Source organism: Hevea brasiliensis, chromosome 18 (genome assembly GCF_030052815.1).
Source record: "Hevea brasiliensis isolate MT/VB/25A 57/8 chromosome 18, ASM3005281v1, whole genome shotgun sequence".
In the NCBI taxonomy this organism is placed as follows: Eukaryota; Viridiplantae; Streptophyta; class Magnoliopsida; order Malpighiales; family Euphorbiaceae; genus Hevea; species Hevea brasiliensis.
In genome coordinates this window covers 1,095,107-1,167,195 of record NC_079510.1, presented here as the reverse complement: position 1 = coordinate 1,167,195, position 72,089 = coordinate 1,095,107, and the positions used below count along the sequence as shown (strand labels likewise).

The 72,089-nt window shown below is 34.2% G+C and overlaps 2 protein-coding genes across 2 annotated transcripts; one reads left to right on the top strand and one right to left on the bottom strand.

Annotated features, from left to right (window-relative positions):
- Positions 1–16,154: 16,154 nt before the first annotated feature.
- On the top strand, positions 16,155–19,856 carry LOC110664209 (ABC transporter G family member 14). The gene is made up of 5 exons (XM_021823790.2): positions 16,155–16,445; positions 16,557–17,349; positions 17,888–18,064; positions 18,174–18,361; positions 18,841–19,856. The coding sequence occupies exons 1-5, from the start codon at positions 16,350–16,352 to the stop codon at positions 19,483–19,485; spliced, it is 1,899 nt and encodes a 632-aa protein (XP_021679482.2). The 5' UTR covers positions 16,155–16,349; the 3' UTR covers positions 19,486–19,856.
- A 10,397-nt stretch (positions 19,857–30,253) lies between these two features.
- On the bottom strand, positions 30,254–47,710 carry LOC110664208 (uncharacterized zinc finger CCHC domain-containing protein At4g19190). Its single transcript, XM_021823789.2, has 7 exons — positions 47,376–47,710; positions 47,228–47,290; positions 46,916–47,070; positions 46,640–46,765; positions 32,858–33,059; positions 31,263–31,377; positions 30,254–31,173 (listed from the first exon to the last, which is right to left on the bottom strand). Exons 1-7 carry the CDS (start codon positions 47,595–47,597, stop codon positions 30,566–30,568), a joined length of 1,491 nt encoding a protein of 496 aa, XP_021679481.2. The 5' UTR covers positions 47,598–47,710; the 3' UTR covers positions 30,254–30,565.
- Positions 47,711–72,089: the final 24,379 nt, after the last annotated feature.

Genomic DNA, 72,089 nt, shown 5'->3' with positions numbered 1-72,089 from the left:
TTTGGCTAAGTTTTCTTCATCAAAGTTGTTCCTTAATGTCTCTACTTTAATTCTCATTTTGAATCACTCTATTTGAAGTTTGGTAGCTCAAGTTATGGCATTTTAACCATAACTGGCCGGATTGGTCCATGTTCAAAATTTCTAGGCAATTTTTGGTTCTTGCAGCTTTGATGAGCTAATTTTGATTAGCAATTTGAGTTAGTTATGGTCAGAATTTGGGTTTCTATTCCTCATGAAAGTTGTTCTACTGTATCTAAATTTTCCATGGGTTCAAGAATCAGGTCATTTGGACCTCTCTACACAAAGTTATGGCCATTTGAACAAACACTATTCATATGGTCATTTTTCCAGGTCTAGATTTTGGATACCTAGATTCAAGCAATTTTTAGGTCACTTTGTGATGGTTTTCTGGGCAGGGTCTCTTCATGAAATGCACATGTGGCATTATATCCCTAGTTTCATCTCAAATTGGTCTTACACCAATTGAAGCTGCACAATTGAACTCATGGCTTCCCAAACCCACTAGACTCAAAGTCTAGAATTTTTAGCACATAGGGCAGAACATTCAATTCAATATTCAATGCCACAATCAATTCCAAGTTAAGGTCAAACCACCTCAAATGGTCACCAATTGACCATTAGAATACCAATTCATCAATAATTTGGCAAAACCCTAATTTTGCCTCAAACCCTAATTCCCAAAGTTTCAATTTAACACCACACCTAGAAATTAATGTTCTAATTCTTATATTCTCATCAAAGGCAATCAACAAAACAACTTTAATTTAATTTAGAACTCATTGCACACTTCCTTACTCATGGCTGTCGAAAATCATGGGTGCCTAAACATGTTTATTTTGTTTCAATTTCAATAAATTCTCACTCAATTAAAGGTCCTAACAAGGAATATAGAGAGAAAGAGGAGAGAATTGGCACTGACCTTGAATTGGCTAACCCTTAACTTGTTAAAACTTCACTTTCTTTGTTTTTCTTGGCTGGCAAACACCTTAGCAAGGTTCTAGGATAATTTTTAATGTTGGGATTTAAGAGAAATATGGTGAGAAGAGTGAGAGATTTGAGGTAGATGAAGAGAAAATGGAAGAGAGCTTCAATGGAGATGGTTCGACCACTTAGTGGAAATGAAGAAGATGATTGCATTTTTATTTGATTTTATCTCTTAATAGTTGAGCTTGTCTAATTTTAATTGGTGGAAAATTTTTTAATTGCAGTGTACCTACTGCAATAAGGGTGGACAGAGCAGAAAGTAGTAGAGACCGCTACTCCTCTGTATAAGAACCAAGCTCTATAGGTAGCAAATAGCATAACTAATTCTTGGCCACTATGATTATGGTATCAGATGGCTTAGCTGTAAGATGAGCACTAGTGCTACTAGAGAACTGAGCTAGAAATGAGAAGTCGAGATCCTGAAGAGGATTAACTATATCAACTAGGGGGAAGGCTCTCTGGCTCAAAATAGCAGAGGAGCTAGGGGTAGAAAAAGTCACAGGAACTGGAGCTAAAGTAGCAGGTACCCACAAAAAGAAAGGTAAGTACCAGCTTCGGTTGAAGAGAGTAAAATAAGTAAATAATAAATGCATAACTTAGGAGAAGTGGGCAAAGGAATATCTCCTAGACAATCATCATCATTTCCAATGTCTGCTACCTCTTGTGTGACGTGATTGCTCTCAAAGGGGACCAAGCTCTATGCCTCCTCATAAGTCCTAGAATGTCTTTTAGAAGAAGTATCACCTGTAGAAGATGAGTTAGCACCTGAAGGAGTCCCTGAGTCAGTATCATTGGTGTCTGATTATTAGAACAGCAAGAGGAGCCTGAGGCTTCCTGGCCTTAGGTTCATAACGGTTGAAATGCCTAACAGAAGGGAGAGAAGAGCTTCCCTGCTATTTCTTCTAAGGTGGTGGCAACTTCCTGATTTTGGGCTTGTATCTTTTGGCTAGCTCCTTGGTCTTCTTGGGTGAAGGAAGCTATGACTGGGGAGGGGCACTCTCCCACTTTTTAGAATAAGGAGTAAATCTGAAAGAGGCTGCTCTCTAGGCTGTGATAGCAGAAGGAATAGAGGGAATGTATGAAAGAGAACCTAGAGAAAAATAACAAAGGTTAGTGAAATGACAAGTATAACAGGAAAAATAGCATAATAGTAGGCACCTAGAGCCAAAAGTCGGACAATGGCATTATGGTACCTAGAAGACCATCGACTTTGAGAAGTGTGGTAAAAAGGGACAACAGCCTCTATCGGAATCATTTGGCACACATCTTGCAGCTACTCTGGTGGTCTATAGTTGTATTGACCCACATCTACTTGAGATGAAAAACTGATCCTACTATCGGTGACTAGGTTAGCATGAATAGGGATGCCAAAGGGAATGGCCTAAATAAATCCCGGTTGTTTGCACTAAAGGTAAGGCATGTGTAACTCCAATCCAGGCTTTACTATACCTAAATGAATGCCAAAGGAGGTACCAGTGTGTAAATGTCAGACAGCAGTGATAGAGGCCTAGTAGCTAATAGCATGATCTATAAAGGTGGCTCTAGAGCAGATGAGCCAGGCAGGAAGGCCAGCGAACTCAAGGGCCTTAATGTCATCAAAAGGAGTGAAGGTGGAGAAGTCCAGAATAGGTAGCTGGACTAGGAACCTCAGTACCCAACTCTCATCCCATATGAAACCCAAAGAAAGAACCCTTCTACCAAAGACACTGTCGATAGGGATTGGTGGAGTGTTTGCCAACTTAGGAAAGTAGGAGAGTAGCCACAGCTACACAATCTAGAAATCGCCATTCACCTTACTCAGTGGCGCATTGTCTGATAAGGCTCGAAAAATAAAAGCTAGTAGCATAGTAACAAGGGCACAAGTATGACCCAGGGTAAGAAAGTAGGCCAGTGGCAGGTACTCAGCAGAAAAGTGCCCATAAGAGGGACAAAAGATAAATCTATAAATTAAGCAACAGATGAATAAAGTATGGTCATACTTGCTGATGCTAGTGTGCTCTCAATAAGGGTACTATAAGAGGTAAATATGTCTAGCTTCTTCTATTTGGAGGACAACTCTGTAAAAGAACTAGAAAACTCATTGCCGATGATAGGTAGGCCTGTCATAACTCTAATATGCTTTAGTGTGATGGACATAAGCCCTATTGGCAAAATGAAAGAGTTATAAGATCTAGACCATAACCTTAAGGAGCTAACCAGTAACCTAGGACAGAAAGGTGGACCATATCTGGATAGCTTAATGAAGTCATATATGCCTAGAAGCTTCCAAATATGAAAGAAGTGGGGCTAAATTCTATCCATGCCTCCCGGTTAGAAGATTGCTTCGTCTAGGATTTGATGTCACCTAGATGGGGGAAGGACTGCAATTCGTAGTTGAGCAATAGCTCCCCAGAGGGAAAGGAGGGAGTAAAATGTCATGAGAAAAAGCAAAAGGACAAATAGTGGCAGCCCCTGCTCTGGGACCCTATAAGAAAAAAGTAAGTGATGTCAAGTACCTAAATAAAGAATTTATTCTAGGTGAAGTGAAACAGTAGAATAGCATAAGACTTACTAAAACGAGACTAGATGATGGAATATTTCAATGGTGTTTGTAGGTTCTAACGAATCGATACTTGCAAAAGAAAAACTCGGTGCCTAATGAGACGAAAATCTTACAGAGTTTCTTTATAATGTGGGCAACTAGTTCTTTAAATATGAACAAATGGTCACAACCAACAATCAGACACAACTTATAGAAAGCTCACATATATAATAAGTTTAGAAATTACCTCTGATAGAGCGAGAAAATAAGTTGATACTAGGCATGGGGAAGGCTAGTGGAGTGTAAACTCATAAGGCAGTAAAGGTAGCCCTCAGCCTAGGAACACCACTGCTAATAAGAGAAACCTATGGTACCATCAATGGCACCTGCAAAGCTGCTGATACCTATGAGGTGGCTAGCACTTGGATAGGTATCTAGGTACTAGTTGGTACCTATGTACTAGAAGGAGGGTCTGAGGTCATTTCTACAAATACAGGGGACATAATGAGTTTTCCCAAGCAACAACAGTCAAGCAAGAAACATAGGTACCGACATGCAAGTTCAATATATAGTATTTATTCTTAATAAGATACAGATAATTCACAGGTACCGATCAACATACTATAGGTACCAACCAACATATCGCAGATATCGAACAAAATTCTCAAATACAGGGACAATCAACAAGACCCATCCAAATTCTAAAATGCTAAATGATATAATTACATCAAAGAAGTGATGGAAAATTTCAATTTACCTAAAATCAAGTGAAGCAAGAACACGAATGTTGTGAACTGATGACCAAAATTTGTGAACTGGTGGCGATAGTCAAGCCAACATTGAGATAATGTTGTCGATGACGACTAAGGGAACCAGGGATGAAACTTAATGGCAAAGAGAATGTTGTGGTGAAGAGTGACCCAGTGAAACTAGCAAAGAAGCGAGAATTGCATGATGGCCAAGCTTAGGACCGAATAATGATTGAGTGGTATGCTAAGAAGGTGAGATGAGTGATGGACAATCAAGCAAGATGAACGGTAATAGCGTGAACGGCAATGGAGCGTCAATGAAGAAAATCACACAAGGAAGGTAGCGCACCGAATGGGAAGAGAAAGGAAGAAAAAGAAAAGGGAGAAAGAGAGAGAAAGAAAGAAAGAGAGGGAAAGAAAGGAAAAGGAATTCTTGGTTGGATGGTAGTAATTGAGAGAATGAAAAAAATAAATTAGCTTTAAGTGCCCATTGGAAAGACAAATCTACAGTAATTAAGAGATTTGCAATAATTAGAAGTCTATTGGAATGATGATTTGCAATTATTAGAGTTTCTATAAGAAATTGAACTCTTATTGAATAGAGTTAGCTTAAATTTCAAATTCCCAAGAAGATCACAAGGGATACTAGATTATTTTTTGAATTTTGAACAGTAAAGAGATGAGCTAAAATTAGTTTTTATCCACCCAGAATGGCTTAGTTAGCCAATTCAGGTGCAGGGGTAATTGTTTACACCACAAATAATTATTTTATTTATTAATTATTTTTAGGTCTAAGAATTAATTAAACTAATTTTTTATGAAATTAATTTAATTAATTTTATTAATCTATGGCTTGAGATAATTAATAATTAAATTAATGGTGGTTATTGGATGGTTACTTGAAAGAGGGAAGTTGGTGGTAGTTTGAAACGGTTCCAAGTAGTTCCAAAGAGTGGGCAGGTGACTACAAATAACTACAGAACATGATGAAGTGTATTCCAGAGTCTTTTAGAGTCTACCAGATATCTGCAAACAGAATTATTAAAGCCAAATAAGCTGCAACGTGAAAGGCTCCCAACAACATCAAACAACAACAACTCAACTAGACTCTAGTAGCTTTTTATTTTTATTTTTATTTTATTAGTCATTTATTTTTCGAAAACTCTTGCATTTAATTTCAAACCTTGTACTTTCCTTTTAAGCAATCAAAATATTCAATTCTAATTCATTTGCCTTTAATTACTTGTTATTTGTGAGATTGATGAACCTGCGTTCAGTAGATTTAGTTCTCACTATCATTTAATTCGAGAAGTCAAAGTGCAATTCTAGGTGATATACTTAGTATCCAACATGCTCGTACAATTGTAAGTTATGAAATAGCCAAATTGCCTCTCAAAAAGAATATATATATATATATATATATATATATATATATATATATATATAGAGAGAGAGAGAGAGAGAGAGAGAGAGAGAGAGAGAGAGAGAGAGAGAGAGAGAGAGAGAGAGGAAAAATAATAATATTGACAAAATTCATGATTGAATTTGATAATGAAAAATTATTTTTTATTTTAATTATTTAAAAAATAATATAAAAATTTTATTATTATTAAAAAATCCTTATTTGATTGATTTTTTATTTGAATTTAAATTGCTAAAAATTAATATAGAAATTTTATCATTACTTAAGAAATTTTAATTTGATTGATTAAAATTGAGTTTCTATTTAAATCTAAATGGTATTCTATTAAAAAAATATTATCTATGTTAAAAATAATAAGAACAATATCTTTAATGATAAACAGGTGATCACTAATAAAATAATGCGCAACGTACGTTAAAAAAACAAGTAGTCTATGTTAAAAAGACATGGGAAAAAAATTAACACAATTATGTATTATTTTAAAATTTTTATGATTAAAAAATATGAAAAATTCTTAGTTCAAATAAAATAAAAATATTTACTGGTTAAAATAAAGTTTTTTACAATTAGCAGCTGTTGGAATGCTCAAACAATTATTACTGCTGATCTTTTAGTATTAATGAACAAATTGACTAAAAAAAATATTGTGCTTGAATTATTAATTTCAACTGTATTCATAAACTATTTCAAAGCATAATAAAAGTAAGTGTTCTTGTAATTGTAACCAAAATATTAGTAATTAAGAAGGGATCACTTGCAGACGTGCATGTATCCCACGTATGCAACTAACATAAATAAATAAATAAAAATATATTATTAAAAAAACACAAAAATATAAATATTATATTAAAAGATTATAACTATTATCAATGAGTTGTAACTCAATTATACTTAATTACTGTGAAATTTTGAATCTAAGTTTTAATCGGAACTAATTTTATAAAAAAAAAAAAAAAAAACTTATTAAATCTATTCCTTTTCAAATCCCCTACCATAATAAATTACTATAATTAAAAAAAATTAAAATCACTCTATTTTTACCACAATTTAATTTTAATATTTTTAACTCAAATTAATTAATGGGTTCGAAATTAAAATTTAAATTATCCAATTAAAATAGCCCAACTCATAGTTTAAATTGGCAGAAGACCAAAAAATCAAAGTGTAGGTTCTGAAGTAATAAGCAGTTAAAAAAGTTACTTTAAACAATGGTAGTTAGACAAGATAATGAAGTTATTACAAGACGTGGAGCAATATGCAAGTGGTTTCCTAGAATCAAGGTGCAGTGGATGAGGTTGTTTGTGGGTGATTACTAGATGCAAGAAGTGGTGAAAGTGATGGAAGTTAATGGACAAGTGACTACAACCTTGGAGAGCAAGTATCAGAAGATAAAAACCATGTGATTTTTCATGAATATTGGATGCAATTACCAATTTCAATTCCAATCTTATTATTTTCACTTAAAACAATCAATATATATTTCTTTTGCACATATTTTCAATTCTTGCAAATCAATTATTTAATTTCTTACGAGCTCAATTTATATTTATCTGCAATTGTATACATTTTTAAGCAAATCAATTCTTCAATGTTTTGAAAATCTCATTTATGTTTTCTGCATATATTTATATTTTCTCAGCAAGTAATTTACTTTTTCAATCAAGCACTCAATTTATATTTTCTTGGTCAGATTTACTTTTCGATGCAAACTTTACATTTTCAACAATGATCAACCTTTATTTTCCAAAGCTCAATATTTATCTTTCATATGCAAGCGATCTTTTAGGTTTTTAGCAATTAAATTTCAATTTTTTCTCAAATTTTTCAAGTTGATTCAAATAGAAATCTTTACGAAATGCATCTCAGTACTGTTAAGGAACTCAAGGAAAAATTCAGTCGTTTATTTCTTATCAATCACTCAGATTAAAAGTTAGATCGTTATATTCACCCTGCACAATTGCGATATTAACGTCCCTGACGTATTTGCAATTCTACTTACACATAACCAAAAAGACCATACATACTTTTAACATGCTCTAATTAAGTAAAATTAATTTAGTACAGAAAATAATTTATTTGATATTGTGGATGACTGGTTACAAAGGGGCCGTTTCGTTTTTGTAGGTTAGTCTGATCTATAACTATTTTCTTATGCCTATTTAACTATAAAGGATTAATTCATAGGCGCAGTAATTGTTCTAAAGCAAGAAATAGTTCAAATAGTTACTTTAAGAAAGGGTAGTTAGACAAGATAAGAAAGTTGTTACAAGACATGGAGTAATATGGAGGTGGTTTCCTAGAATCAAGGTGTAGTGGATGAGGTTGTTGAGGTTAATTACTAGGTGCAAGAAGTGGTGAAAGTGGTGGAAGTTAGTGGACAAGTGATTATAACCTTGGAAAGCAAGTATCAGAAGATAAAAACCATGTGATTTTCATGAATACTGAAGACAACAGTGAATTTAAGATGCAAAAAGTTGATGCAATGGATGTAGTGTGCATGTTCACCAAGTTTTCCTTGATGCTAGAACTTTGCCTTCAAGTTACTTGAGTCTAAAAGTAGAGGAGCAAGCTTTAGTTCAAGGGACATAATCAATAGACAACCAAATCAACACTCAACAACAACACGGATACAATATCTTAGATCAATTTCTCGTTAGTTCAACATCCTTGTTATTTTCAATAGTCATTCTAGTTTAGCTCAACAACCAATTTCAATTCCAATTTCATTTTTTTCACTTAAAACAATCAATTTATATTTCTTTTGCACATATTTCAATTCTTGCGGATCAATTTTTTAATTTCCTACAAGCTCAATTTACATTTATTTGCAATTGTGTATATTTTTATGCAAATCAATTTTTCAATTTTTCGAAGCTCTCATTTACGTTTCTTGCATATATTTATATTTTCTCAACAAGCAATTTACTTTTTCAATCAAGCACTCAATTTACATTTTCTTGCTCAGATTTACTTTTCAATGCAAACTTTACATTTTCAACAATGATTAGTCTTTATGTTCCAAAGCTCTATATTTACTTTTTATACACAAGCGATCTTTCAATTTTTCAGCAATTAAATTCCAGTTCTTTCTCAAATTTCTCAAGTTAATTCAAGTAGAGATCTTGACGAAGCCTATCTTAGTATAGTCAAGGAACCCAAAGAGAAAATTCAGTCATTTATTTCCTACCAATCATTTAGATTAAAAGTCAAATAGATGTATTCACCCTACACAATTGGGATATTAACGTCTCTGGCATATTTGTAATTCTACTTACACGTAACAAAAAAGACCATACATACTTGTAACATGCTCTAATTAAGTGAAATTAATTTAGCACAGACAATAATTTATTTGATATTATGGATGACTGGTTACAGAGGGACTGTTTTGTTTTTGTAGGTTAGTCCAATCTATTACTATTTTCTTGTGCCTATTTTGCTGTAAAGGATTGATTCATAGGTGCAATAATTGTTCTAAAGCAAGAGGCAGGTAAAATAGTTACTTTAGAAAGGGGTAGTTAGACAAGATAAGGAAGTTGTTACAAGACATGGAGTAATATGGAGGTGGTTTCCTAGAATCAAGGTGTTGTGGATGAGGTTGCTGAGGTTAATTACTAGGTGCAAGAAGTGGTGAAAGTGGTGGAAGTTAGTGGATTAAACCTTGGAAAGCAAGTATAAGAAGATAAAAACCATATGATTTTCATGAATATTGGAGACAACAGTGAATTTAAGATGCAAAAAGTTGATGCAATGGATGTAGTGTGCTTGTTCACCAAGTTTTCCTTAATGCTAGAACTTCATCTTCAAGTTACTTGAGTCTAAAAGTAGAGGAGCAAGCTTTAGTTTAAGGGACACAATCAATAGACAACCAAATCAACACTCAACAACAACACAGATACAATATCTTAGATCAATTTCTCGTTAGTTCAACATCCTTGTTATTTTTCAATAGTCATTCTAGTTTAGCTCAACAACCAATTTCAATTCCAATTTAATTTTTTTCACTTAAAACAATCAATTTATATTTCTTTTGCACATATTTCAATTCTTGCATATCAATGTTTTAATTTCCTACAAGCTCAATTTACATTTATCTGCAATTGTGTATATTTTTAAGCAAATTAATTTTTCAATTTTTCGAAGCTCTTATTTACGTTTCCTGCATATATTTATATTTTCTCAACAAGCAATTTACTTTTTCAATCAAGCACTCAATTTACATTTTCTTGCTCAGATTTACTTTTCAATGCAAACTTTACATTTTCAACAATGATCAGCCTTTATGTTCCAAAGCTCTATATTTACTTTTCATACACAAGCAATCTTTTAGTTTTTCAGCAATTAAATTCCAGTTCTTTCTCAAATTTCTTAAGTTGATTCAAGTAGAGATCTTGACGAAACATATCGTGATAAAGTCAAGGTATCTAAGGAAAAATTCAGTCATTTATTTTTTACCAATCATTCAGATTAAAAAGTCAAATCGGTGTATTCAACCTACACAATTGGGATATTAACATCACTGACATATTTGCAATTCTACTTACATATAACAAAAAAGACCGTACATACTTTTAACATGCTCTAATTAAGTAAAATTAATTTAGCACAAAAAATAATTTAATCAATATTATGGATGATTGGTTATGGAGGGACCATTTCGTTTTTATCGGTTAGTACGATCTATTGCTCTTTTCTTATACCTATTTCGTCGCCGTAGAGGATTGATTCATAGGCACAACCTTTGTAATTCCATGGTATACCGATAAATTGGCTTCCCATTCGAAAGGCTGCAGCTTCTCAACCCTCCTTATCTTCAGATAATCTTCTTCGCATTACCGCATTGAATATTGCAAGCGAGAAAATTAGTCCAACAACCAATGATGAAATGAAAATTGTTTGTAAAATAAAGATTTCAAAGAGAAATTCTAACCAATATTGGGTGCTTGTTACTCTCCTCATAGGAAATTGCTCACTCTGGTCACAATTTCAAATATAAACAAAATGTTAATGCTGTCACCTTTGGCTTATGTGGCTAGTTCAAAAATTATAAGGGCTCTTTTGGTTAGAATTTATAAAATAATTCTTACATCAAATTTTAAATTTAATTAATTTAAATCATTATATATGTTAAAAAATATTATTTTTTTGTAATTATAATTATTTAAATAAAAAAAATACTAAAAATGCTTTATTGGATAATAATATGCTTTTTTTTCAAAGAGTAAAAAATCATTAATAACAAAAAATATATTTTATGAAATTATTATATTTTGTAAACAAATATTTTATTAATAGTAATATTATTAATAAATAAATAAATAAAATTTTTCAACATATTCTTTTTAGAAAAATTATACAAATTTATTTTTTATATGTCTTAATATAATTTATTTTGACAATAAATAATAATATATAAATCGTTTAAGCTATAATTTATAAATATTTTTAAGACATTTTATTTTAAAATTATTTTAAATTAAATAAAATTTAAATAACTATAATCACTTTAAATCTGGCAATATCATTTCAATTCATGAATTAAGTTAAAAAAAAAATATACATACTTTTCTTTATTTTTAACACAGAAAGGAATTTACCCTTTTCAATTCTCCTCTTCTTTCTTTCTAATAATGGTTTCTTTAACAACCTTAATATATAAAAGGAAAATTAAAAAGAGAGTGGGGAAATGAATTCCCAAATCCCATGACGAGATAATGACAATAAAATAAAATAAAATAAAATAAAATAAAATAATAAAAAAAAAGAGAGAAAGAAAGATGATGAGTGGAAGTGGATCTCAGTCTCATCCACCAAATGATTTTGTGAGATCTCTTTGTTTAAAACATAATCTCCTTTTTTTTTTTTCTCCACTAGAAGCTAGGAGTGCGTGCCACGTGTCGACTTCCCAACTCAATTCACGATCTCACTAAACGACAACTAGCACGCCATTTCTTTCTTTGTGCTTACTAATTACTATATAATATATACCTTTTTATAATAATATTAATAAAATAAAATATGTTATTGCCTTTCCCTGTTCCAACTACTTGTGAGGGCCTAAACAAAGTAATTAATTATGTTGCCAATAACACCCCACCACCTTCTTAAAATTTATCTTTTATTTTCATGTCCAATAATAATAATAATAATAATAATATTTAAATTTAGCATTTGTTTCCAACAATTATTGTTTCTTGTTAAGACAAGAAATTACCATCAACTTTAGACTTAGTTAATTATAGCCTCCTGTGAATTGTCTTACAAATCATTAATTATTAGATATTTAATTTTTAATAATTAATTATATATAAAGTGATTTAAAATAAAAATATTTAATAAAAATAATTATTAAATATAAAAATAGTGATATATAAGATCTTAATTAAAATGTTATATTAATTTTTTAATTATTTTCTCAATTTTTAAATATTAATATAAATATTATTCTATCAAATAATATAAATAAAAAAAATATTGTTTTGAGTAAAATTAAAATATTAAATATTATCATTGTTACAGGATTTATAATTTAGATAATTAATTAGCGTAAATTTTACATATTTTGTTTTATTTGATGAGATTTGTTTTAATTAACGATTTATTTACAGTGGGCTCATCTAATAATCCCTTGGAAGAAAATAGTTGCTTTCATTTTTTAAAGATCGTTATATAGCTCATTTCACGAACCAAAAAGCTTTCAAGATATCTTGAATTAAAAATAAATAAATAAAAAAAACACCACACTAAGTGCCTCTCCATGAGCATTCATTAATGATTTTATCTTCATTTCACCATCATTAATGATATTTAAAATAACCCATAAATTTACATAAAATTTAAAATTAATATAATAATACGTATAACTTAATATCAAACTATCCTATTTAGAACTAATTTAATTAATCTAAATTTAAATAAAAATACAAAAATTAATCTTATAAAAAAATTTTAATATGATAGCCTGATTGATTTTTTTTTCATTTTTAAGATATAAAAAATAAGAGATTTCTAATTCCAGTCTCTCTAATTATCTACTATAAAATAATTTATCTTTATGAGGAAGATGTCGATCTCTCATTGTATAGTCCATCAGTTATTACTTGCCCTATTAGACATTTATAATTTAAAAATTAACTCTAAATTTAATAATTTTTTTTTTAATATGCAACTTATGACTCAAAATGAAATGATATAAACATATCTAAAATTACAAAGACAAAATAATTAACTTACAACTTAAAATAATTTAAACCTAAATAAATCAAACTCAAATTTAAACTATCATTTTTCTTTAAAAGAATTTTAATAATTAAATCGACTCAAATCGAATCATTGAGATCATAAGTTAATTTCAAGAATCAAAACTGAACTGATTTACAAGTGGGAAGAAAAAGTGGGTGAGTTAGATTAGGGTATGATGCCCATAAAAGGAAGGGAAGAATCCATTAAAAATGGAGCTACAGCCTACAGATGGTAGAATTGAAAGAGAACAAATTAAAAATAAAGAAGGAACATTGGAATGAATAAGAATATTATATAGTTGAAAAGTAAGGGCACTAATTGAAGCAAAACCCTCATGCTTGTATAAAATAATATACAAGTTGAAGGGCACAAAGAGCTCTCCCACTCATAAATATGATGCCCACCCACCTAGTTTCCAAACACTATTACATTGCTTTTATAATCTCTCTCTCTCTCTCTCTCTCTCTTTTAATATTGAGAATATTTTTATAAATAATGCATTATTTATATTTAATTTATACATTTTAAAATTATTTCAGTATCACTTTATGATGATAAACTAAATTATCATAATTAGTTGAATATTAATTTTGAGAGTTGAAACTTGATTAATAAAATAAAAAGAAAATTCACTTGCCAACTTCTTAGGTTCTAGTCAGCTACGATAACAAATACAAGAATGGTTCCACTGGAACCATACACTCTTACCTTAGTGCTCTGTATATATATATATATATATATGGACAGAAATTAGAATCTGATGGATGGGTGCTTCTTTAATCTTTAATCATTTCTCTTTCTTGTTAAACCTAAAATTATATTTAAAAAAATAATTGAAAAAGAATATTATGATAACACTGATTAGTATTAAGAATGTTATTAATTTATTATTAAAAAAAATAAATATATGAAAAATAATTTTAAAATTATATTTTAATTATAAACATTAAAAACTCTAAAATAATTAATTTTTTAAATTATGCTTTTGCACCATAAAAAATAATGCTTTCTTTAATATATATATATATATATATATATATATTATTAATGAGCACAAGCAATGATACAAATGGTCATATCGAATTTCGGTGATGCGAATGTTGAAATGTACAGTAAAAATGAAATAGCAGTTCATAAAGGAATATAAGAATCAGGTGGCTTTATAAAGAAAAGGACCTTGAATTGCCTTTCACTTATTTTTCTTTTTCTTTTTTTAAATATTTTTAACAACTCAAATTCATTTTTTATTTAACCTTACCTTCTCTTTCATATATAAAACCTTCTTCTTCTTCCTCCTCCTCCTCCTCCTCTTCAAATTAAGCAAATCCCACTCTTCTTCTTATTTCCTATCGTACTAATTTTCAACCAACTTAATGTAGTAATATTTGAATGTGAAATCTTAATGCACGCATAATTATATTATAGAAAAAATAAATATAGAAAATTTATATAAATAAAAAAGTTTTACTATAATAAAAAGAATAAATTATAATTTCTTTAAACTGTAATTCTAATTTATTAGGATAATAATATGACATTAATTTATTTAGATAGGAAAAGATTAATTGTGCAAAAAGAAGAAATTGAAGGAAATTGAAGTGAGAGGAGAGATAAGAGTGGAAAGGAAACTAAGATTAAGCAAGTGAGATCATGAGAAGAGAATCAATTTATATAGAAAATGAACATGTGAACATGTGTAGAGTCTCATAATGCCCGACATTTCATTGGTTGCCACTCATGTAAAGAAAAGAGAGAATAAGAGGACTGCTTTATATTTGGTTTCTCATAGCTATTTTTTACTGGTTTCACCGCTTCACCCTCCTCCTATAAATGCAACAAACAAACAAACAGAGACTTGTCATATCATTGTCCTTAAATTGCTCAAAAGCATATGAAAATAAACTAACTTTTTATTTTTTAAATGAAATTTGAGACAATTTTCAGCATGTAAAGATTAAGACTTATCTTTCTTTCTTTCTTCTTTTTTATACCTTTTACAAGGGAGAAATCTTAAAGAGCCACAAATAAATAATGGATCACTAATTTGCAAAGGGATATGAATTTTAGTTGGGAATTATAGTTAATCTGAATAGTCTTCCTACTTCTTTAAGATATATAAGGAGGATATATAAGGAGTGGAGATGTCGTCCATTTGAGTCTTTCTATTTATTTATTCTAAAATTATTTACCGAGAAAAAGAACGGGAGATTATTACCTCCCATTGTCTAATCCATCAATTAGACCCGGTACATTTCAGTTAAAACCAAATTAACACCCACGCACACCACCACCTCCCACCCCGGCCCCCCCCCCCCCCCCCCCCCCCCTCCAAAAAAAAAAAATGTATGCACTTATCTGTAATGATGTTCAGCAGCATTGATTCAGGGTCTTCTAGCTAGGAGCTACTACTCATGCATATGATTCTTTCCATTTTCACATGCAGGCACGACATATGTAGATGTACAAGATTAAGAAATGTGAAAACAGAAATGAGAATAGATTATGCATGAAAGTAATACAAGATTTAGCCTTAATTTATAGGATCCCAGTTGGTTCGTGATCCAGGTTTTCTGTGTGAAGTAGTGGGAATAAGCACGATCATTTGTCTAGCAGATAATATACCTAATCATTTCTTTCTTTTCCATTTCCAACTGCATAAAACCCTTTATATGCAGTGCGCATGTGCATATCATATGCGTGCTTAAGCGCGCATAACAAACAAGAATAGAAATCAAAGCCATTTTCTTATTTTCCAATTCCACATATATATGCCTATAGAATATAAAATGTATGTATTCTAGCAGTCACTAAAAGTTTTAAGCTGTTGCTACCAGAAAAAATTGATGTAATAGAATGGTTTAAGACTAGTAAAAATTGATTTTTATCAGTGGCACGTATCATTTCCCAATTGCAACAGTCTAATGCGGGCCACATGAAGATGTACGCACCCATCACCATAATAAGAAAGAGACAAGATGCCAATGTAAGGAAATTCTGCAGGGGATTAGCTTAAATAATAACAATTAAGAGTTAGTGATAGAATATTTTTTTCCTTTAATAAAAAAAAAAAAAGAAAAAACAAATTAAAGAAGGCGGGATCCCACCATGGATGCTACGCATACACCATAGAGCTTGGCACACAAGAGAAAATCATTGTTTCTGGCTTTCTGCATCTCTACTACTATATATTTATGTGCTCCACGGTTCACTTTGGGAAGCCAAGTTAAAAGAAACTCCTTAACTTCTCCCTTACCCTAATCTCATCAGAAACAGCCGCCCACTGCCTCCACCACCACCACCACCACCATTACCGAAAACGTACAGTAATATAACATCATTTCATCTTGGCCACATCCCTCATCTGCGTAGTGTCAAAACAGTGTTCCAGCGGACGTACAATCTGGCAGAGATGTCTGAAGCTCATGATGGGGCTGTTCTTGCCTACCCCATACAAGCCAATCCACAGTGTGTCCTCCAACTCTCCACATATCCTATAACTTTGAAGGTCTCTTTCTCAACTACAACAGTACATAATAAGCCATATTTAATTTACATGTTCTTAATTATTATACTAATTGATTAATATTTTTCTTTTCATTTTAATCTTAATTTTCAGTTTGAGGAGGTGGTTTACAAAGTTAAACTGGAGCAGAAAGGAATGTGCTGGGGTGGTACATGTGGCACTCGAGAAAAGACAATATTGAATGGCATAACTGGCATGGTTTGCCCTGGTGAGATACTAGCAATGCTAGGTCCATCAGGCAGTGGCAAAACCACCCTCCTCACTGCTCTAGGAGGCCGTCTCAATGGTAAGTTGTCTGGAAAGATCACATACAATGGCCAGCCCTTTTCCGGGGCCATAAAGCGCCGCACAGGATTCGTTGCTCAGGATGATGTTCTATACCCCCATCTCACTGTGAAAGAAACCCTACTATTCACTGCCTTGCTAAGGCTGCCCAAAACCTTAACCCAAGAAGAGAAATTACAGCATGTGAAGAGAGTTATAACTGAACTAGGCTTGACTCGTTGCCAGAATAGCATGATAGGAGGGCCACTTTTCAGAGGAATATCAGGAGGGGAGAAGAAGAGGGTTAGTATAGGTCAAGAAATGCTAATCAATCCAAGCTTGCTACTACTAGATGAACCTACATCAGGGTTGGACTCAACTACAGCTCAAAGGATTATTACCACAATCAAAAGGCTTGCCAGTGGAGGACGAACAGTTGTTACCACCATTCATCAGCCCTCAAGTCGTCTTTACCATATGTTTGATAAGGTTGTGTTGCTTTCAGAGGGCAGCCCCATCTATTATGGTCCTGCATCTTCAGCCTTGGAATACTTTTCCTCAATTGGTTTCTCTACATCCATGACTATCAATCCAGCTGACCTATTACTAGATCTTGCCAATGGTAATTTCGAAATCTATATCTGAATTTTTTTCATATATATAGAGACTTCAGTCACATTTTCAAGGAAAAAAGTAACATGGATGAAATCTATAGAGGGAGGTGAAGCTTCCTTCTGTTCATAAATTTTGTCTATTCTTTCCTGCTCCTTGTCCACATTGAAAATCTTTAAAGGGGGGCCCTGGAGATAGAGCCTTTGACTTCCTGCATTACAGGGCAAGCTTTCATCCATCTTCTTATTTGATTCATTTGTAAAAGAGTGGGATTTCAGTTTGTGCTTAAACTTGTACCTTTCATAAAATGGAGCAAACCAACCCCCACTACACGCCCCACCATTGCACGCACCCCCAAGAAAAGAAGAAAAATAGTACTGCCATGATCACTTGCTTTAGGAAATTCTAATCTTATTAAAATAAACCTTCAAGGGAAAAGTTCAAACTATTTATCCACACACAGATATTTATTATCTATATTAAAGTTCACAGGAACAGAGTACAACTTATCTATTGTCCTGACAGCTATGTGAAACTATAAATTCTAGGTATTGCTCCTGATTCTAAACATGTGACTGAACAAGGAGAGAACATGGAACAAGAACAGAAGTTGATAAAGGAGGCTCTCCTTTCTGGTTATGAGAGGAATATTTCCACACGACTCAAAGCTGAGCTTTGCAATTTGGATGTCAATAGCTATAGTTATACAAAAGATGCCTCGACAAGTTTGTATTCATATTCTCTTCTGATTACTTTAAAACTGTTTTAATCAGTAATCACAATCAACCTCCTGTGCTATACTTTTAGCAAAGAAGTAATTCTGGAATCTATCAGGAATTGATACAATGTCACAGCAATGGTGCACAAGCTGGTGGCATCAGTTCAAGGTGCTATTTCAGAGGGGACTGAGGGAGAGGAGATATGAATCCTTCAACAGGTTAAGAATTTTCCAAGTCATCAGTGTTGCTGTGCTTGGTGGACTCCTTTGGTGGCAGACCCCATCTTCTCACATCCAAGATCGCGTAAGAACTCTTTTAGTTTCTCTCTTGTATAATGATCCACAAAACAAAAGCACAGTTTGTGCACAAATTTTCATTCATTTCGCGATAAATTCTACTGGTTAAATTTTCAATCCTATGGTTAACAGCTCTTTCGCACACTGCATTTATGCATATTTTAACTCAGCGGTATTGGGGTCATCTCCAGAGTTGTAAGGACTCAGAGTTCATGTCCCAGTTGTAGCCTAAATGAACCAAAAAAATGAAAGGCAGATTGTAGGAAACTGCTATTAATTCAAAATTCAAGTAGAGTTCGTGACAAGGTTCCAAATTTTACTTTTGACATTTCCAGGTCAAATTGCTGTGCACTTTGTTTATAGAATAGAAATCCTGTAACAACGATTCTAGTAATCCAATCTAAACAAGAACAGAAATCCTGGAATACCAATTTTTGTACCTCATTTTCTAATATGCGCTAAAATTATTTGCATTTCCAAATGCAGATTGCACTGCTCTTCTTCTTCTCAGTGTTCTGGGGCTTCTACCCGCTCTACAATGCAGTTTTTACATTTCCTCAAGAAAGAAGGATGTTGATCAAGGAAAGAGCATCTGGAATGTATCACCTTTCATCCTACTTCCTAGCCAGAACATTTGGAGACCTGCCATTGGAACTTGCACTTCCAACCGCTTTTGTATGCATAATCTACTGGATGGGTGGGCTTAAGCCTGATCCCATAACTTTCATCCTTTCCCTACTTGTGGTTCTCTACACTGTCCTTGTCTCGCAAAGTCTGGGATTGGCTATTGGTGCTATTCTCATGGACATAAAACAAGCTACTACACTAGCTTCAGTAACAACTCTGGTTTTCCTCATTGCAGGAGGATACTATGTTCAACAGATCCCTTCCTTCATAGTATGGCTAAAGTACTTAAGCTATAGCTACTACTGCTACAAACTTCTTCTTGGTGTCCACTACAGTGAGGATGATTATTATGAGTGCTCAAAGGGAGCTTTGTGCAGGGTAACTGATTTTCCAGCAATTAAAACAATGGGTCTGAACCAGTTGTGGATTGATGTGTGCATTATGGCTCTGATGTTGGTGGGTTATCGACTGGTTGCTTATTGGGCATTGCATAGAGTGCATTGAGGTGAACTTATACAGCAGAGGTCTCATTTCAAGAAGAAAGAGAGTTTGAAGAGTTTTCTCCTTCTTCAACTGAGGAATAATTATGTTATTGATTTAGCTGGGAATATCAGGATGAGTGGATGTGTTGACTTCCTTTTACACCTTAGATATTGCTAACTTTGAAGTGTAAATTTCTGAATAAATATTTAACAATATATCCCCTAAAAAAAACAACAGACATGTAGTATCAATCCTATTAAAGGAAAGGAAAAAGAAGATATGCATTTCCCATTGCAGGAAAGAAAAAAGAAAATGAACGGTCCAATAATCTTGTGGAACTGATTTCTGTATCTTTGTGGGGCTTCAAAACCTGATTGCCTTTGTTTGTTGAATGGGTTCCTGTTGCCCAGTGCATGCATTATCATCAACAGAAAAAAGAATGACACCCCCCATCACAAGAAAATGAATAATCAGGGGGAACAAATGATAGTGATAGACAAGGAAGACCTCAAACGCAGTACGGGGAATAATAAGCCTTATTTCCCACTTTTCCTTTTCAAAAAAGTTGATTAATTATTATAATGAATGGAGGAGGGAGTTTATATTCAGTTAAGCTTAAAACATTTTAAAGTGATTGACAGAAAACCTGTGAAATTCTTCCTTAGGAAAAAATAAAAAGTTTAGCATTATTAACAACACAATTCGATTCAAAAGCCAACAATTAAATATCATATGAGTAAGTCTTATTAATACTGGATACATACACCCAATTAATTTATAGATATAAAAATTATGATTAATCTATCTAAAATCAAGATAAAATTTATGGAAAATTATGGTCCCAAAAGTGATACACAAATATAAGCTCTTTTATTACGAAAAAACAAAAGTTGGGGAATAAGCAAATCCAACATAATCAGGAGATAGGCCCACGCAGAGTGAAAATGGGTGGAGGAGACTCATGCAAACGCCAAATGACACCCAAAATCCGTGCGATTTGTGAGGTTTCTTTTTTGGAAGATAATGCAAAACCCACATCTTAAATTCATGATCTTGAAATAATAACAGGAAAGGACAAGGAATAATCTGCATGCGGATATGGACATGAATTGTTTGTTCTGGGAATTAAGGAATGGTGTGTTTCCATATTCTGAGTGTGAGCACATATTGAAGGGACAGGACAGCTTCCTCCATGACCCACACGTAATATATTTTTCTTTTCCAACTAAGAAAGTCCAAAACCACAATCATTCAGGCGTGATCCAATTGTGTGCACGTGCTGATAATGCACTGAATAGGATCAACACCAACACTACACATCCGACTCACCAACTTTGTGAAGTCCAAGACACATATCTATCAACTCAATCATAAAAAATAAAAGAAAAAAAGAAAAAAAAAACCTTCCTTTATGTGTGCAAGTGTAAGTGACATAAAAGGATAATTTACAAAATACTAAAAGTATTTCATATTTTTTTTCTAATTTTATTCGTAATTTTTAATTTTGATAATTTTATCTTAATTAAAAAATAAATTATATTCCATTTTGACCAATCAAACTCTAATTATATTTTTCAATTGATCCACTTCCACCATTAAGGATCCAACCCCACCCCTACTACTAGCACCACCTGAATTTCATTTTGACACTCATGATGTATCAAACAGTGGAGAGATTTAGTAGTGGCAAGGAGATAGAATGAGCGAACAAACTATTCAATATGGCTAAACTTCAATTGGAAAATTTTTGATACCGTTGCAACAACTTTTGTGAATTAAGATGAAATTGTAAAAATTAAAAATTATGGATAAATTGGAAAAATAAAGAGTTTTTTTTTTTTATCATCAATACTATTTTAAAAGAATTTTAAGGCCTGGCCTGATTTGATCCATGTATCACTCATCTAAATTATTTATAATTTATAAAATATTAAAAGAAATAAAAAGTAATTATTTTAATACCAAGCTAAACTTTTCATCATCTTGTTAATAATTAAGACTATTATTTTTTATCTTAATTTTGTATTTTGATGATTAGTTTCAATTTTATTACTATTTTTCATTTTGATTAAGAGAAAGATGGAGAAAGTAAGCCTGCATTCTTTTGGAGTTGTTCAGAGAATGGAAAGGGTGAGGGTTTGAAAGTTTTAAATGGCAACTGCTAAGGACAGTTCGAAAATTTAAAAATTGCATTCAATATATCTAGCGTTACTAATAATGGTGATTGCCCTTTAAGTTCTATTAACCAGCTTCACTTATAACACGCTTTTAGAGATTCTTTGGCAAGTCATCTTTGACAAACCTGCATGCTTCCATTAAATGGCATTATAAGACGCGATTAGAGCAAGTTGTGGGTATGAATGTCGACCAGAACCCAGACACGCTTGAATTCACCCATTTTGTTATAAATAGTTTCCTCTCACCCTAAATTTGTAATTTTTTTTAAACACACCAATTTTGTAAAAAGCGCTCTCTCTTTCTCTCTCTCTTTGTTATTAATCGAAAAACACATTGTTTATCATTTCTTCTACCTCTGTAAAATTACTGGAAGCGTTGCCTTCAATTTCTGAACTTTACTAGAATATCAATGCAATGAACATTGATTTTGATTGGGTACTCTAAAGCTAACTGAAGCAAGGTACGTTTTAGTTTATGTTTGCTGTAATACCCCTCATTGAGGAAAATTAGAAGTTGCACTTGAAGAGGGAATGCCTCATGAAGTCTCGAAGGAAAGAAGGCTTAAAAGAAGCAGAGTGTTTGGAAAGAAAAAAAGAAAAGAGGGATTAAAGTACAATAAGCCTATTCAGACATGATGTCCCAAAATATGTCTAAGAGGGGGGTGAATTGGACTTTAAAAATAATTTTCGGTTCTTACTCAAAACCTTTAAAAATTGCAGCTAGGTTCAACTCAATTGACTAATATGAAATATGAACAATACAGCTCTATTGACAAGTTGATTCAAAGTTAAGCTATATGCAATCAGTACACTGATCTAACAAATTATATCAGCATTCAGCAGAGATATCAGTAATCTGAATAAGTTTTTAACACAAAGAACCAGAGCAAGACACGGATATCCTAAGCGACAAAGAAATCAAATAACAAGCAGATTATATCAGATATCAGCAGATTTAGCAGTAAATTAATTTTCTTAGTTTGCAGCAAGGTTATCAGCAAACAATATCAACTTTCATATCAGCAAAAGCATATCAGTTATAAAGTTAAATTGCATAAAAGTAAAGAGCAAAGGTTGAGAAAATGAACACTGAAATTTTTATAGTGGTTCAGCTCAACTAGCCTACATCCACTCTCTCAAAGATCCCACTTTGAGTCTTCACTTCACTATTCTTCTCTTTTAAAGGCAAGAGACAAAAGCCCTTTACAAATCTTCTCACCAAAACTTTTACAAGTAGCTTCACACTTCTACCAAGTGTTATCCCAAACACTTTTCACAACCAAGCTTCACTAGGTGCTTGAATGACCTCTCATAAATGATAATAATGCGTTTAAAACTCACTCTCACTCAATACAACAGAATCTATGAAGAAGAGTTGAGTAAATAAGCCAATGATGAGCATTAAAACACTTTGAGCACTTTGAATGAAAGCTTTTATGATTTTGAACAGTAGAGAGACTTTCATTAAGTGCAAAATGGCCAAAGGTAGGTGTATTTATAGCTTTGGAACGTTTTTTACCGTTGGAGAACTCATTTGAACGTTACAGATACGAATTTCAAGAAAATACCCGTTATTTTGTCTTTTTCTGCGATGTTGTGCAGAGTTGAGACAGTTAGCATACTTGAGAAAATAGCAAACCAGTTAGCATACTAAAATAAGTAGCAAACCAGTTAGCATACCAAGAAAACTTTTCTGCATAACTTTCAAAGCTATAAAACTTTACACCAAATCATAGTCAAATACTTTTTAGGCCAATAATGATGTCTAAAAGAAAAATCATTTGAGGGATTGAAAATAAGCATCATTGACTTTTACTCCTCAATTCTTTTCACAAGTAATCCTAAAAATAAAACTTAACTTCTATACTATATGTACCTTCAATTCTGATTTTCAATGCAGCCTTAGAAGGTAACCTTTTCTTCTTTTATCTCTTTTGATTCGTCATGTGTTATCCTTAGAATGTTATCCTTTCTTCAGAAGCACGAATCCATCATAAAATCCTTGTGACTTTTCTTTGAGATGCACAACTCTTAAAACAATGTTAGTTTGATTCTAGTTGAGTTTTGGTATCATCAAAATCTATGCTCCTTTGAGCTTGTGGGGTCAACAAGACATGTTCGCTCGCTGAACGTTAAGTTCGGTTGCCAAAATTGTCTGGGTAGAATATAAAACTTGAAGGATTTTTGTTCCACTAGCCCTCTCTCTCACTTTCTCCACTACGCTCCACTTTTCTCCCCTCCCTCAGTTTCTTTTTTACCTTAGCCCTAAAACACACTACCCTAAATCCCATATGAAGGAGAATCACTTAAACCTCTCAAAAAGGGTAACAAACACCCTTTTCTCTCATCCCTCAGATGAGGTTAAGAAGAAAAGGAAGAAACTCCTCCCTTAGAAGCCATAGCAAAAGAGGTAAGTCTTCCTTTTCTTCTTCTCTATTTGTTTAAAGGTTTTAGGATAGTATTTTGCAAAAGGATTGGTTTAGATTTGGTTTAAAGTTGTTTTTAAGGTTTAGTGTAAAAATAATGAAATGTAAACCCCATATTAGAAATCCAAGTTATTTGAGTATGGTTTTAGTTGTTTAAAGTATAAAATGATGAGAAACACCTAGAATGAAAACCTTAGGACTTGGTATTGGGATTGAGGGTTGAAACCCAAACTATTAGCATTGTGGACGAATTCTGGGTAAACCTAGGTTCGGCAGCCAAATCATGGATGTTCGATAGCCAGTACATGTGAATCATCATGTAAATAGTGCATGGCAAACTTAATCATTTGACTAAGAATCCCAAGTCTAATTAATTTTATTTAAGTTCTAAATTAATAACCTCTAAATCTGTATTAACCCAATTTCGGACCATTACCGGTGCTAGAGCTCAGATCAACGTTGTAATGCCTTCACCGTAGGTAGTCTGTACGTTCTACTATTCTGACGACTAACGTCTGTGTGAAAAGCTAGAATGTCTGAAACTATACTTAAATGATAGTGAGGAGACATAAAATGATGGAATACATGATAAGAAAATAAAAGAAAAATTAAGAGAAAATATAAGAAAGGAAATACAACTAGGTTAAACGAGCCAGAACCGTAGCGATGGGTGACCGTACAGGAAAATTACGGCGAAGACAATTGCCGACCCCAGGACCGCGGGGATCCCTAGAAAATAATTTTCGAGACCGAATTAAAAGTTTATTGAAGTAAAAATGGTATTGGAAATGTCAAAGGAAATTTAGTGAATCCGTACAGATAAAAATGAAAATTTAAGGAGTCGACGAATTCGGAATTTAATCGCTATTACCGAAAAATCTGAAATACAACCCGAAGAGGGGCATTTTGGTCATTTGACACCTAAAGTTGACTTTTGACCTAAATGCCCATTAAAAATGAGTGGTATTAAAATTTAAAAATCCCATAAAAAAATTAAATTACATGTGTAGTGTAATTAAGGGAAATAAAGGGGTATAAATTGAAATAATGAAAACTTGATTATTATAATAATTTATTAATTATTAGTGGGGGTATAAATAGTCATAAGTGGACAGAATTTTCCACTAACAATTTAATCTTCTTCAACCTTCCATTCTCATGGCCGAATGGTTCTCTCAATACCTCCATAGATTTTCTTCATGCAAGCTCTAAGTTCTCCCCTTTCTCACCATGATTTTTACAAGTCCCTTCACAAGAAATTGTCCACACACCTTGGGAAGGCTTTAGGCAGCAACAAGAAGTGAAAATTTTGAAGTTTTACAAGGTTGGAAAATTCTGGAATCAATGTTAGTGCATAATTTCCCTTCTTTTCTTTGTTAGGCCTTGAATTGAGGTTGATATGAAGTGAATTATACATGAAAGTTTAGAGAAATGATGGGTTATGAGAAGTGTTCAATTCGGCAGCCTTGGTACTCTTGAGAGATTGATTTATTTTTATATGTAATTGATGCGTAATGAAGTTTAAAGTAGTAGAAATTGATTTGCATGGATGAATGCATGAGATTGAAATTTTGAAATTAGGGTTTGTAACCATAACTTGGGAATTTTATCTTATGCTTGAAACTGTCCAATTTGGCAGCCTTGATAAGCATGGATATTGATTAATTCATACATATAATTGGTGATTAATGATGTTAATTAAGGTGATTATAAGTATTAGAATTCAATTGCATGAATATGATTGAGGTGGATAAATTGATTTAGGGTTTGAATGATTATTGACTACTTAGTGAAACTACCCAATTTGGCAGCCTTGAGGAACTTAGGAGATGGATAATTTCATGAATTAAATAGTGATTAATGGTATTCATAGATATGTGGAAGTGAATTAAATGTTGATAGTTGAAGTTACATATACTAGCATATTGTTTTCATGTGTGTGTTATTGATTTTGAGCAATTGAATTAGGGTTTTAAATTGACTATTAAAGACTTGTGTAAACTGCTAGAAATTGATTGTATTGAGATGCTTGATGATAATAGAAGTGCCATGAATGCTATTTGAAGTAAGGGAGTTGGAGGAGAAATGAAATTGGGAGTGTAATTTCCTTGCAGGTTGAGAATTGTTGAAAGTCAATGTGTATTTTGAGTCCTAACTGCATTTGTGTGGCCTCAATTGGTATGAGACCAATTGGAGACAAAACTAGACTTAAAATGTACCATTTTCTATGAAGAAATCATGTCCAGATTCTGTCCAGAAAGTGACCTAAAAGTTTTTAATTCGGATGACCAAATTGTGAACCCAGAAATTTACCAAATGAACTATGTCCATTCCTTAGGGCATAACTCACTCTAGACAGGTCCAAATGACCTGAAATTTATACCATTAGAAAGCTTAGACATAGGGCTACAACTTTGATGAAGACACCAGTGCCCAAAAATGTTATTAACCAAGTCAAATTGCTTGCCCAATTTGGGTTCATAAAACTATCCAAAAGTAAAACTGCCCAGAATTGTTAGACAAAGGTAACTTGACTAGTTTTGGCAAAGAGGCCATAACTTGGTCCATAGAACTCTAAATGCCCTGAAACCAGTGCCAAACTTTCAATAAGACATAGACCTACAAGATTGGTATTTTGACCAAAACCCAGAAATCAAGAGAAATAGGTCAATTGGCTAGGTCAATTCAGTGTATAAAATCTAGAAATTGGCATAAATGACCATTAACTCTAGAATAGTGTCTTGAGCATATCTCCCACTAGAAATCTTCAATTGAAATGAGCCATACCATTCTGGAAAGCTAAGAAACAGACCTTCAACTTTTTTTTAGACATTTTCCTCAACTTATGAATGTAAGAAGCTTAAATATTGGGTCAAAACTACTGACCTAATTGAAATCCTATTACTACAAGACACTTGAGTCCAGGTTAATAATTTGACTATAAATAATTTTACAAGACTTGAAAAATCACCATCAAAAATTCTGAGTAACCATAAGACATAGGGCAACATATTCTATGAAGAATAGTAGACCTAAATATGGCAGCAACCTACTCAAATAAAATTGGCAAAGTATAATATCAAAACTGCCTAGTAAGGGAACCAAAATCCAAAATTAACCTAGTTATGGTTATTTAACCATAACTTGAGTTATACAAATTCAAATGACATGATTCAAAAAGAAAAATAAAGACAAAACATAGAGGGACAACTTCCATGAAGGAAGTGAGGCCAAACAGTGGCCATAAATTTCTTATGCAAAGTCAAGACATTATAATTGAACCAAAAGAAAGGTTCTTCAAATAAATTATTGACTTATCTCTAATAAGTCACTACATGCTAAATTACATGAAACAGGTATGTGGGTCCCACTTATCCCACTTTCCCACTACAAGGTGACATGAAATTAGTTGATACATAAAATGTAAATTACCTAAATGGTTTGCTAAACACATAAGTCATATGAAAACACACTTGGAACCTATGTTTCCATCATATATGAAATAACAATACTATGAATATGTATAGTATATGACATAAAATAATGAGAGTGATAAATACATAAGTTATATGAATATGTACTTGAGACTCATGTTCCCATTATAAATGACATGAATATGTAATTGAGACCTATTTTTCCATTATAATGACATGAAACTGGTATCAGAGCAAAATAGGGACGACAATACGTAACGCCTATAATTCCTAGGAACTCTCACGCGTGAACTGTGGTGAAGCGTGGCTCTCCGCCCAGGGGCTTGTAGGGATGACGATACGTAACGCCTACAAGTGCTCTAATAGGTATCCTTATTTACCACCAAAGACAGAGAAAGAAATAAATATACAGATAAAATCCTGATAATTAATTTATTCTCAAAGTGCAATAAAATATACAATTGACCTACAATTATAAAATTTCACATATTATTGTCATTTTAAATTATTTAGTTATTCTACTTTAAGATTATGCACCACTAAGCAATTTGCTTAGCGCGTTGGATTTTTTATCGCGTTGGTACTAGAGACCAGACACAGCAGCCGCCTCAGTAGTAATCTGATTACGGTTGTTCAGATCTGCTACAGTCTAGAGTCCAGAGTCACCTCACCAGTTGTAATATTTTAATAAGGCCCATATATAGACTAGTATTTTGATTCATGTAATTATAGTTGATGATGTAATAAATTGTATTGATATTTTTTAGACTGTAAAATAAGCTTATGAACTTCTGTGTATAATTTCCATATGAATGAATGAATGAAAAATATTATTTTCTTGAAATTGAATGAACAGATATGATATGATATGATATATTATATGATAAGATGAATAGAACAGATATAATATAAAATTGTTTTTGACAGGTAACTATTGGAACCCGCCAGATGCCAATAAAACAGAGGAGGCTCTGCCCAGGTTTCTATAGAGATAAATTGTGATTAAAAAATTATCTATATTACCACATGTTTTCTACAAAGTTTAAAAGTTAACAATGGACACGACAGGATAAGATAGGGTGCTTCGGCACCGAATGTGGCACACCTTGCTTGGCTACACCATACACGGGTGAGGGGTATTACAAACATAAAGCTCTCAAAACCTGTAACAAGCTTAACTTGCATCAAATTCTCACTTAAAGCCCATATTGCTCATATAAATACTTTATTAAATATAAAATGTGATTACATTTCTTTTATATTACAAAATACTAAGTAGTAAAGCATAACAACAAAATAGCAAAATTACATGTCATTACAAAAAAGAGTTCTACAAAACGTAAATATACCTTTAAGAAAAATTAAGGTAATAAGCTTTGGAATTCAACTAGTAAAACCTGTTAACTACATCTTCTATACTTGTCCTTAAAGGGGAAGACAAAAAGGGTGAGTTAAGGGCTCAGTGAGTAAAAGGCTTTAGGGAAATAAAACATAATACAAAACAGTTAAGTCGAGCATATGGATATGCAACATTCACATGATGTTTCCACAGCACAAATAAGTCACACCAATGCAATTCATGTCACTACTGGTTTCCTAGTTATTTCATAATCATTATCACATATCCACAATGCTCAGGTCATTATAGGTGCTACTCAGGACTTTCTCTTATCATATCATATCAAACAATGGCTATGAAGATATAATAATATGATAGAAAGGAAGATGGATATTTGACTAGGATTTTGATTTAGAATTCTGTTGAAATTAGTCACTCACCTGCGAGTTGCATGGATTTTTCAAGAAATATTTTTATAATTTTTGGAGCATTAAAAATAATTAATTTGACTATAAAAGAGTTACAGACTTGAGCTAGAGATTGGACATATGAACGTAAATTAGGGTTTTAGTAGGTCCCGGATGGGCAATGTGATATGCTTTGTGGGCCTGAGGCCAATTTTGGATTGTTGTTGTTGCTTGTGAGCAATGTGCAATCAACGGTTGAAAAATAAGAAATATGAGGACCTCCAAATCCTCTCATTAAGAAGGTGAAGTTATGCAAATTTATCTATGTTATAAAGCAAGCTAAATTTTTCCTCAAAGTTGCAATGTAACACTTTATAAAAAGAGTTTGGCTTGCTAATTAATATTATTATATTAATGTTTTAATTTTTTATAATCATGTTAAATTTATTATTTTAAAAAATAAAATAATAAATTTTATAAATGGCCATTTAGTTATAACTTATGGCAATTATTTTATAAAAGTGATAAAAATACAAGTTTATTAGAAAATTTAAATTGGATATGTAAATATTAAAAATAAAGTATTAAATGAAAATATTATAGTTATATGTTATAAGTTTTAATGATTAAATTTTTAAAAATATTAAAACTAATTTTAATAAAAAGCAAAGTATTAATTTTTTTTTAATCAATTATGTTAAATTTATAATTTTAAAAAATAAAATAAAAAATTACATTAAATGACTATTGATTTGTAATTTGACTTATTTTATAAAAGTGATTAAAAAATCTAATTTTATTAAAAAATTAAATTGTATATGTAAATATTTAAAATAAAGAAAAAAATAGTTTTAACAAAAATAAAATACTAAAATTTAAATTAAATATAAAAAACTAATTTTTATTAAATTTGTGCATAGCATGCTCTTTTTGACCTTTCCTTCACGCGAATTTATATCATGCGCGGTTCATAGGTGACACGGTTAAAATTATTTGTTGTTCCATGAGTGATCAATACTGTAATATTGTGGGTATTTAAGCTTAATAGACTTCCCTAGCGGGACAAAGATTCTATTTATTACATTGTATTGACTCGACTAAATATGATGCTCCTTAATTTGAATGCTCCTAACCACCATATGATACAGATTGACAAAAGTGAACCTAATTGTACAAAACAAAGCATTGACATTGAGCATTCTGATACATTAGAATAACTTCACAAGATGTGGACTACAGGCTTCTTTAAAGTTTGCTCTTCCTGTACTTTCAATGGAAAGGTAAGACACCTGCAAACTCGATTTGACGAAAAACGAGATTAATGATGATGACGATTGTGAGGACGGTGTTTACCTTTGTGATGACCATCAAAATCAAAATTATCATATGAATGTTGGTAAGATTGCCTCTGCTTCTTTTCAATTTTGTGATGCCTATCAAGGGGAGAATGTTCAAATGAAGATTGATGCTTCATCTTTGGGTTCTTACTTCTGTGATGCTCATCAGAATCAGATTCTTCAGACAAATTAGAATGCTTTTGCGTGCTCTTTTTACTTCTATGATGCCTGTCGCGGCCATCAGAATCAGAAGAATAAGAATGTTTATAACTGCTCCTTTTACTCCTCTTATGCCTGTCCCCATCAGAATTTTTAGATGAATTAGAATGTTTTTGTCTGCTCTTCTTGGAATGCCCATCAAAGTTCAAATCATCAAATGAAGGTGATTCAGTATGGTTCAGCTTCTTCTTGGACTTCTTTGATCTCCTCTCTCTATCATCAGAAGGTGAAGGCAACCCACTTTCTTCAGGAGCCCTAAATTCTCTACTTGGTGATGAATCCCTCTTGTGTTTACACTTTTTTGACTTCTTTCTAGATTTCTTTGGGGAAAAGTTGGTCAGCAACTCTGGGATATCACCACTGAGAAACCCTACAAAATGGATTTGAAGAATAGTTAAGAACATAATAGTCCAAAATCATACGAAAATCAAAATTCATGCTAGAGGAAAAAGCACATACCTCCATATTCATCAAATATATCCTCAGCAACAATTTGCTGATTGGGATCATCTAGATTGAAACCGCCACGAGGAGGACTCATTCCTGGTTTTTGCTTCAACTCCCACTTTAATGGCTATGAGAAGTTTAAAAAGAAAAACAACTTCAAATGAGACACTGGATATGTTTGTCAAGCAAGTTGCACAAAAGAAACTGTCGTCACATAAACTAAGTCTAAGCAAATAATAGCCAGATGCCACTAATCCCACTTTAAAAGACAGCTACAGAAAGTAAGCAAAAATTACTTGCATTTTGTGCAAAGCAATGGAGTTTGTTTGTCCAAAAATTTTATGACACTCATAGGCAATTGAACAGGCACCCATCCCTAAGGACTTCATAACTTTGTGTGGTAATCCACTCAATAACCACCAGAGACAGAGAGGAGAAAAGAAGAAGATTGTTCCCTGAATAACTTATGACTATTGCTGGGCTAGGAAGAGATCCAAATAACTTAAGGCACAGATATTTGTTTCTTTGAAAAGTTCTAGAGACTTCCTCAACTGCTCCTCAATCTTCACAATGGTTTATTTTCATACATAACAACTATGTATGCAAATTCACACAAGGGAGTACCAACCGTTAAGATAATAAAATCCATTCTTGGATGCTCACTTGTAAGCTTGAGCTTTTAGATTGAGTGGTTTCCACGCAACGTATCAGAGCCTCTCTAACTAAAAGTCTAGAGCTCCTTGGTTTGTGATTGTGCATGCTATAAGCCCAGCAGACTCCCATAAGCAGACAGGTTAAGATGATAAAACGTATTTTAGACCCTCACTTACAAGTTTGAGCTTTTAGGCTCTATGATTTCTTGACACCAACATCAAATGTGCGTGGAAGTTGCAAAAAATAGAAAATGGACATCAGAATATTATAGCTCTTTATTCTCCAATCAATTCAAATTTATAATCATTTTTTTTCCAAATATGGCATCAAAATCCAAATATTAATTAAAAAATCTTTTGATTGCAACTCAAAACATTAAATAGATAACTGAATTAGGTGAAGGTCTATAATTAAATTTAAATTATGTAAATATGTTATTATTAATTTCTAAAGCTATATGGACCTAACCCTCCCTTTTAGGATAGGTACATAGGCAGAGCTTCGAGTGTGGTCTAAATTAAGCAATTTGTGCATTATACTAGCATTATTTAAACATTTTCAGAGTCCTAGTAGAATTATACACCTTTTTTTTTTGTCAAAAGAAATTATACAACTTGTTAGCATTATAATAACGTTTGGCCAAGTAGAAAAATAAATATATATTATACTATCATTATTTAGTTTGAAATTCTTGTTTTCTTTCATGGGATATGTATGCTTAGTAAAATGGGATGTTTTAAAAGAAATAAAAAGTGAAAGTATATATATGTTTTTTAGATTTTCTGCTATCAGAATTAGGGAACTATAATAGGAATTTCAGATAGTGTTTTTAGTTAAATCTATTCCCAGTAAAGGATGGGTATGACACTTTTTGGTATGAAATTGTAATATCAAACTTTGACTTTGATATCAATCACTAGATTTCAACACATCCAACTAGAAATAATACTAACCTCAGCAGGATCCATGTGAGCCATGATGGCAGTCAAGGGATCATCTCTTTTTAATCGACTCTCTTCATTAGGCATTATAGCATCTTTCAATGGACATTCACGATCACCACTTTGGTGACCATAATTGCCACATCTTATACATTTCACATTGCGTACTTCAATACCAAATGGCTTCACCCTTGCAGGAACACCTGTCTCCATCCTGTATGATGTCACCATTTGTAAAATGTGAACAAGGGCTAACAACCACATGGGAGCATTTCATGAATGCAAATGATAACACTTGTACCAAAAACACAACTCCAAGTTACTATAACTCAAGAAGAGCACCAATTCATAATATCATCATTTTGACCATTCCAGGGGAGTATAAAGCAGAAATAAGATAAAGGTTCATGAACAAAAAATTTTCAGGTCCTATTTTTTATTTGGGCGCTGAGAACACGTTTTACTATAAACCATGAATTCATTGAAATCCAGTCTTGATATCCAATTCTCAAAGAATTCAAAACCTTAGGGAACTAAATGTCCCAGCTCAAAGCAGCGGCTACAGTATCATATATTCAATCAACTTATGTACTAGTGTCATCACCTCTATTTTGACTACAGCTGCTACTATCACCTCCACAAAAGCCCCCATGCCTCCACCAAATACAAATTTTGATATTATTAAATTTTAGAAGGATTCAAACAAAAGAAATTTGAGTTGATTCCAATACTTTAAAATCTTTGATTTGAAGTCATAAGACATCATAGTTATCAAGAATTCAAATGCAGAACAAAAGATCAGGACTTTGATATTATCTGTGAATTCATTTAAATTCCCTCAAGCAAAATGTTTTTGCTTTTAAGGTAACACAACCTCAAAACAATATGTATAATTTGCAACTTTAATGTTGGCTTTATTATGTAATTAGAAAGTAAAAAGATAAAGAATTAACATGTTATTTTGCAGGCAGGGCGGGTTGAGGGTTACTCCTTTTATTTTCATCTGTCCCATCTTCATGATGCAGCTTTTGTCTCTCTCCCCATAGGCACAACCTAAAGTCCTGATCGTGATCAAAGCACATCTCAAACAGAAGGACCTCCTTACAACTATTATTCTTCTGCGAGCCATTCTAGTATGGGGAAATTTAATAATTTTACATTTTTGAAGGATCATTTAGCAATTTTCTATATTTTTTTCTCTATGAAGGGTGGTACTTTATAGAAGCATGTTTTATTTTATTGAATTTAAGTATTTTCAGTGTGAGAACATAGGGTTTTACATCAATGACTCTTGTCATCTTTTATATTCCAAATTTTAAAATTTCCAATGGTATGGTAAAAAGGAACCTACAAATAAAAATTTAATTTGTCATGTGGAAAAAGAAAGTGTGAAGGCATCCTTTCTTATAAGAGGGTTAATGAAGAAGTGCCAAGAAGAAAGATGAAACCTTCATATGGTGTTTTATTGATCTAGAAATCCACTGTGGCACCAGAAACAAAGGTGTGATTCATAGTTCTTGATTGAGAAGATTGCTATTTGTTGCTTTATTTTATTTTCCATTAAGGCAAACCTTAGCTATGTTTGAGACATAATTCACCATTTACTAATGAGGGATTTATGAATTCTTAATTCTTGAGAATAAAAGAGTTGTGCATCATACTGTAACACCTAAAACCCATGAGAGAATGGAATATTGGATTTATATGGAATATCACCTAAATCACCCCATATATTTTCTCAAGAAGTATGGTTTCAATCCTTGATTCAAATAGGAGTGTTAGTGAGACATGGAACTGTGACATAATATTAGGCATTGATGTGAAGAGTGTACCATCCATGTAGCCAAATGCCCTCACTAATCAAGCACTTTGGAACAATTATTAGGAACACACTCTGCAACTAAAGTAATAGCCCATCTTGCTTACAAAAAAAATTCTAAGAGATATCTATTGGATATAAAAAATAAGTTAAAAGGTATGCATGAAAAAACACTAGTATAAGGACATATGAGAATAATATGTTGAAGTACATATAATAGTCACTTATGCAACCTATCTAACTTGAACCTCTATCTTTTTGCTTTAATCATGAATCAAATGGCATTTGACAAAGCATAGAGTCATAGATGAAAGTACATCTCTTGGTGCATGCCTTTGCTGATAACATAATTTATACTTACGAAAACCAAACTAGGTTTGATTAGAAGTTGAAGCCATGGAGAAACGCCCTAGAGTCTAAATGTGTTTCTGATTGAAGCTAAGCCAAACAAATTGCTTAAGTTAATGTCTTTTTGTAACTGATAGGCATCCAATGGAAGTAGCTATGTCAAAATCAAACCCTCTCTCAATATAGTTATTAAAGGCACACCATAACCTAGGGCCAATGCCTATACTAGGATAAGGTGGGATAACTTCACAGAGGGAAATGCTTCATAAGCCTAAGAGCATGCTTATTATGAGGCACAAGGTTTGAAAAAGGCACATATTACGATCCCATTGCAAGGGAACTTATGTCCCATATATTTCAATATGGGGCATATATGGACTTGGGCTTTCCAATCTTAACAACTAGCTTTTGGAGCGTGATTCTCCTAAGTTCGTATCAATGATATCAGAGCCATCAACTATGCCTCTCAGTTGCAATCGTGCGGCACAGGTGGTGACACTGGAGTGGCAATGTTCGCCCAGAGCTAGATAAAGCTAGCGCAAAGCTAGCTTGTGTGAACACCAGGGCTGCGGAGCATGGTCAAATAGTACAATCCCATTAGAAGATTGTTAAAGATCAGATCTGAATTAATCTCAGAAATAGAGATTAAAGCAGAATTATAGAAGATTGGGTGAGAAGAGAATAGAGATTGGATGAGAAGAGAATAAAAAAATATTGAAGAGAGAAAATATTTCTGTTATTGATTCTTTAATGAATGAATACAGGAAAAGACTTCTCTTTTATGCAAGAGAAGTGTAACTGCTTGTACAATAGAGTAGTGTAACTGCCTCTAACAAACAACAGAAAAGTCAATCACTAAAGTATCTTTTCCCTCCAAAAATCTCAGCTACTCAACTCTCACTACTTATTACTATTCTTCTTCCTCTTCCTATAATATGTAACAATACCCCACCCCCCACCCAAAAAAAAAAAAAAAAAAAAACAGTATCTTCTTGTCCCCAAGAAGATTGAAACTCAGGAAATTGAGAAAGAATAAAGGTATCTTTTCCCTTATTACAATAGAGTAGTGTAACTGCTTGTACAATAGAGTAGTGTAACTGCCTCTAACAAACAACAGAAAAGTCAATCACTAAAGTATCTTTTCCCTCCAAAAATCTCAGCTACTCAACTCTCACTACTTATTACTATTCTTCTTCCTCTTCCTATAATATGTAACAATACCCCACCCCCACCAAAAAAAAAAAAAAAAAAAAAAACAGTATCTTCTTGTCCCCAAGAAGATTGAAACTCAGGAAATTGAGAAAGAATAAAGGTTTGATCCTCCCAGGTATCTTCTTCTTCAAGTAAATTCATCCACTTGATAAGTCCTTGAAGAACTTGCTGATCATGCCTGGTAATTATTCTAATATGCAAAACTTTTTCTGGAGCCGCTATCACTGTATCATCCTGGAAAAGAGGTAGATCCTGAACAATAACAGTATTGTCTCCAACCTTTTTCTTTAATAACGAAACATGGAACAAAAGATGTACAGTGGAATTAGGGGGTAGTTTTAGTTTGTAAGCCACAGTACCAACTTTAGCTTCCACCTGAAAAGGCCCATAATACCTTGCTGCCAGCTTGAAGTTTTTCCTTAAGGCTATAGAACTCTGCTTGTAGGGTTGTAATTTAAGATACACCCAATCCCCCACTTCAAAAATTCTTTCAGACCTCTTTTTATTAGCATATTACTTCATTCTATTCTGCACTGCTAGCAAGTTATCTCTAATAAGCTGAGACATATGTTGTCTATCTTGCACAAAATCAGTCACTGCACCTACTAAAGCATTCTCAAGAGGTAGAAAAGTCAATGGAACTGGCTTGTAACCATATAAAGCTTCAAATGGAGACAGCTTCAAGGCACTATGATAGCTAGTGTTATACCACCATTCAGCTAAAGGAAGCCATTTAACCCATGAATGATGTGCTTGATAACAAAGACACCTCAAATACCCTTCCATACTCTGATTTAATCTCTCAGATTGGCCATCTGACTGAGGGTGATAGGTTGTACTATAAACAAGCTTAGTCTCCATCATTTTAAACAAATCTTTCCAGAATAAACTTGTAAAAATCTATGAATCAATTGTGAACATAAAGTTGTAAACATCCCCTTCATAGTTATGAATCAATTGTGCCATCCAAGTAGGCTACAATGAAGAGTGTAAAGCATAAAGTTGACCATCCACAGCAGGTTTCCCTGATAAGGCATCAGCAACTTTGTTTTCAACCCCCTTTCTATATATAATTTTATATTGCAACCCCAATAATTTTGAAACACCCTTCAATTGCAAATTAGTGTGCAACCTTTGCTCCAATAAATGTTTGATACTCTCATGGTCAATCTTAACAAAGAATGGCCCTTGCTCTAGGTAATGTCTCCATTTAGAGACAGCAAAGGTAATGGCTAGCAGCTCTCTCTCATAGACTGACAGTGCTTTAGTTCTTGGGCCAAAAGCCTTAGAGATAAAGGCTATAGGATGTCCATTCTGCTGCAAAACTGCCCCCATACCTGTCCCACTAGCATCAGTTTCAACAATGAAGGTTTATTGAAATCTGGAAGTGCTAGAACTGGAGCTTGAGAATGGCTATTCTAAGATGATCAAATACTCTTTGAGCCGTCTCACCCCACTGAAAAGCATCTTTCTTAAGCATGTCAGTGAGTGGTTTACTGATAATACCATAGTGTTGAACAAATTTTCTGTAATACCCAATTAATCCCAAAAAACTCCTCAACTCTTTGACTGAAGTTGGTATTGGCCAAGACAAAACAGCTTTAATCTTGGTAGGGTCTGTTGCTACCCCTTCCCTTGATATAATATGGCCTAAATAATCAATTTCAGCCTTGCTAAATGAACATTTACTTAGTTTTGCAAACAATTGTTGCTGCTGCAAAACTTGAAAGACTAATTTCAAATGGTGTAAATATTGTTCCCAAGATGAGCTATAGATCAAAATATCATCAAAAAACACTAATATAAACTTCCTCAAATAAGGCTGGAAGATGTGATTCATGAGCGCTTGAAATGTTGCAGGGGCATCTGTTAGCCCAAAGGGCATGACAATAAATTCATAATGCCCATGATGTGTTCTAAAAGTTGTTTTGTAAATATCAGAAGGATTCATCCTAATCTGATGGTATCCAGCTTTTAAATCAATATTAGAAAAAATTGAAGCACCATGAAGCCCATCTAGAAGATCATCTATAATAGGAATTGGGAACTTGTCTTTAATAGTAAGATCATTCAACTTCCTGTAGTCAATGCAAAATCTCCAAGAGCCATCTTTCTTCTTGACAAGTAGTACTGGAGAAGAATATGGACTGGTGCTAGGTTAAATGACCTCATTTTGTAACATTTCATCCACAAGTTTCTCTATTTCTGTCTTCTGAAAATGTGGGTACCTATAAGGCCAGATATTGACAGGTAATGCTGAAGGTACCAAGGGAATTGAATGGTTGTGACTTCTGAAAGGTGGCAGGCCTTTTGGATCCTCAAAAATCCCATGATACTCATCCAATAATGACTGCAATTCAACTAAATAAGGACTTGAGGGTGCTGCAGTACCTTGAAATGCAACAGAATTACTTGAGGATGCTGCAGTATTTAGAATTACTGAAGGATGTGACTCAGAAACTTGTATACAAAACAAGGGTGTTTGAAAATCCTTCCCCTGTTTGTGTAAAAGCTGTTGACAACTCATACAATTCAGTAGCTTAGAGTGAGAACCCAAATCACCAATTCCCTGCAAAGTTACTGACTTCCCATCCTTCTTAAAACTGATTTTTGAATTCTGAAAATCAAACAGAATGGGATTACATGTTTTCATCCAGTCAACTCCCAAAATCATATCAAAACTTCCCATTTCCAACAACCTCAAGTCAAAATTGAAAGAGTATTGCTGAATCTTCCAGCTAAATGCAAGGCACACACTATTGCTTGCAATTTTTCTGCCATCTGCTACTGTAACAGATATTGCAAGGACTTTCACCAATGGGATCTTCAATTCACTTGCTACTTTGGCATCCAAAAAAATTGTGAGTACTAACACTGTCTACCAGAATCAGTAGCTCCCTATTTTGATGCCTTCCAATGACCCTTATAGTTTCAGCTCCTTGAATTCCCTCAATAGCATGGACTGACAGAGTTACTGCCTCTGCACTATCAGGTATATCCCCTTCCAATACATCATGCCATTCCTCCTCTCCTTCCTCTAGTCCTTGCAATTGAAAAACTTCTCCTTCTTTTTCAGACATTTGCAAGGGCATTAATGTTTTTTGCTTGCATTGATGGCCAGGGAAATTTTTTTCTCCACATTTAAAGCAAGGTTTGGGCTGTCTGATGGAGTTAGAAGCATTGGAGCTGGTAAAATTGGGTTTAATAGCTGGTTGGTTGACAGAAGATTGACTAGTTGTAGGTAAAGTTTTCTGTGCATACTGATTTTGATTGGTGAAATTAGGCTGTTTCAGATGGAAATTTTGTTCTGCATTAAGTGGTTTAGGGGCATAAGGATACTCAACTCAACTCAACTCAACTAAGCCTTTATCCCAAAAATTTTGGGTCGACTATATGGATTCGCTTTCTCCACTCTAAACGATTTTGGGTTAAATCCTCAGAAATGTGTAATGCTTTTAGGTCATATTGTACTACTCTCCTCCAAGTCAATTTAGGTCTACCCCTTTTTTTCTTTCTATCCTCTAACCTAATGTGCTCTACTTGTCTAACTGGAGCCTCCGTATTTCTACGCTTCACATGACCAAACCACTTCAATCTCCCTTCTCTCAACTTATCTTCAATTGGCACTACTCCTACCTTTTTTCTAATACTCTCATTACGGACTTTATCTAGTCTAGTATGGCCACTCATCCACCTTAACATTCTCATTTCTGCAACTCTTATCTTAGACGCATACGACTCTTTTAGTGCCCAACACTCACTACCATATAACATAGCCGGTCGTATGGCTGTACGGTAAAATTTTCTTTTCAACTTATTGGGAATCTTACGATCACATAAAACTCCCGTGGCACGTCTCCACTTCAACCATCCGGCTTTAATCCTATGACTAGCATCTTCCTCACATCCCCCATCTACTTGAAGGACTGAGCCTAGATATTTAAAGTGATTACTTTGGGACAGTACCACTCCATTCAAACTAACTCCTTCCCTATCACCAGTTTGGCCTTCACTGAACTTGCAATGCATGTATTCTGTCTTCGTTCTATTTAACTTAAAACCCTTGACTCTAGAGCACTTCTCCAAAGCTCTAGCTTTCTATTGACTCCTTCTCGTGTCTCATCTATCAGAACAATATCGTCTGCAAACATCATGCACCAAGGAATACTCTCTTGTATATGTTTCGTTAATTCATCTAAAACTAATGTAAAAAGGTACGGGCTTATGGCTGATCCTTGGTGTAATCCAATTGAGATCGGAAAATCTCGTGTCTCCTCCCACCGTGCGCACAATAGTAGTTGCTCCTTCATACATATCTTTCAACACTTGTATGTACCTAATAGATACCCTCTTTTGTTCTAACACATTCCATAAGACATCTCTTGGAACACTATTATAAGCCTTCTCCAAATCAATAAAAACCATGTGCAGATCTTTCTTCACATCTCTATATTTCTCCATCAAGCTTCTAATGAGAAAAATCGCTTCCATAGTTGAACGACCGGGCATGAAACCAAATTGATTGAGAGAGATAGAAGTATCATGACGTAGTCGATGCTCCACAACTCTCTCCCACAACTTCATAGTATAGCTCATGAATTTAATTCCCCTATAGTTTGAGCAACTCTGTATGTCTCCCTTATTTTTAAAAATAGGTACTAAGATACTCCTCCTCCATTCATCAGGCATTTTCTTTGAGTTTAGAATTTTATTAAATAATTTAGTTAACCATGCCACTCCCATATCTCCCAAACACTTCCACACTTCAATTGGTATTTCATCAGGTCCACAGGCTTTACCCACTTTCATTCTCTTAAGTGCTTCCTTTACTTCTAAAGATCTAATCCTTCTAGTACAATTCACATTCTTTTCTGTTGTTCTATAATCTATATTCACGCTATTACCATTTTGACTATTATTAAAGAGATCATTAAAATAATTTCTCCATTTTTTTTTAATGTCATCATCTTTCACCAACACTTTTCCTTCTTTATCCTTAATGCACCTAACTTGATTGAGATCTTGACATTTCCTTTCTCTCCTCCTTGCTAATCTATAAATATCTTTCTCCCCTTCTTTAGTTCCAAGTTTCTCATATAACTTTTTAAAGGCATATGCTCTTGCTTGACTAACTGCCTTTTTTGCCTCTTTCTTTGCTATCTTGTACTGTTCATATGCCTCATTATTATCACATTTAGGTAATTTCTTATACCATTCCCTTTTTCTCTTCACTGTCTTTTGTACTTCCTCATTCCACCACCATCTCTCTTATGAGGGTGATCCATGTCCTTTAGACTCTCCAAGTACTTTTCTAGCTATTTCTCTAATCTTTGATGCCATCTGTATCCACATATCATTGGCCTCCATATCCAGCTTCCATACTTCAGACTCGAGAAGCTCATTTTTGAACTTCACTCACTTTACTCCTTTGAACTCCCACCACTTTGTTCGAGCTACACTATTTCTTCTGACCTTACTTGAATTATTCCTAAACTTGACATCCAAGACCACCAACCGATGTTGACTCGTTAAAGCCTCTTCTGGAATGGCCTTGCAATCCTTGCATAGAGCTCTATTTGTCTTCCTGGTTAAGAGGAAGTCGATTTGGCTTCTATGTTGCCCACTTTTGAAAGTTACTAAATGTGACTCTCTTTTTATAAAGTAGGTATTTGCTAGCATTAGGTCGTATGCCATAGCAAAATCCAGGATGCTTTTTCCCTCCTCATTTTGACTTCCAAAACCAAAACCTCCATGAACATTCTCATAACCTTGTCTATCACTTCCTCCATGTCCATTCAAATCTCCACCAATGAAAACATTCTCTTCATTCGGTATGCTTTGCATTAAATCATCCATGTCTTCCCAAAACCTTTGTTTACTCTCACTGTCTAGTCCTATTTGTGGGGCATAAGCACTAACTATATTTATTGTTTCTCCTTCTAGTACTAGCTTTACTAGTATAATTCTATCTCCTACTCTTTTCACAGCTATTACTACGTCTTTCAATGTCTTGTTTACGATTATGCCCACTCCGTTCTTATTTCTCTCCTTTCCGGTAAACCACAGTTTGTACCCTGAATTACCCACTTCCTTACTTTTCTCTCCTACCTATTTAGTCTCCTGAATGCAAGCAATATTCACTCTTCTCCTTTCCAAGGTATCCACAAGCTCCATTAATTTTCCTGTAAGTGATCCAACATTCCAAGTATCAACCCTGATCCTCCTCATAACCTGCTCCTTTCTAATTGATCTCTTTCTATGATATCTTCTATTGTTTTCTATGTCTATCTTGTGTTCTGTTCCACTATCTGTTCTACCATCTGTCCTATGGACTAACTTCTTTACCCACATCCGTCTATGATGTGGGAACCCTTGCTCACTTAACACCACACCCGGGTGCCGGCATGGCGCGTCGCTTTCGGTGAACACCCTATACCCTTACATATTTCTCACTACACCCGGGCTCCGATGTAGCGCGTCGTTAGTAGAGAACGCCCCAACGTTTATATCATTTGAATCCATATCATAAGGTGTGACGAAATTTTTACGCTGGTTGTCACCTACCGCAACCCTCCTCCTTTATCCGGGCTTGGGACCGGCTAAGCGCAAACTACTTAGACGGAGTTCTTAGGGGCATAAGGATATTGTTGAGAATTTTGAACAATTCTGTGGGTAGTAGATAATGAAGATAGAGAGTTATTAGGTCTATAATTGCTTTGGTAAGGTCTGGAATAGGCATTAGGTTATCTGGTATTATTCAAAAGCTGCTCTTGCAATCTTGCAGTTTCAATAGCTTGCGAAAGAGTTGTTGGTTTGAATATTTTGACCATAGGTCGAATATCATCCCTCAATCCACTTACAAAGCTGGACAGAAAATAGGTTTCTTCTAAATGAGGCATTTCCCTTTCCAATCTAATTCTAATGTCTTCAAATTTGTCCTGATACTCTTCAAGAGTACCTTCTTGCCTCATTCTCATAAATTCTTCAATTATATCCCCCAATCCTTCATCTCCAAATCTACCACACAACTCTTTTTCAAAATCTTCCCAAGAATGTCCTCCATCCCCCTTAATCCAGTTATGGTACCACGAATCAGCCCTATCCACCAAAAATAAACTTGCTATTCCCACCTTTTGATCCTTAGGAACATCATACACTTCAAAGTATTTAATACATTTCCTAAGCCAAACCCTAGGTTCTTTACCATCAAAAGTAATCAACTTAACTTTGGGCAAAAATCTAGACATACCTTCAACTTCAGTTGTAGATCCAGCACTATTAGCCCCTCTCTGACCTGTAGTAATGTTCTCCCTTGGCACAGGAAGAATTCCCCTTCCTCCAAGAGTAGCCATAGAAGTACCAGCCTCCTCATTGCCTCCATGCTGGTTTCCTTTGGCCTTATCAGCCAAATTTGCACCAAACAAGGATCGGAACTCCTCCAAGATAATTTCCCTAGTATCAATTGCAGATTGCTTGATTTCCTCCCTCAATTCTATTGCAGATTGCTTAATTTCCCCACGCAATTCCTCCTTATTCTTCTTAAAATCCTCCTGTAAAACCCTAACTTGTTCCTCCAACTCTAAAACCCTAGATTCTTGAGTAATTGTTCCAAATCTAGTCATCTTGCGACACTCCAAATCTGAAATTGGCTGGTTCCCTCATGCTACAAGCTTTGATACCAAATTGTTAAAGATCATATCTGAATTAATCTCAGAAATAGAGATTAAAGCAGAATTATAGAAGATTGGGTGAGAAGAGAATAGAGATTGGATGAGAAGAGAATAGAAAAATATTGAAGAAGAGAGAAAATATTTCTGTTATTGATTCTTGAATGAATGAATACAGAAAAAGACTTCCCTTTTATACAAGAGAAGTGTAACTGCTTGTACAACAGAAAAGTCAATTACTAAAGTATCTTTTCCCTCCAAAAATCTTAGCTACCCAACTCTCACTACTTATTACTATTCTTCTTCCTCTTCCTATAATATGTAACAAAGGAAAACTTGTGTCCCACATTGCAAGTATTACATTTCAATATGGGAAATATATGGACTTAGGATCTCCAACCTTAACAGCTAGTTTTTGGGGTGTGTTTATCCTAAGTTAACATCAACATCTCACAAGACTCCACTGCCTTCTAGATCCCTAATCCCTCAATAGTAAGTTTGCAGTTTCCTGATCTACCAAAATTCAACGTCAATGCACAAGAAAATTATTGGAAATGTCATAGTTGTCATCAAAATGTTGTTGAAATCTGATCACACCAGCTCACCTAGAATAACCTACCACCGATAGTCCTTTCTATCATTCAAGTGCCTTAAATCTCTCTTAGACCATAACAACACTAAAATATCCATTAACTTGTTCTAGAATAGGCTTCACAAAACATAATAGAATTTTAAAAAACAAGAAAAAAGCATGCAAATGCTTCTAGTGCATTTGTAGCCCAATTTGAAGGGCACAAAGTTTCCTACTGTCCAATAAAAAAAAAAAATAAAATAAAAAGTGAAGCTAACTCTATTATGTGAAAAATGTATAGAAGGCATTGTGAACGGTAATGCATGAACATTGAATAAAAGGTTTCTGGCTCCATAGGCATCACACCTACGGCTAAACTGCATCATGCAACTCAAAGCATAACTACAGGAATTACTTGTTGGTAAAAACTAAGGAAATAACATTACAAACATAGGTATCTATAGCTATGTTACTCAGACTCGGGTACGGGTGTTAGAAATGGGTACATATCCATGCATCAGACTTGAGAACTTTCTAACAAGAAAATATGAGGATATGTATCTAAATTTAGACACGGGGCTTTAGATACGTTATGCAGGCCAAAAGGGTTGAAGTAATCTATCCAAAAATGACCAGCCACAATTAAAATTGTGATTTGCAACCATTATTCTCAACATATTAATACTTTTTTAACTTGTCTTGTACCTATCCTTTAATTCAAAGTTGCATTCTCCTTTTAACTTGTTTTTTACCTATCATTTAATTCAATATGCTTTTCATCTTAAAAGATCTCCATCACTCAAATATCCAACTGCATGAATATGTGTCAGACGCATTCCATGTCGTGTCCCATGTCATATCGTGTCGTGTCAACATAGGTACAGCAGGGAAAAATGAAGAGTCAAAGTCTCAGAGATCTATAGAATCAAAACTAATCCTAAATCTTAAAGAAATTGGACTCCAAAATTGGTCCCTATCCTCTAAGAATTTGGAATCCAAAAGAAAACTAAAAGAACTACTATCATCCTAAACCAATAAAGACTCAAACAAAGACTCTAAAATAAAAATGGGCTCCTAAATATATCTACAAAAACTTTCCAGCAATGCTGGAAATTACAAACTTGCTTCTGGGACCTAAAGTAATAGATTAGTTAGCAGCTAATTTATTTAAGTAGACATACAAATAAAGCTTTAGAAAGACTAGGAAGTACTCCATAATTTCTCCATAAACCTATATTAAAACTGAACCATAATCCTAAGCTTATTGAGCATTTGAATTTGAATTTCTTGAATTCCTTGTCTGCATCATCGCACCTTATTACACTTTGACACCTTTAATAATTATGAAGTAGACATGAGGGCTATTTCAATTACTATGAAAATAGACATGAATTTGGACTCCAAAACTAGTCTTTGTCCTCTAAGAATTTGGACTCGCGAAGAAAATTAAAAGAAATACTATTAACCTTAACCAACAAAAGACTCAAATTAAGGCTCTAAAATAATAAATAAATAAATAGACTCCTAAAGACATTTGGACAAAATTTCCTTTCTTCACCACACGTGTATTGTGCAATAATTATAGAATTATTCAGTAAAAAATGTCCAAGATATAATCACCCATATAATTCAATTTTTGACAACAATAAATAATTTAGGATGGTGTGACTTTGTGATTTATGCAAAACACTGGCAGATAACCCACAGAGCACAGAACAAGACCACATTGCAAACACCTCCACATGACATAGCAAAAAATACTAAACCTAGAATATTTTATTCTATTTTTGAGCAAAGGAACCAAAATAAGCCATTACGCAAATTGTCATGCAATATCCATGCCCTTTAATAAATCACAACTCCTTCAAGAATGGTCAATACAATATCTAAAAACTTTTAGCCCTAGTAAATTTTAGCAACACAATAGTTCCATTTCCTTCACTAACTATAAGAATTAAAGGAGCTATATATACATTACACTTATGCACCTTGATATTGTAACTTTATGGCTAAAAATTGCATTCATTGTGACTTTTTTTTTATCAAAATCATAGATAGGAAAAGGGATCAATCAAAGTTAAGATTTCAGTGCTTAATCTCTCTTTTCATGTAAAAGTTTGAAGCTTAAGAAATACCAAGTGTTTTAAACTGATAAATGCAGTCCATGTATAATTTACCGAGGAGCATTTTTGAGGACTTCAAACTCTTCTTCAGTTGGAACCGGACGACCAAAAACATCTTTAGGCCTTGGTTTCTTCTTTTCTTCTCCCAAGGGATCTCTGCTAGGAATTGATTCTAGAAGCCTATAAAGCCAACACTATAATCAATTAACTAGGAGTGCATAAGAAATTAGTCCTGAATATTATAAGTAAAAAAGGAACTTATTTCCAGTTTTGTCTTAGATTAAGGAGAACAAATGCAGAAAAGAATTATTAAAAAAACAATAATAATACATTGTAGAGGAGGCTCCCTCAGCATGTGGGTGCTGAGAAGGATTATCCTGTTCATCTCTTTTCCTCTCATCAGCAATCTCTGCAGCCTTGGCACTTTCAGCATTATAACCAGGTGGACGAACATACATGAAGCTAACAGCTTTCATCATCTCTATCTATTACATCAAGTTAGAACATCAACTTGGATTAATCAAATAAACAAAACATATAACTAATATAAAAAAAATTGCAACCCATTACAGAATTTGGCAGTGTGAGGGCAAGATTGCCAAATTCGTGAAAAGCCCATGAACAAGAATAAGGGAAAGAAACCTTTTCCTTCTCTTTCTTGGAAATAAGAGCTGTCTGGCGAAAGAATTCCTGCTCTTGAGCATACTGCAGCAGAATTAAATCTTAATTGAGAAATAAGAATATTACTAAACAGATAATGATGATTGAGTTGTGAAAGAGAGGAAGGTACCTCGCGGGCAACTTCTTCGGCGCGACGTTCGCGCTGGGCATGGGTCTGTTCGGCGATCCACTTGCGGCGTTGGTTAGGATAGGACAGGGGATGCCAAGGCTTCTGGTTGAGATAGGAATGGCTCCAAGCAGTACCAGCTTTGGTTTTGTAATCAACCTCACTACCATTCTTGTCATTGAATCTCTTGCTCAGCCTTATCCCTCCTCCTTCTTCTCCTTCCATTTTCTTCTTCTTCTTCTTCCTTCTTCTCCTCTTCCTTTGCAATCGCACTCTTGGATACTTGGATTTCAATAAAAGCCCTTTTATTTTGTTTTGGACTAGTAAGGAAAAAAAATGTTAAAATTAGGGTTTTTCCCATTTATGAAAAAGTTTTAATTTTAATAATGGTTAAATACATTATTTGACCATAATTTTTACAAGGAAAGTCAGTTACCTTGCCACCCTTTTAAAAAGTTGATTAAATAAAAAGTTAAACATTTAAGTCAAAATTTTATTCAAAATTTTTTATTTTTTTGTGAAATATTCAAATCTTTAAAATTTGTTACAATTGTATGTAAAGAGTGAAATTGAATTTAAAAGGTCAACTACAGACTATAATATAACACTTGAAGTTTTATTTGATTAATAAATAAAAATTTTAGATATAATTATAATTTAACGTAATCGTTTAGCATTTTTAATCTATTGATTAAACTTAGAAAATACATTTTATATTTATTTTTGAATGAAATTTTAGACTAAAAAGAATGTACATATTAATAAAAATATTTTTTAGTATAAAACTTCATTTAAAAATAAATATAAAATATGTTTTCTAAATTTAATCAATGAATTAAAAATGCCAAACATTTACGTTAAATTATTATTATATTTGATGTTGCCTAGGATTCTTGAGCCAGAACCTGACTGGACTCTGCCTGAAATCAAAGAGAAAAGATGAGGTGGGTGGCTTGAATTAGGTCTCTCCGACGCTCAAATCAATAAATACTAAGGGAGCAAATACCAATTAGAAAAGAGTAAAAAATTGCGTACTTTTAATATTGTTGTGATTCCTATTTATAGAATAAAAGATAATACCCTTTCCAGATTAATCAGGATTTTATGCAAGCTTATTCCACTTTTTACGGAGGTGTCAACTAACGTATCTTATATTCTCTACTATGACATTGGACATGCTTCCTACGCCTCTCTCTTCCAATCACTCCTTTCTTACCCAATCATATATTTATCTTAACCACCTTAGATCTCTTATCTCAAATTCACCTCATCCGAACGCTTCATTATTTGCCCTAACACCTAGTGTCTTAACCGAACACCTTGTGATTTGTCCAAACAGCTAATGTCTAATCTTAGTTTAAGTTTCAAGACCCGAACCCCATTCGATTCAAATCGAATTTTTATCCATATTATATCATTAGTTCCCCCAATAGTCTAAATCTTTAAGTTCGAATCACCTCCTATGAAATCGTGTCATCATTAACTACATCTTACAACTGTTCCTTGAAAAACGAAAAAGACTCGTATCCTTTCCAATTTCCCAGGTGTACCTCTTGTCTGTTTAATTTGAATTTTAATTTCTAAAAAAGCCTATATATTCTTTACTTTTATCACTGCTGCTACCCTTTTGCCGATTACACTCTTCTTCTTCCTCTGTTCATGGTGCTTATTCTTATCCTTCCATGATCCTCCGTCAGCTAATAATCAGGTAACCTCTATTGCCTTTCCCCCTCTTTTACTTTAATCTTTCCTTTTCGAGACATGAGTGAGAGAGATAGTCAAGAATTATAAGAAACCAACAATGTAGAATATAGCTCTGACGACTCTTCGATGGCAGATACGGCCAATAGTCCTACGTTGTCATTCTCAGATAAAGAAACACAAGGCCCTACTGTCGGTAACAACACTGTGGGTACTAACTATGAAGCCGGTAATGGTCCTCGCGTGTCACCACCCAAAAAGAAAAAATCAAAGAAAACAGTAGCCGAGCTTCTTAGTATAGATAGATTGCTTCAGATGTTAACCCCATCGAACTCCCCACTCTTATGACAAAGTATCACATCCCAAACAAGCTATTCGAGGCCGAAGCTTACGAAGATCACGTCCATGCCGATCACCACTTTACAAAAGGTGACCATGTGATCATTTATGAAAAATAGTTAAATGTTGAACAGCGATTCCTACTTGATCCCTTCTATATCTGAGTTCTTTAGTACTACCAGCTGTTAATTACACAACTCCATCTGAACTCTTGGATATTACTAGTTGGCCTTTGTGCGATGTGCTAGGCTAAACACCTATATGCAATAAAAAAAGTGTTCGCTAGGCTTTACCACCTAGATACCTGAAAGAACAAAGAGGCCAAGAAAAATGACAAATTCTGATTTTTCAAGCCCAACAAAACTGCCAATTGTTCGTCGACCTGCCCTCATGAAGAAGTGGAAAGGATGATTTTTCATTCTTCGATGAAGAGAACAAACTGGCTGGGAGGGAATTCCAAAGAATTAGAATTATCAAGTTGATAAAATAAAGAAAACACCCCACTTCAACTTTATAGAAGAGGAGCAGGGGAAAAAGGAGCACTTCAAAATAGCCAATGTTGTGAAAGCCAAACTAAATTGGAGGTTTGGTACCCATGTGTCTAGAGTGGATGCACCCCTAGAATTAGCCAACTTCAGTCCTGCTAATGGTATTCCCTTAACTTCCTCCCTTCAAATTACAATACTCACTAACTACTCTCTTTGTGCAGGTATGGCGAGTCACCAAAAATAAGAAATTACTCGAATATTTAGGGAGCTAAAAGAAAGAAAGCGGCAAAACTAGCATGGGTGTCGACTGCTAAAAGAAGCCATTCTGAAGACCCTCTTACCACCGAAGCACCCACTGCCCCTAACCCAATGGGCTTGCTGCCTAGTTCGACCCACTCAACTAATGAACCAACCAGGCCAACCACTTCCTCTGAGCGTGTGATTGGTGGCACCATGCCAGTTTCTCTCGATTCATAGATTCTAGCTCAATCTATTCGAGAGAATTGATTGGTGAAAAAATAATAAAGATTTTGCTCGAGTGCTGAGTGCTTCAGTTTGTTTATCAAAAGATTGAAAATGGCTGGAAAAAGAAAGTCTAGAAGATCTTATGCTTTACTCCAGCAGCCTCTAAAATTAGAGGCACCTACCACCAATCTGAAGGAGCGGAAGCATGAAAGTTGTTCATTAGAGCATTGAATTTCAAAAATTTTCTTCTAGGGTTGCATGCATCATACCATATCTCTTATGTGCCTAATTAATTTCAATGCTCAATTGCATATTAAAACACTTTTAATATGCATTAGGATTTATGTTTGCCATTCAAGATTATGAATTAAGAAATTAATTCATTTAAACCCTAGTTTAAAAGAGGAGTTAGAGCACTAACCTCTTTGATGCACTATGGATGTGATTGGCACCTTTAGGAACTACCTAAGACCCCAAATGTTATCCCTCTAGCTTGTCTACACCAAGATCACCAATGGGCAGCCCCCAATCTTGCTTCTCAAGCCTTGCCAACCAATTATAAATTGGGTTCTTATCTTTAGAGAGGTTGTATATATGTATAGAACACTAGAAATAATTTCTAGCAATTTTAATTCAAAGAAATTTGGGTAATTCTCTTTGAATTGATGAGAAAAGATGAAGAGGAGAGAGAGCTCTAAAAGTGGCGACACCTTAGAGACAAAGAAGAAGAGTGTTTTATTTTTTTTTCTTTTCCCTTTATAATTAGGTCATCACTTAAACCCTTGCCACATGTCATCACCACATCACATGTTAATTTTAATTGACTTAATCACATTGAGCTAAGTGTCAAAGCTAGACTTAATCTTGACTTTGATCACCTTGCATGATAGGAAGACAAATGGAAAACTATTATGATGCCATGTGTCACCATCTCATGGTGACACATTTCACCCTGTGAAATGACCAAATTACCCTTATGTTGCAATTTTGAGTTCTCAACCCAAAATCATTATTTCTCCTCTTCTAATCAATTTATATCAAATATAAATTAATTAATTAATCTCCATTAATTAATTTCTCACAATTAAATTCATATTTAAACACTTTAAATATAAATTTAACTTATACTATACATCTAATAACCTAGATTTGGTTTCAAGTCATACTAGGGACTTTGCAATCTTATTGCAAATCAAACCTAATTAATTAATTAATTAAACTTTTTAATTAATCAATTAAATCACATTTTACTTAGTGATTATCTTGTGTATGTGTGTGGCTTACTAGCCTCATCACTAATTGGTAATGAGATATGATATTAACTTTTAATATCATTACAACTCTTTCTTACCATAAATGATTTCTCTAAATCATTTTAGACATCTCATAGACCATGGTTGACACCTAGTATAGCGTGCCATGGCCACCCAATTAGTAATAAGGAATACCACAAATGAACCTTTAATCATATGTTACCATGCACTAGAATCTCTTTATTACAAAATCTCAATTCGAGCTGTAGTCATGGTTTATGTCAAACCCCATTTGCTATGAATATTATGTTCTCTTTTAATTTCAGTTATTGATTAATTAGATTTTCTTGTCAGACACTCTTTTCTAACTAAATCTGTCTGTCCTAGCCAAGAACTTGAAACATCAAGAATAATTAAATGAACATAGGACTTTATCCTTATTTACTTAAGGTAACAGATTCCATCTTGATCAACACCTACCTCCATATATAACTAGTAGGAGCCAACACATGCCCATATACCCATACACAGTACAAGTATGAAAGCAGTATCAAACTCAAACCACCTATATACAATATAACTGTGTTATCTCAGGTCTAAAGATTATACGCACTGATATGATATATGATAATGCATTGACAAGAGTAAACTCCATGTGCTTGTCATATGCGTCACTGGTTCGGCCTACTTATCATGTATAAGTGCATATCTTGTTTGTTATATGGCATGAGACTCACCATTCTATCTTATTTATATATTATATAAATACCTTGGGAACAAATATGATTACAATCTTTCCGAATAAGTCATGTCCTTATTGTGAAGTATCCTCGATTGTGAACCAATTTATGATACTTTGTACTAAAAATACTGTCACTCATATTTTTAACAACTTAAGAATAGAATTTCTAATAAAATATCAATAGACCTTTTCTATTACATATAAATACATTATGTAAACGGAAAAGTGAAATTGCCTTTTATTAATAAAATATATACAAGATACATGCTAAATGATATGCTCTAGGGCATACTATTAACAATCTCCCACTTGCACTAGAGCCATTCATTACAATATCTTAGACTCATCTTCTCAAGATGTTAGTCTAACTGAGCTTGTGACATAGGCTTCATGAATGGATCAGCTGGATTTTCAGCTGATGCTATTTTCTGCAAAGCTACATCGCCTAGCCCAACTATTTCTTTGATAATGTTGTAGCGCCTTTCTATGTGTTTGGATTTTTGGTAAGACCAGGGTTCTTTATGTCCAAACAGCCTCTTTTGCAGCAACTGATGCAGTAATATACTCAGCCTCTGTAGTGGAATCAGTAGTCGTACTCTGTTTGGAACTCTTCCAACTGACTGCACCTCCATTACAAATGACCACAAATCCAGAGGTAGACTTTCTATCATCAATATCTGATTGTAAATTATAATCAGTATAACCATCCAATTGCAAGTCACCACCTTCATAAATCAAGAATAAATCTTTAATTCTTCTCAAGTACTTAAGGATGTTCTTGATAGCTATCCAGTGTTTCAAACCTGGATTGGATTGAAACCTGCTAGTCAAACTAACAGCATGTGCGATATCCGGCCTAGTACATATCATTACATGCATCAAACTTTCAATAGCCAAATCATATAAAATCCTAGCCATTTTATCTCTTTCTTCAGGTGTCTTTGGAGACATCTCTTTAGAAAGGTGGATACCATGTCTCACTGGTAACAATCATCTCTTGGAATCAAACACGTTAAACCTCTTTAACACCTTTTCCAAGTATAGACTTTGGGATGAACCAATTATTCTTTTCGCTTTATCTATATAGATGCGAATTCCAAGAATATAGGTTGCCTCCCCTAAGTCTTTCATGGAGAATGTATTTGACAACCATACCTTTACAGCTGTCAACATACCTATGTTATTACCTATCAACAGAATATCATCCTCATATAAGATAAGAAAAGTGATAGCACTATCACTAACCTTCTTATATACACATGGTTTAGCCACATTTTTTATAAAACCAAATGACTTAATGGCTTCATCAAAACGAATGTTCCAACTCCTCAAAGCTTGTTTCAACCCATAAATGGATCGTTTTAGCTTGCATACCTTGGAACCATCTTGGGATCCAAAACCCCTAGGTTGTTCCATAAAAATGTTTTCTTCAATGTGTCCATTGAGAAAAGCTGTTTTGACATCCATCTGCCAAATCTCATAATCATAGTATGCAGCTATTACTAATAAAATCCTAATTGATTTAAGCATGGCAACAAGCGAGAAAGTCTCCTCATAGTCAATTCTTTGCCTTTGGCGAAACCCTTTCACTACTAGCCTTGCTTTATAGGTCTCTACCTTTCCATCAGAACCAAATTTCTTCTTGAAAACCCATTTATTCCTTATAGGTACAATACCTTCAGGAGGGTCAACAAGATCCCAAACTTGATTCTTATACATGGAATCAATTTCAGATTTTATAGCATCAATCCATTTTGAAGAGTCTATATCTGATATAGCTTCTTCATAGGTAAGTGGATCATCTCCATGATCTACTTCTTCATGAGTAAACAACTCTTGTTTATCTTCATGAAGAAAATCATATCTCACTGGTGGGTGAGATATCCTGATTGATCTGTGAGGAATTATTGTAGATGTTTCATCAATAGGTGTAGGTTGACTAGTTGGATCTATATCCATTTAATCTATTGGTTGGTCAGAATTCTCTAATTCTAACTCTATTTGTCTTCCTTTGCCTCCTTCTTGAATAAATTGTTATTTAAGAAATATGGCATTTCTACTTACCACAACCTTTTGTGATGTAGGTAAATAAAAATAATATCCAAAACTCTCTTTTAGATATCCAACAAATCGACCTTTTTCTGATCTGGTTTTCAATTTATCAGTGTTCAGCTTTTTGATATAAGCTGGACAAGTCCAAATCTTAACATGCTTAAGACTTGGTTTTCTTCCATGCCATATCTCATAAGGTGTGAAAGAAACTGATTTTGATAGAATCCTATTCAGAATATGCAAAGCTGATTCTAATGCAAATCCCCAAAAGGAGATTGGCATATCAGTATAGCTTATCATACTACGTACCATATCTAATAGGGTATGATTTCTCCTTTAGATACACTATTCAACTGTTGCATTCCTGGAGGAGTCAGCTGGGAAACAATGCCATGCTCTTTCAAGTATTAATAAAATTCAGTACTCAAGTATTCATCTCCACAATCTGATCGAAGAGCTTTAATACTTTTTCCTGTTTGATTTTCTACTTCAAATTTAAATTCTTTGAACTTTTCAAATGATTCATGTTTGTATTTCATCAAATACAAATACCCAAACCTTGATTTATCATCAGTAAAGGCAATAAAGTAATGAAAACCGCCTCTAGCTATTTCCTTAAATGGACCACATACATCACTATGTATTAGCTCCAAAATATTTTCAGCTCTTAGTCCTTGTCCAACAAAGGGTAATCTAGTCATTTTGCTTTGAAGGCAGGATTCACAAGTTGGAGTAGGTTCAGAACCCAATGAGGATAAAATCCTCATTTTCTCCAGTTTTGTGATCCTATCTTCTGCAACATGACCTAATCTTAAGTGCCAAATATATTTTGAACTTGAGTTGATTTTCATCATAGCATTGCATTCATTTAGATCGCTTGCATTCAATTTGTGTTTATCACTATTATCCAAATAATAAAGACCATCATGCATATAACCTGAGCCAACATATTTATTTCTAAAATAAATATTACAAACATCATTTGTGAACTGAAATTCATAACCATTTCTAGTCCAACTAGATATTGAAATGATGTTCTTAAAAGCATCAGGTACATACAAAATATTATTTAAACACAAAACATATCCACACATGTAAAAAGATTTAGATCCTATGGTTAAAGCTTCAACAGTTGAGCCATCGCCAATTCAGAGTCTAACATCTCGAGAACGCAAGCTGCTACTGTTTACTAGTTTCTGCATATCATAAAAAATGTGAGAACTAGCACCAGTATCTAAAACTCAAGCTGTAGATGAACTATGAGCATCATCAGCATCTAAATAACAAGATATAGACATACCTTCTGAAGGTGTATCCTTCTTGTCCTTCAGAGAAGCAAGATACTCTGGGCAGTTCCTTTTCCAATGCCCATTCTTCTGGCAGTGAAAACACTTTTCTTTGCCTTCATCAGCTTTGGTCTTCCCCTTCTGTTTGGCTATCTTCTTGGAAGGTCCAGGAATTTGAGGTTTCTTATTCTTATTACCCTTTTTCTTTTTGGACTTTCTAGCAAAAGAAGATGCAATCAAAGCTACTTCTTTTCCTTTATTGCCCTGCATATTCTTTTGGGCAATAACAAGCATGTTAAGTAAACCAGCCAAGGTGTATTCCTGCTTAGTCATATGGAAATTTGTCACAAAATTCCCAAATGACTCATGTAGGGACTGAAGGATCAAATCCGTCTGCAGTTGAAAATCCATGTTAAAGTCAAGATGTTCCAGCTGCTTTATAAGCCGAATCATCTAGTGGACATGATCCCCAACATTCTGTCCCTCAAACATCCTCATTTCAAATAGCTGCCTAGATATCTCATACCTAGCATTCCTGCTATGCTCACCATACAACTCTTGTAGGTGAAGGAGGATCTCACTTGCACTCTGCATGTTCTCATGCTGCTTCTGTAACTCATTACTCATAGAAGTAAGCATGTAACACTTGGTTCTCATATCATGCTCCTTCCACTTGTCCAAAGTGTCATGTTCCTCTTGAGTGGCCTTTGGAGGTAAGGGACCAGGAACATTTGAGTTTAGAACATATCCAATACATTCTAGGTTCAGAATAAGTTTTAAATTTCTTAGCCAATTTAAAAGATTAGGTCCTGTCAACCTATTGTGATCAAGTATGCTCGCAAGGATATTGGATGGTGATGGTTGTTGTGTGCTCATTATTATCAGAAGAATAACAGTAGAAAATAACTAGATTAATTAGTAAATGTATTAAGTCATTAACCAAAATGATTATGGTCTTTAAATTAAATTGGTCCTCCCACTAACTTAGCGAATCCTACACTTCCAAAGTAGGAAACGAAAATCCTAGTTGGATGGATTTCTAGTGGGTGATTGAATTCTTATAGTCTTATTGATCATCCTCAGGCACATCCATTATTGGAATTATAATAAACTGTAAGTGAGTAACTCATTGCCTGTCACATCTCATGTGAGGTTCAATCATTTACCTAAAATCTCAGACACATCCATTATTGACTTATCTTGCATTAGTTAAGTTGATCCCATTGAGCCAGTAAACATACAAATAATTTTAATGTCCTCAAGCACATCCATTATTGGCCACCAAACCATTTACATATTTACAATATCTCATGCTTAAAAATTATTCTTAAGAAAATCTCTTAAATTAATTGCATCATATGCAAGTATTTAAAATTTCTTAAAATAATTGCCTCAATTGAGGGCCTATGATATAATTACTTTAATTATACCATTTCCAACTTAATCATTTGTTTGGAAGATTTAGTGGTCGGCTTAATTACTATTATGATCTCACTTTGCACATTATCCAATTAGCATGCATATATCATATACTTGCATACATTTCCATACATCTCATGCATACATGGATAAACATAAAATATGGTATGATCATGGACTTTCTAAGGGATTCAATTCTGAGCCACCAAGAATTGAATCAGGGCATTCCTAGGTGCATTTCATTCATTCATTTTACAAGAGTTGCTGAAGGAGTACATAATTAATACTTGATCTTGAATTCCTCTCACTGGTCCCACCAATGCTCTTGACCTCCTTGATCTTCTTGCAATCCAATTACAGTGTAATCCTTGGCATACAAAGGCGAATTTACAAGAATATGGACTTTAAAGTCCTTAAATAAATGAAATTACAACCCAAATTGTTACAACACTTATAATACATACCACCAAAAAGAAAATTAATTATTTTACAACCCAAAGAAAAATAAAAGAAATAAATCCAATCACATTGGTCTTTTATTGTCTATGATCATCCATCATGCATATTACTATTTAACAATTAAATAAAATATACATACTAAAATTAAATTGAATATTTCATATTCAACTAAAAAATTAAGATTTGAATCTCCTTCAAACAAATTTAAAAATTATGATTTGAATCTCATTCAAACAAATTTAAAAATTCAGATTTGAATCTCATTCAAACAATTGAATCAAAATTTAATTGTGTAATTAAAATTCTTAATTAAACAATTTAATTAAATATGGGCCTAATTATAGGCCTTAGATCATACAACAATTGCACAATGAAACCCATAACCATGCGCACCATTTGGGGGTAACCCAAACCATGCGCACCATTGGTGCACAAAGCATACCGTCACATATATCATTCCAACCAGCAATGAATCAATCAAAATTTGGTTAAATCACACAATTAAATCTCATATTAAACAATTAAAATGGCAAATATAGTGGCTCTGATACCAATTGAAGGAGCAGAAGCATGAAAGTTGTTCATTAGAGCATTGAATTTCAAAAATTTTCTTCTAGGGTTACATGCATCATACCACATCTCTTATGTGCCTAATTAATTTCAATGCTCAATTGCATGTTAAAAAACCTTTTAATATGTATTAGGATCTATATTTGTCATTCAAGATTGTGAATTAACAAATTAATTCATTTAAACCCTAGTTTAAAAGAGGAGTTAGAGCACTAACCTCTTTGATGCACTATAGATGTGTTTGGCACCTTTAGGAAGTACCTAAGATCCCAAATGTTATCCCTCTAGCTTGTCCACACCAAGAACACTAATGGGCAGTCCCCAATCTTGCTTCTCAAGCCTTGCCAACCAATTATAAATTGGGTTCTTATGTTTAGAGAGGTTCTATATGTGTATAGAACACTAGAAATAATTTCTTACAATTTTAATTCAAAGAAATTTGGGCAATTCTCTTTGAATTGATGAGAAAAGATGAAGAGGAGAGAGAGCTCTAAAAGTGGCGGCACCTTAGAGACAAAGAAGAAGAGTATTTTATTTTTCTTTCTTTTCCCTTTTGTAATTAGGTCATCACTTAAACCCTTACCACATGTCATCACCACATTGCATCTTAATTTTAATTGACTTAATCACATTAAGCTAAGTTTCAAAGCTAGACTTAATCTTGACTTTGATCACCTTGCATGATAGGAAGACAAATGGCAAACTATTATGATGCCATGTGTTACCATCTCATGGTGCCACATATCACCCTATGAAATGACCAAATTACCCTTATATTGTAATTTTGAGTTCTCAACCCAAAATCATTATTTCTCCTCTTCTAATCAATTTATATCAAATATAAATTAATTCATTAATCACCATTAATTAATTTCTCACAATTAAATCATATTTAAACACTTTAAATATAAATTTAACTTATATTATACATCTAATAACCTAGATTTGGTTTCAAGTCATGCTAGTGACTTTGCAATCTTATTGCAAATCAAACCTATTTAATTAATTAATTAAACTCTTTAATTAATCAATTAAATCACATTTTACTTGGTGATTATCTTGTGTATGTGTGTGACTTACTAGCCTCATCACTAATTGGCAATGAGATATGATATTAACTCTTAATATCATTACAACTCTTTCTTACCATAAATGATTTCTCTAAATCATTTTAGGCATCTTATAGACCATGATTGACACCTAGCATAGTGTGCCATAGCCACCCAATCAGCAACAAGGAATACCTTAAATGAACCTTTAATCATATGTTACCATGCACTAGAATCTCTCTGTTGCAAAATCCCAATTCGAGCTAGAGTCATGTTTTATGTCAAACCCCATTTGCTATGAATATTATGTTCTCTTTTAATTTCAGTTCTTGATTAATTAGATTTTCTTGTCAGAAACTCTTTTCTGACTAAATCTGTCTGTCTTGGCCAGGAACTTAAAACATCAAGAACAATTAAATGAACATAGGACTTTATCCCTATTTACTTAGGGTAACAGATTTCATCTTGATCAATACCTACCTCCATATATAACTAGTAGGAGCCAACACATGCCCATATACCCATGCACAGTACAAGTATGAAAGCAGTATCAAACTCAAACCACCTATATACAAGATAACTGTGTTATCTCAGGTCTAAAGATTATATGCACTCATATGATATATGACAATGCTTTGACAAGAGTAAACTTCATGTGCTTGTCACATGTGTCACTGGTTCGGCCTACTTATCATGTATAAGTGCCTATCATGTTTGTTATATGGCATGAGACTCAACATTCCATCTTATTTATATCTCATATTAATACCTTGAGAACAAACATGATTACAATCTTTCCAGATAAGTCATGTCCTTATTATGAAGTATTCTCGATTGTGAATCAATTTATGATATTTTGTGCTAGAAATACTGTCAATTATATTCTTAACAACTTAAGAATATAATTTTTAACAAAATATCAATGGAACTTTTCTATTACACATAAATATATTATGTAAATGGAAAAGTGAAATTGCCTTTTATTAATTAAATATGTACAAGATACATACTAAATAATATGCTCTAGGGCATACTACTAACACAATCATATGGCCTGAGAGAAAATGCGCCATCTTAAGGGCTCCTTCCTACGAATGGGTTAGGAAAATGTGGCATTGAAGACCCGCCTGACAGCTCAAAGTAACCAATTAGAAATGCTCTCTAACAACCTCAAATCCTCTGAACCCACTATCTAGAAACTCTAAGAGGAGTTGAAGGTAGAAAAAATGTCGTTAAAAAAGAAAATAGCAGAGCTAGAATATCATCTAAAAGCTACTAAATCTGAAGCAAATCAATGAATGGCCACGGCATATGTAGATGCTCATAGTGATCTCCTCAAGGAGCTGTTCAAAAGTTATCCCAATGAGAACTTCTCATGGATGGATGACCTACTCCCAAAGAAAGTGAAGGTGAAGGTGGTGGTGGGGGGGATGGGTTCCTAAAATCCTTATGTCACACCTTAACCCTCTGTAAGGCATAACATGATCCCGTAGAATACCTAATGAACTACCGAACTTCACCTACCGATAACTCATTAGTACCCTACAAAGGATTTTAAACAATTTTCTTACTTTTGACAAGTGGTGAGCATTTTTTAATAGGTATTTAAAACATTTAGTTAAAATTAAAATTAGTTAATATTTTTGGTTCATTTTAATTTTCCGCAAATTTTATAAAAATTTTGACAGAGTTCTGTCTGTATTTTGAGAAACCAGTTCTTCAAATACCTGTAAAAAGCACTTCTAAAAATCTTTCTTAACAACTACTTCAATTTTACAATCAAACTCAATCCATTTCAACAACTCCACAATCATTTCAATCAATTTCTCAAGTTCAAAATTTAATAGTCCTCAAAATACTAGCAATACATTTTACTCATATTTCATTAGAGACAAAACAATTTATATACATCCTTACAAAATTTACATCAAAAGAATTACAAACTAAACTTTATTACAGACTTCATACGAATTTTGTACAAGTTGCTCAAGACCCATTTACATGTCCATACATTTATATGCAATACATACATCAAAAGAAATATTTACAATTAGGGTATAAATTATACCCGATAACTTCAAGTTGAATGATCTTTAATCCTTAACAGCTCAGTCTGCTGCTCCTCTAGTCTCTGTATCTGCGACAGCAATAAAAGCTATCGCTGAGTACTAGGACTCAGTGGTGCACAACATACTAAAATAATCTTTATGTAAAACTTAAATCACATTTATTCAAAAATTTGGCTGAACATGAGAATTAAGTACAAATCATGCATTATGAGATTTTAATCCCAAACAATTTCATTTTGAAGTATCAAATCACATTTCATAAAACCCACAGTTAGATCATGCCATTCGAAACAAATAGAATCTCAATAGCCAGAGGCTAAAGAGAAATCACATCACAAGGCTAGCTAGCTCAAATATATGGATATCCATTCACATCCTCTTTTACTGGCACACCTCAACACTTCTCCAGAGAAGGAATCAAAATTCGAAACTAATTATCCCCACTAGTCATGCTAGTGAGGTATTCAAATATATGGTCATGACACTGTGGTTTCAAAACTTATCTTAACAATTTGCTAAACATTGTCATTTCAAATATACATAACTAACTTTCCACAATTTAAATCAAAATATCATAAATAAGGTCACAATAAACTTTCAACAATTCAAAGCAAAAGTAAAATGCATATTTCATTCACTTTATCAATGAATTTTAAAGCATAGTGATGTTGTGCACAAACCTCAAGCGAGTAGCCTCTTGGCCTCGACTCGGTTCTTCGGGTTCCTTCCCGGTATTCTTTTCAACTGAAACACACAATTTTATAATGTTTCAGTACTAGAACTTAACATAAATCCAAAATAAATTTAGCCTCATTTTTACCTAGCTCTAACGTGCTAAACTCGTCGTTCTTGAAATTTTATGTTTTGGGTTACTATTCATTACACTATTCAAGTCAAATTATTGACTTTCTAAGGCTTAATAGGTATGGGAATTCCAACTTCACCCATATACCACATTTTGGTCACTAAACTTGTTGGTTTTGGTCATTTTCTCAAAGCTTAGGTCTTTTAGGCAAAATTGCCAAATTTTCAGTTTTGGTGTCCTTAATTTTACTGTTTCATTAGTCAGTTTACTGTTGGAATTTGGCAAAACTTTCTTCATAAAAAATGTTCCTTATTGTCTTAAGTTTATTCTCTTTTTTGAATCACTCCAATTGGAGTTTTGTAGCTCAAGTTATACTGCAGAATTTGGTTCTACAGATTTGTTGATCCAACTTCGTTCAGCAATTTGATCAAGTTAAGTCTATAATTTGGTCTAATTTTCTTCATATGAAATGTTCTACTATATCTTAGGTTTCCATTGGTTCAAGAATTGCTTAAATCGGAGTTTTCTAGAGAGAGTTATAGCCATTGAAACTTTACTGTTTATATGGTAATCTGCAGTTCTGCAAATTCAATGAGTCAAATTTGCTCACTAATTTGATTGGGTTAATGGCATAATTTGGGTTTGTGTTCTTCATAAAAGTTTTAGATCTATATCTCATCTAACCACTAGTAAAATTTCAGGTCATTTTGACCTGTCTAGCTCGAGTTATGGCCAAATGAACAAACACTATTCATTTGGTCAGTTTGTGCAGAGGCAGACTGTGATTTCTCAACTTTGGTCAATTTGTTCACTAGGTTTTAGTCACTTTTTGGGCATGCTTCCTAAATGAAAATTGTGTCATTTAGTGCCTATTTTCATCCCCAATTGGTCCTATATCCATTGGACTTATAAAATTTCATTTTTGGTCCCTCAAAGGAGATTTTGGTCATGCTGCAAGCACATGACCTTATCCAATCCGAATTGGCTTTTAATTCCAATACTTCTAACACACCTCATTTGGTCACAAATGACCATTTTTCACTTCACATTAGGTCAAAGACACCATTTACAAATTTCTTCAAATTTTTGCCTCAAAACCCTAGGTCTCAAACCCTAACCACTCTAATCCATTGCAATTAACTAATTCAAAGCATATAAACACAATCTTTCAACTCATTCAAGCATCTTAACATGTTTAACTCAATCAAACTCATGCAAATCACTCTCCCCTCCCTACTGGACGAATTTTAGTTTAGTCCCTCACACATATATTTTTTTTTATTTTAAGTTTATTTACAAGTAATTCAAACTAAAAACACAACAAATAATCTCAAACTTTCAAATTGATGTATTTACCTCAACTTTGATATCCAATCTTCAATTTTCCTCCTCTTTTCTTCTTTCTTTCTTGTTAAATTTCTTTCTCAAGGGAAGGGAATAAGGTTTTATGGAGTGATTATAGAAGAAGTTGGGATTTGGTAAGGGTTTCAAAGCTTGAAGCAAGCTTAAAATGAGATTTGCAATGGTGAGGGAGGGAGAAGGATGGAGACGTCCACTTTGAGGAAAATGAGGCTTTTAATTTTTTTTTTCTTTTCTTTTCTTTTTTCTTTTATCTCTTTAGGAAGACCAAAAATCCAAATAAATAAATTAATTATATTCTTTATGGCATCATGCATGAGGTCATGCATGATGTCATCACCTTTTAACTTTTCCATTCTCTTTTTTTTTTTAATTTTTTTTTCTATTAGTTCCTTAATTTAATTATCGATTCCAAAATTTTCTTTTCTCTAATTTTATTTGACAGTTAGGTCAGGAGTCAGCTCTCGGGGTCAATTGACCAAATTGCCCCTTGCCGGTTCATCCCGGTTTGCAAATAATTTAATATTTCTTCCGGCTCCCTGACCTAATTATTTAACTGGCTTAACAGTTCTTTTTTGTGATTTTCTCTTTTCCACCGTGTTTATAAGGGTCCTAAGGACCGCAGCGTCACTTTTTATGGTTCGAAATTTGAGTTTAAAATGACTTCGCAGTCGTTCCCGAGAAGGTCACCCATCGTAGTGACTCTCGGCTCGTTTAACTTCTTATGTTCTGTTTTTCTTATTTTTACTCAACTAATTGAACATTACTAATTATTTGTGTTTATGACTTCTCTAGTTGTCTTAAGTGTGGTTCTAATCTCGTTAATTGTCCGGACCGACACCGGTCACCGGAATAGTGAAGTATACTAGGCTATACAAATAGGGGTATTATAATTCTCCCCCCCTTAAATAAATTTCGTCTCGAAATTTTACCTGGTATTAATCTCTGAACAGCTGTGGGTGCTGTCTCTTCATGTCCTCCTCTCGTTCCCAAGTAGCCTCCTGGCCCGAATGATGGTTCCACAGCACTTTCACCAACGGTATCTGCTTGTTCCCTAGCTGCTTCACCTCATAAGCCAGAATTTGTATGGGTTCTTCTTCATATGTGAGGTCTGGATTCACTTCAATTTCCTCTACTGGTAGTACATGAGATGGGTCTGATCGATACCTCCTCAACATCGATGCATGGAAAACATTATGTATCTTCTCCAACTCTGGAGGTAGTGCCAACCGATATGCCAAAGGACCCACTCTTTCCAGAACCTCATATGACCCAATGAAACGAGGACTCAGTTTCCCCTTTCTGCCGAATCTCATAGTTCTCTTCCAAAGAGAAACTTTGAGGAAAACTTTCTCACCCACTGTATACTCAATATCTCTTCTCTTCAGATCAATATAGGACTTCTGCCGGTCTGATGCAGTCTTAAGTCGATCTCTGATTATTCTGATCTTCTCCTCAGTTTTCTGAACAATTTCGGGTCCAATCATGTTTCTTTCACCCACGTCATCCCAACACAACGGGGTTCTACATTTTCTGCCATACAAAGCTTCATATGGAGGCATCCCAATGCTTGATTGGTAGCTGTTGTTGTAAGCAAACTCAATCAAAGGCAAGTGTGTGCCCCAACTGCCCTCAAATTCAATCACATAAGCCCGTAGCATGTCCTCCAAGATCTAAATTACCCTCTCAGACTGGCCATCTGTCTGTGGGTGGAATGCAGTACTGAAGTTCAATCTAGTTCCTAGGGCTCTCTGAAGACTACCCCAGAATCTAAAAGTGAACCTAGGATCTCTGTCTGACACGATGGATACTGGCACTCCATGCAGTCTCACAATCTCATCGATGTATAACTTGGCCAATCTTTCTAAACTGTAGTCCATCCGGACTGACAGAAAATGAGCAGACTTGGTTAGTCTGTCAACAATGACCCATACTGCATCATGACTCTTTTGTGTCCTCAGAAGTCCCATCACAAAATCCATCGTTATTCTCTCCCATTTCCATTCCGGTACTGGTAATGGATGTAACAACCCGGTGGGTACTTGATGCTCTACCTTCACTTGCTGACAAGTTAGGCATTTGGATACAAACTTTGCCACATCTTTTTTCATACCCATCCACCAGTAATGCTCCTTTAGCCCTCTATACATTTTTGTGCCACCAGGGTGCATGGCAAAAGGAGACTCATGTGCTTCCTTCAAAATGATCTGCCTCAAATCAACATCATTAGGAACACACATTCGCCTCGGTGTAGCGATGAGACCATCATCTCTGATTGAGAATTCTGGTTTCTTGCCCTGCCGGACTTCCTCTAATAATTTCTGATACTTCTGGTCATTCTGAGCAGCCATTCTTATCTGATCAATCAACACTGGCTGTACATGCCATGCAACTGCTGTCTGCCCATCATCATTAATCTCTAAGCTAGCATGCAATGATCTTAACTCATGTACCAAAGACAAAGGAGTAACCCGTAAACTTGCCATAGTCTTGCGACTTAAGGCATCAGCCACAACATTAGCTTTCCTTGGCTGATAGTCTATCAGACAATCATAGTCTTTTATCAACTCTAACCATCTCCTCTGTCTCAAATTCAGCTCCTTCTGGGTACCCAAATACTTCAAACTCTTATGATCTGTGTAGATATAACACTTTTCCCCATACAAATAGTGTCTCCAGATCTTAAGAGCGAAGACAATGGCTGCAAGCTCCAAGTCATGAGTCAGATAATTCCTCTCATGCGGTTTTAGCTGGCGTGATGCATAGGCAATGACATTTCGATCTTGCATCAGTACACAGCCTAACCCATTGTGAGAAGCATCACTATAAACTGTATATTCTTTACCCGGAGTAGGTAAAGTTAGGACTGGAGCTTCAGTCAAACATTTCTTCAATTCATCAAAACTCTATTGGTATTTATCCGTCTACTGAAATTTCACATCTTTTCTAAGCAGCTTGGTCAATGGAGATGCCAACATAGAGAATCCCTTCACAAATCTACGGTAGTATCCAGCTAAACCCAGAAAACTGTGAATCTCCGTGACATTTCTGGGTGGCCTCCAATTAAGGACAGTTCAATCTTACTTGGATCTACCTTGATGCCCTCTTCTGATACTACATGCCCTAAGAAAGATATTTCCTTCAGCCAAAATTTACACTTCGACAATTTAGCATATAGCTGTTTCTCCCTCAAAGTTTGTAGTACAATCCGCAGATGTCTATCATGCTCTTCTGCACTCCTTGAGTAAACCAATATATCATCGATAAATACCACAACAAACTGGTCGAGGTATGGTCTGAAGATAGTGTTCATCAGATCCATAAAAGCAGTCAGAGCATTAGTTAACCCGAATGGCATGACTAGGAATTCATAATGGCCATAGTGGGTTCTGAAGGCAGTTTTAGAAATACTCTGCCCTTGTACTTTCAGCTGATAATAACCTGATCTCAGGTCAATTTTGGAGAACACAGCTGCACCCCTCAACTGATCAAACAAGTCATTAATGCGGGGCAATGGATATCTATTCTTTATTGTCACCTTATTCAACTGTCGATAATCAATACACAAGCGGAGAGTGCCATCTTTCTTCTTTACAAACAACACTAGTGCTCCCCAAGGTGACACACTAGGGTGGATAAAGCCCTTGTCAAGCAATTCTTGCAACTACACTTTCTACTCTTTCAATTCTGCAGGTGCCATTCTATATGGTGTTATGGAGATTGGGTCTACACCAGGCATAACATCAATCTCAAACTGAACCTCTCTTTCTGGAGGTAATCCTGGCAATTCATCAGGAAACACATCTAGAAAATCACATACAGTAGGGATGTCCCTTAGTGCTGGACTCCCCACTTAGGTGTCTATCACATGTGCCAAGTATGCTTCACACCCCTTTCTGATCATCCTTCTGGCTAGTGCAGCCGAAATGATGTTTGATGGCAGTAAATCTCCCCATGTATTACCACATCGCCGTACAAAGGGAGACCAAAAGTGACTGTCTTCAGTCTACAGTCAATCATGGCGTGATGCCTGGCTAACCAATCCATGCCCAAGATGATATCATACTCTCTGAAGGGCATTTCAATCAAGTCTGACAGGAAAACATGTCCTTGGATCACCATAGGACAGTCTCTATAAATTCTGTTGACCCAGACCTCTTGTCCTAATGGACTAGTTATTAGCACTTCAAAATCCATTTGCACACATAGAACAGCAAGTGAACAGACTATGCTAGCACTAACATATGAATGGGTTGAACTCGGATCAAACAATACAAATACTTCTTGATCAGAGATAGAGAATGTACTGGCTACAACATCAGAAGTCTCAGCCTCTTCTCGCTATCTCATTGAATAAACCCTGACTGAAGCACTCCTTTGTGCCGATCGACCAATCGTGCTCGATCGCCGTAAGGTGCCTCTACCTCTACCTCTTCCTCTGCCAACTGACTGTGAACCTCTGGGAGCAGGACTCTGAATAGATCCCTCGGCAGTAGTAGGAGCTGGACCATATCTCGGAGCACTAGTACAGTCTTTAGCTATATGGCCCTTGCCTCTGCAGTTAAAGCAGGCTCCAGTGGCCCAATAACACTCCCCCCCATGGATCTTGCCACAAGTCTCACAGGGCGGCGTAATGTGAACCCTCGCCGATCACGACTGCACCTAGGGGTCTCTGTCTGGAAAATCTGCCCCTACCAAATCTTCCACCTCGACCCCTGCTGGGTCCACTAAATTTCTTCTTCTTGCCAGAAATACCACCAGAACTCGGCTCTACTGACTTTTCCCCCTTGTTTCTCTCTGATTTCTCAGCTTTCTCTGATTTTTCTTTCACTGGGGTTGCTTTTGATTCTATTCTTTCCAACTCAAGTGCTTGAGACATGAGCTCTGAGAAGTTGCTATGTCGAAATCTCACAACTTGCATCCTTATGCTGGGCTTCAAACCCGTCTCAAATCTCTTGCACCTTGCCTTGCTGGTAGTAAGGAGACTCCCAGCATAATGACTTAAGCGGGAGAACTCCCTCTCATACTCTACCACTGTTCTGTTACCTTGTTTTAGACTCAAAAACTCTTGTAACTTCTGATCAACATATGCATCTGGGATGTATTTCTGTCTGAACTCTCTGATGAAGTCATCCTGTGTCAAGATCGTGGTTCAAAGCTGTGAGGGATGGTCTTCCACCAATCATACGCATCCCCTTGTAGTAGAGACACATAATACTCAAACTTCAGTTCATTTTGGCAGTGCAGCTTCTTAAATACTCTGTCCATTCTTTCAAGCCATTGCTCTGCCTCTAAAAGGTTCACTGTACCCTTAAATTCCGCAGTCCCATACTTTAGTAATTTATCATATTGTCTGGCTGGAGGCAGTGGTTGTGTCACAGGTGTCTGGGGTAGAGCTTGAGCAGGTATACCCCCTGCCATTTATTGAAACATTGCCGCCATCTGCTGTACGAACTGTGCAAGGAACTGCGGCATTTGCGGGGTTGGTGCTACCGACCCACTAATATTCTGCAAAGCTGGAGCTTCCCCTTATGCCTCAGCTTCAACAGACTACTCAACTGAGCGATCCCCTTCTTCCATTTTAGTCTAAAGTTAGGGTATCTCCTGAACAAGTAACACAAGGAGATTTCCCTCTGTTAGTTCATATTCATGATGTAATGCACTGTATGTAACAAACATGGATATTGAGCAGTTGTACTTAACAAGAAAGACACAAATTCATAAGTTAAAACATACTTCAAAAATTTTGCTCTGATACCACTAAAACATGTCACACCTTACCCCTCTATAAGGCATAACATGATCCCATAGAATACCTAATGAACTACCGAACTTCAGTTACCAATAACTCATTAGTACCCTACAAGGGATTTTAAACAATTTTCTTACTTTTGACAAGTGGTGAGCATTTTCTAATAGGTATTTAAAACATTTAGTTAAAATTAAAACTAGTTAATATTTTTGGTCCATTTTAGTTTTTCGCAAATTTTATAAAAATTTTGATAGAGTTCTGCCTGTATTTTGAGAAACCAGTTCTTTAAATACCTGTGAAAAGCACTTCTAAAAATCTTTCTTAATAACTACTTCAATTTCACAATCAAACTCAATCCATTTCAACAACTCCACAATCATTTCAATCAATTTCTCAAGTTCAAAATTTAATAGTCCTCAAAATACTAGCAATACATTTTACTCATATTTCATTAGAGATAAAACAATTTATATACATCCTTACAATATTTACATCAAAAGAATTACAAACTAAACTTTATTACAGACTTCATACGAATTTTGTACAAGCTACTCAAGACCTATTTACATGTCCATACATTTATATGCAATACATACATCAAAAGAAATATTTACAATTAGGGTATAAATTATATCCGATAACTTCAAGCTGAATGATCTTTAATCCTTAGCAGCTTAGTCTGCTGCTCCTCTAGTCTCTGTATCTGCGACAGCAATAAAAGCTATCGCTGAGTACTAGGACTTAGTGGTGCACAACATACTAAAATAATCTTTATGTAAAACTTAAATCACATTTATTCAAAAATTTGGCTGAACATGAGAATTAAGTACAAATCATGCATTATGAGATTTTAATCCCAAACAATTTCATTTTGAAGTATCAAATCACATTTCATAAAACTCACAGTTAGATCATGCCATTCGAAACAAATAGAATCTCAATAGCCAGAGGCTAAAGAGAAATCACATCACAAGGCTAGCTAGCTCAAATATATGGATATCTATTCACATCCTCTTCTACTGGCACACCTCAACACTTCTCCAGAGAAGGAATCAAAATTCGAAACTAATTACCCCCACTAGTCATGCTAGTGAGGTGTTCAAATATATGGTCATGACACTATGGTTTCAAAACTTATCTTAACAATTTGCTAAACATTGTCATTTCAAATATACACAACTAACTTTCCACAATTTAAATCAAAATATCATAAATAAGGTCACAATAAACTTTCAACAATTCAAAGCAAAAGTAAAATGTATATTTCATCCACTTTATCAATGAATTTTAAAGCATAGTGATGTTGTGCACAAACCTCAAGAGAGTCGCCTCTTGGCCTCGACTCGGTTCCTCGGGTTCCTTTCCGGCATTCTTTTCAACTGAAACATACAATTTTACAATGTTTTAGTACTAGAACTTAACATAAATCCAAAATAAATTTAGCCTCATTTTTACCTAGCTCTAACGTGCTAAACTCGATGTTCTTGAAATTTTGTGTTTCGAGTTACTATTCATTACACTATTTAAGTCAAATTATTGACTTTCTAAGGCTTAATAGGTATGGGAATTCCAACTTCACCCATATACCACATTTTGGTCCCTAAACTTGTTGGTTTTGGTCATTTTCTCAAAGCTTAGGTCTTTTAGGCAAAATTGCCAAATTTTCAGTTTTTATGTCCCTAATTGTACTGTTTTATTGGTCAGTTTACTATTAGAATTTGGCAAAACTTTCTTCATAAAAAATGTTCCTTATTGTCTTAAATTTATTCTCTTTTTTGAATCACTCCAATTGGAGTTTCGTAGCTCAAGTTATACTCAAATTACGGTTACTGTTCATGCTGCAGAATTTGGTTCTGCAGATTTATTGATCCAACTTCATTCAGCAATTTGATCAAGTTAAGTCCATAATTTGGTCTAATTTTCTTCATATGAAATATTCTACTATGTCTTAGGTTTCCATCGGTTCAAGAATCACTTAAATCGGAGTTTTCTAGAGAGAGTTATAGCCATTAAAACTTTACTGTTTATATGGTAATCTACAGTTCTGCAGATTCAGTGAGTCAACTTTGCTCACTAATTTGATTGGGTTAATGGAATAATTTGGGTTTGTGTTCTTCATAAAAGTTTTAGATCTATACCTCATCTAATAACTGGTAAAATTTCAGATCATTTTGACTTGCCTAGCTCGAGTTATGACCAAATGAACAAATACTGTTCATTTGGTCAGTTTGTGCAGAGGTAGACTGTGATTTCTCAACTTTGGTCAATTTGTTCAGTAGGTTTTAGTCACTTTTTGGGCATGCTTCCTAAATGAAAATTGTGTCATTTAGTGCCTATTTTCATCCCCAATTGGGCCTATATCCATTGGACTTGTAAAATTTTATTTTTGGTCCCTCAAAGGAGATTTTGGTCATGCTGCCAGCACATGATCTTATCCAATCCGAATCGGCTTTTAATTCCAATACTTCTAACACACCTCATTTGGTCACAAATGACCATTTTTCACTTCACATTAGGTCAAAGACACCATTTACAAATTTCTCCAAATTTTTGCCTTAAAACCCTAGGTCTCAAACCCTAACCACTCTAATCCATTGCAATTAACTAATTCAAAGCATATAAACACAATCTTTCAACTCATTCAAGCATCTTAACATGTTTAACTCAATCAAACTCATGCAAATCACTCTCCCCTCCCTGCTGGACGAATTTTAGTTTAGTCCCTCACACATATTTTTTTTTATTTTAAGTTTATTTACAAGTAATTCAAGCTAAAAACACAACAAATAATCTCAAACTTTCAAATTGATGTATTTACCTCAACTTTGATATCCAATCTTCAATTTTCCTCCTCTTTTCTTCTTTCTTTCTTGTTAAATTTCTTTCTCAAGGGAAGGGAATAAGGTTTT

What these genes read in the sequence shown, in the direction of transcription:
- LOC110664209 (XM_021823790.2), top strand. Translation starts at nt 16,350, where the DNA reads ATGTCTGAAGCTCATGATGGGGCTGTTCTTGCCTACCCCATACAAGCC. An exon ending in CATATCCTATAACTTTGAAG is followed by an intron (nt 16,446 to 16,556) that starts GTCTCTTTCTCA and finishes CTTAATTTTCAG; the next exon opens with TTTGAGGAGGTGGTTTACAA. An exon ending in CTTCTCACATCCAAGATCGC is followed by an intron (nt 18,362 to 18,840) that starts GTAAGAACTCTT and finishes TTCCAAATGCAG; the next exon opens with ATTGCACTGCTCTTCTTCTT.
- LOC110664208 (XM_021823789.2), bottom strand. Translation starts at nt 47,597, where the DNA reads ATGGAAGGAGAAGAAGGAGGAGGGATAAGGCTGAGCAAGAGATTCAAT. An exon ending in CCAAGAAAGAGAAGGAAAAG is followed by an intron (nt 47,071 to 47,227) that starts GTTTCTTTCCCT and finishes TTGATGTAATAG; the next exon opens with ATAGAGATGATGAAAGCTGT. An exon ending in GTCCTCAAAAATGCTCCTCG is followed by an intron (nt 33,060 to 46,639) that starts GTAAATTATACA and finishes GACATCATACAG; the next exon opens with GATGGAGACAGGTGTTCCTG.